Below are 72,089 nucleotides of genomic sequence, written 5' to 3'. Positions count from 1 at the left end.
ACTAAAGAATCTGTTCGCTCCCAGGGTTGGGACTAGGTTAGGGGCGAGTATATTCTACGGGGACTTCATATATAAACATACATTATTATTTACCTTATTACACTGAAAGTAAAAGTAGATAAAGAAACAAAAACATCTACACTTATACCTACTCATAATTCCTCTTTATGGAATCACCACCTGCTTAGTCTGACTTCATTAATTGTGACTGGAATTCAAAATGCCTTTCCATTATGTCACCACCCCACCCTCCCTGTTTAGTGTACATTGTACATGGTATTTTAGGCAATTCCGTAAATTCTAATGTGAAGCAGATTAAAACTTAACAGTGTTTATCACGCAATGTGTGGGGCAGCATGGCAACTTTCCTCGGTGTTTGTGCAACACAGTTGTAATTCAGTGTCAGGCGAACTCTGTGAAGCATTCACAAAATGTCAGCATATCGAGCTATGCCGGTAGTGTAATTCTCACACAACTGTTAACTGAGGCGGAAACTGTAGCTGACACAACCGTACTTGTTGTTGGAAGCAGCGTGCTTTGATATACAACAAGTGTACAAACACGTGGCAGTGTGAGGTGGTAAAGATCGAAATGTCGGCTGTACGAGTGATTAACATTCTCCGTCTGTTTCAATATTAGAAATAACGAGAAAAAAGCATAGTTGCATTTCCATGATCTACATTCTACTGCATTTTTTAAAAGTGTTGCCGAAATACATGTGTTTCACATAAAGGTTTCCGTGTTAAAATTATACTCATGGGACATACGTATTCGTCAGTTGGCAAAATTCTCATAGACTTGCATGTTATTTAGTGTAGCTGTAATAATTTTCATTAATTCGGTTTTCGTTAATTTTGCAGGTTGTTAGGAAATCATCTTGGTCACAGATACATAATTTCCATGTAATGTTCCTTCAAGTATTTTCCGCATTGTAGTTACATGAGCAACATATATATACAACCTTGTGTATTCTTTCCCCATAGACTGCCATGTTAAAACTTGTCTTAACCATGTGACACGCATCAATCAAAGTGCAGTCATTCTTGAAATACTGAATGGAAAATAGAACGGAAATTATGTCTTTGCAGCTGAGATGATTCATGACACGTGTAAAATATGAACAAGATTAAACGACAAATAAATTCAAGATGATGTTTCTAGCAGCACCAAATTAACAATTAAATCTATAGAAATTATGCACAATGACGAATACTTATGTCCAATGACCGTATTTCAATGCAATGCAGTTATTCATTGACGCAGAACACAAGATATAGACCCGGGCCAGTTATATTCGGACACTTGACGTAACTTCCATAGACTTGTAAACATGTTAATTTAATGTAGCATAAAGAATTTTCATGAATTTAATTTTCGTATGATCCAAGTCAAATTTTGCACATTTGTGAGGAATCATCGTACCTACAATCACATAATATCTGTTTAATTTTCCATTCCTTATTTATCGAATGACAACAATTTAATCAACACGTACAGTGCCGTGATTTCCTTTAACATGGCGGCCTATGGGATTGTGCATTGTGGAACTATAAGTAAGTTGATAAATGTGATGTCATTAGTTACATAGTGATCAGGAGAATTGAACTGAAATTATGAGCGCAGAGCAGAGATGATTTCAAATTTTTCTGTCAAATTTGAGAATAATCTATTCTAAACTCACCTCATGAAAATTATTTATGCTACACTGAAATATCATGTAAGTCTATGGAAATGACGTCAAGTGTCCGAATATGCACATGAAACACAACCGTTTCTTGACTGGAGAGATTTAAAATAATCTCATAAAATCTTCCGTGACTGTTGTAAATGTTATCAGTTCAAAGGATGAAACTTAAAACTCCTGTAACCTTCATACTGCTTTACAGCAGTTTTACAATATAGATTTACACTATTTCGTCTAAGAAACTGAGAACTTACCCACCAATAACGTACGTCCTAACACGAGCCACACATCTCACTGCTAGCTATAAAATGCCTTGACTGGCGACACCACGGCCGCAAAGCTGCCAGCTATGACGTCATTGTGACGTTTCAGGTTAGAGCATGGCAACGTTTGGCGCTTGACTGCTTTGTACTGGGTGCCGTTCCACTAACCGATCTTATCTGAGATCAATCTTAGCAAGTTACACCAATTTTACAATCCACTTAGCTAAAAGTTACATACACCCGTTCCACTAACCGATTTTACGATCCGATCCAAGCTGAGATCGATACTCTTTCGTGCGAGAGATAGAGAAATGCGAGGAAGTAGTTTTGGAACCAAGTGTAAACGTGGAGAAAAAACCTCGAGGAAAATATTAGGGTAGTGAGCACCTTGGTTTCAGGGGCAAGTGCGGCTGAACGCCTCTACCTAGACTAACAACTAGTCTCTGAAATGAACATATTTTACTGAAAAAAATGTTCATAGTAAAAAATAAATGAAATATAGATCTAACGAAAAGGAGCCCTGAGACTTTCTTCATTTTCAGACCTGAAGCTGAGGAAATCTAGACTTGCCACATTTTCTAGACTTGCGTTGGCTTTTGGGATATATTTGCTTCAGAGTCTGTACGACAGACTGACCTCTACCTCGCCACAAGCACACCTTCTGATAACGTATCTAGAATGTAGACTAGTCAATGGTCTTGAAAAACACGCGGTCTGCCTTAAAATTTAGAATCCCTTACCAAATAAACGCACGCGAAATCAAACATATTTGTATCTTTTGTTTCAGAACATTGTTCACTTCACGACCCGTCCTATTCTTAACCATGACGTTGTAATATTGTTGTACAAATGTATTACACCGACACCCTCGGCTGTGTTCCCATGACGACAGTGGTCAGACTGGCCTGACATTTGTAAGGCTTCAGTGCAGTGTTTGTTTACATCACAGAATTAACAAATTCATTTCATGGTTAGTAAAGAATTAGGTGACGCTCACGGTGAAATGCTCGCTCTTCTTCTTCATATAGACTATGAAAGCCACCACTTTGGTTTCTCTAAGTTTGATTTTAGCGATCCTAAGTTGGTCCTGAGCAACTTAGACTTTGGATCTTAACGATAGACTTGGGTAAGATTGGTTAGTGGAACGGTAAGCTGATCGTAACGTCACACTAAGATTGGGATTTTAGGGTTTACGATTGGCGTAGGGCTAAGACCGGTTAGTGGAATGGCACCCTGATCAACAACTCAGTATGGAAATATTTCTATCCAACCGAAGTTTGGCCTCCGGTTTTATCAGATGAAAGTAACATATTACAACACACTTTGTGTTAACTGTGCCATGCCATGGACACGAATTGTATAAGCATATCGGGTACTTCCCTAATTCACTGACTGCTTGTATCCAAACTTCTAATATTTGTTTGCAAAAATATAAATAAATGTCCATTTCAATGCATATGTGGATATCATAAGGCTGCAGAGGCTTAGATGTAAATAGCTGCGATCATTCTGTCAAACAAGACCATTGTCGTACTTACACTGAGTTTAAAACACTAAAAATAGCCTTGAAAGACAATGTGTGGTCTTCTGAGTTTATTTTAAGTGTAGACTGCATGTATTCCTCAACTCAGTCCACGTGTGAAATACATACCGAGATATTTATGTTAATATACAGTATCCATAACACGTCCGCCTATTCAGAATACAATGTACCATGGTTTTAATCAGTTCCCTGTAAATTTCACGCAATGATTTTTGAGTCTGGGGTTGTACATGGGTATATAATAAGATGAGATATGCAGCGCTTGCCCCACATATATAACCTCATTACTGGAGGTGTACATTGGTATATAATAAGATGAGATATGTAACGCTTGCCCCACATATATAGCCTCATTCCTGGATTTGTCCATGGGTATACAATAAGATGAGATATGTAACGCTTGCCCCACATATACAACCTCATTACTGGATTTGTACATAGGGCGAGGGGGGACAGCGGGAAGTGTGGCTATTTCATTGTAATATTGAGCCAGCCTGATGAACCGAGTTCGAGTCCTGGGTGGTGGTGGGTCAGTGTTGGGGCAGTTCGAGCTGCATAAGAGGGGCGGGGCCCTAGATCTTACTGGAGCACTGTAAGGCTATACCGACAAAGACGACGGCACATGTTTATGATTGTAACTCATATCCAGTGTGTTTCAGTGTGCTGTCTCAGTTATTCACTGATCTTAACTGTCTTGTTTGACTGATTTAGTTCTCTACGTTACGATGTGCTAACAAAAATGTGGATAAGGGGCACAAGAAGCGACAAATGTCCTGTGAACCCCGTGTTAACATGACCAGTAAACATTACGTTGCCATGTCCCGTGAACCCTATGTTAACATGGCCAATAAACAATACGTTGACATGTACAGTGAACCCTATGTTAACATGGCCAATAAACAATACGTTGACATGTACAGTGAACCCTATGTTAACATGGCTACTAAACAATACATTGATATGTACTGTGACAGCCATGTTAACATGGCCAATAAACAATACGGTGCCATGTCCCGTGAACCCTATGTGAACATGGCCAATAAACAATACGTTGACATGTACCGTTAAGTCTATGTTAACATGGCCAATCAACAATACGCTGACATGTACCTTGAAGTCTATGTTAACATGGTCAATTAACAATACGTTGACATGTACCGTTAAGTCTATGTGAACATGGCCAATAAACAATACGCTGACATGTACTGTGAAGTCTATGTAAACATGGCCAATAAACAATACGATGACATCTAGCGTAAAGTCTATGTTAACATGGCCAATAAACAATACGCTGACATGCACCGTGAAGTCTATGTTAACATGGCCAATAAACAATACGCTGACATGTACAGTGAAGTTAGTGTTAACATGGCCAATAAACAATACGTTGACATGTCCCTTGAACCAAAAGTTAACAAGGCCAATAAACAATACGCTGACATGACCGTTAACCCCACGTTACCATGGCCACTAAACAATACGTTAATATGTCCTCTGAACGCTAAATGATGTTGACAATAAACAATAAGATATCTTGTTCACTAGTTTACAAACAGCCTTTGAAACAAATATCATTATTTGGACCTGAACGTTTTCCACAATGAAAACGCTGAACATGCACGTGCAACATATTGTTTCAAAAGCAGAAGACAAATACTGAATGTGCATGCAGTATGACTGTAAAACATTTGCTTAATTTAAACGAAATAATGTTGTTATTTTCATATCTTCCGGTTGGAATATCAAGATATAGTGTTAATTAAGCTGTATTAATATCTGACGAAAGTCTCACCTGCTGTCGTTAAGGGACACGTCGTGGTCCTGGCATCACGCAGGTCAGCTACAGTGTGATTGAGCTGAATCTGTAATTCACGGATGTCTTTGGTCAAACTGCGACGTTGTTTTCGAAGACTCTTTCTGTAAGTGTCTCTATCCCGTTCAACACGTCTCAGCTGTTCTGCCAAGGTTTTGAGTTGTGTCTTTGTGTTTTGCACATTTGCTTTAAGGCTTTGAACTTCCCTGAGAACATGTCCGGTAATAGCGTTGCCAATATAGTCTTTGTTCATGATGTCGGTTATAGCTTGTTTGACGAGAGGCTTTATCAAGAGAGGGAGGAATCTTTCAGTCAGTTCTTCTTTCAGTGATGACTCCAACACTTCAAACTTGTCAATCAGTTTAGTGTCAGTATTAACAGCATCCTGCTTCCACAAATTGATTTCTCGTTCCACCAGACGCACCCGTGCAGCCAAGGCTGCCAAACTGGCATCAGCATAGATGGCTTTCACACCACACAACAGCAGACTGAAGAATATAATTGTTGATACCTCCATCGCGCAGCTAGGAAGAAGACTGCCTCGCCGTCGGGTACACGGCTTTAATATAGCCCGACTCCAGCAAAATGCCAGCTCGGGGAAACACATTCTCCACCAGTGGTGTGCGTACACGTGGCATCAATAACTGACATGGCGATACCATGGCGATATCATCCCACCATTGATCTGCGTATTGCCACCATACACGTAAGACCAATTGTATTAGCAAAATTAGCAAATGGCACCGTGACTGTTGCAATTATGTTTCGAGATAGTATTAACCTGTGGCCCTGTCTTGGACAACTTGAGACGCAGTTCGACCAGTCATTGTGAAACCACCCATGCCATTATGGACCCACCCTAAATACGATCGTGCTGTACGACGTTAACCTGTGTACAGCGCTCGGCAGGACGTCTCAAGACTTGAGTCCCCCGTTCATGGAAGGCGAGGCGAGCCTCAATTCTTCAGAAAACGGGTAAATAAACCCAATGTTGTCGTTCCCCATAACACGCACAAGTTGTATGAGACCTATTGTGTAGTGTGTGGAAAATGTAAGATTAGAAACATCCTCTTTGGACTGTGTGAGACTGTGAACTATTAGAGTTGTGTGAGACCCTCTGTGTAGTGTGTGGGTTGTGTGAGACCTACTGTGTACTGTGTTGGTTGTGTGAGACCCACTGTGTACTGTGTTGGTTGTGTGAGACCCTCTGTGTAGTGTGTGGGTTGTGTGAGACCTACTGTGTACTGTGTGGGATGTTGGACACCGTGTACTGTGTTGGTTCTGTGAAACTTACTGTGTAGTTTGTGGTTTGTGTGAGACCCACTGTGTACTGTGTGGGTAGTGTGACACCGAGTACTGTGTTGGTTGTGTGAGACCCACTGTACTGTGTTTGTTGTGTGAGACCCACTGTGTACTGTGTGGGTTGTGTGAGACCCACTGTGTACTGTGTGGGTTGTGTGACACTGTGTACTGTGTGGGTGGTGTGACACTGTGTGTTATGTGGGTTGTGTGAGACTCGCTGTGTACTGTGTGGGTTGTCTGAGACGCACTGTGTACTGTGTGGGTTGTGTGAGACTGTGTACTGTATGGGGCACGTGAGACCAACTGTGTACTGTGTGGTTTGTGTGACACTGTGTTACTTTGTGGGTTGTGTGACACTGTGTATTGTGTGGGTGATGTGAGACTGTGTACTGTGTGGGATATGTGAGACTGTACTGTGTAGGTGGTGTGAGACTGTGTACTGTATGGGGTACGTGAGAACCACTGTGTACTGTGGGTGGTTTGAGACTGTACTGTGTGGGTTACGTGAGACTTACTTTGTACTTTGTGGGTGGTGTGAGACCCACTGTGTACTGTGTGTGTGGTGTGAGACTGTGTAGTGTATGGGGTACGTGACACCCACTATGAACTGTGTGGGTGGTGTGAGACTGTGTAGTGTATGGGGTACGTGAGACCCACTGTGTACTGTGTGCGTGGTGTGAGACTGTGTAGTGTATGGGGTACGTGAGACCCACTCTGTACTGTGTGCGTGGTGTGAGACTGTACTGTGTGGGGTATGTGAGACTTACTTTGTACTGTGTGGGTGGTGTGAGACTGTGTACTCTATGGGGTGTGTGAGAACCACTCTGTACTGTGTGGGGTGTGTGGGAAGTGGACGAAGCCTGAGTGTTAATTGAACATGAGCCGTATTGGTCTCGGAGAGTCCTTGGATGGGTGACCATTCTTGGCGCTCTGACTCGTGAGAGTTTCTAGGAGTCGAGTACAAGCAGCATAACGAACCACTTTATGTGGTCTCACCATTGTGACTTTATTTGAAAATTCTCTGCTTAACCAGTAAAGCATTGGTACCCGGTGGGATGGTTTTTTTCTAGCGACTCACGGGCAGTTTGTTTTGTTATAGACAGTGATCTAATGGCCGGGATCACAATGTTAGCGCTTAAGCATACACCTGTCTAGAGACTTACAGTATGGAGAACTGGGTCTGTAGACTAACGCTTAGTCCCTGAATATATTATATATATAATACTGATAGTAACAAATTTACGAATTTATATTGAAAAGAAACCCAGTTAGTTGGGAGATTGGGGAAATCTATACTGGCTTTGTTGAGGGCTTTAGCATTGCGGGGAGGGCAAGGCAGTAGAGAAAATTATGTGGTTCAGGGACTGTTAGACCGACTAAGGGACTGCATCACATACCGCGCTATCTGTCTGGTCTACACTGACGGTATCATTGCTCCAAGTCGGTTCTGAATGCTGCGACCATGGAAGTATAGTAATTCTATCCTCTGAAGAGGCAAGTCTAGATAAGTGGACAGTACAAGGACCCCGGTCTGTTATTTATTGTGTTTTTTGAAATTATCATTTAAACTATTAATTTTTACCCTTGTGACTTGTGCAAGCATACACTAACGGCATCATCAAGCCCGTGGGCCTAACAGTCTGTGCTGGACGACATCACACACGAACTGGCTCATCAAGTAAATATTTATAACATTTTAATTTTAGAGATGGGACCTAGGTGGCCCACCGGACTCTGGTGACGCAGTGTATTGTACAGGGTTGTTGATCCTCTGATACAACAGAGGTGTTTTGTGGATAGGGGAGACGGATACCACATTACATCAACGTAGGTTCATACAGTCATCATATATAGTCTTTTGGATTTGGTCCAAAGTCTTACAGTGTTGTGTTTAACACACAGTCTCGAAAAACCTGGCCTTCAGTGAAGACAGAATCAGTCATCAAGCATTCTTACTCTGAATATACAGGAATCTCCATCCTTTTCTGGTATAGCCTTAGCATGCTTCCAACCCTACAGCTAGAGGTAAGAGACGGCATATCAAGTTACACCATTCTGTCGTAAACAAGCCACGTACTTTTCAATACTTGTAGGTGCCGTACGAAATACAACTGTTTGTAGCACAGGGTCTTGTCCCTGTCTTTACACTCAGTGAGATAAAGCTTCAAATCGTGTCCATCTCACATTTTTTTTTTTTTTTTTTTTTTTTTTTCAAGTCAAAGTCTTTTTATTGTCTATAGGCCACAGGCCGTATACAACATATATACAATTTTCACTTACATTTACACATGTATACAATAACAAAGGTTGAGTTTACAACAAATATATATGATGTCATAGTACATGCGGAAATCCTACAAAAATATATCTTACTGAATTGGGGGGTATTTTGATGCATGGTATAAATATGTGCATAATTTTCTAGAAGTGTTTCGTTATTAGTAGTTTTTTGTTTTTGGGGTTTTTTGGGGTGTTTTTTTCCATCATAAGTTGTATATAATGTCATATCTGATATATCATAAGTATATAGTATTACATCTCATATGTCAAATTGTAAATAGCATCATATATGAACATATCATATTGTTTATAGCACCACATCTGACATATCAAGCTGTATATTGTGTCACATTCAACATATTTTGTTGTATACGGCGCCATATCTGACATACCATCTGACATATCATACTGTATATAGTGCAACACCCGACATAGCATATTGTAGTGTCACGGCCACTCTATCGTGTTGTACATCTATCGTGTTGTACATAATGTATTATCTGATATACATTGTAAATATGTCTTATCTAACATGTGTTGTATATAGTGCCACAATTATTCTGACATGTCATGCTGTGTCTTGTGTCACATCCAATGTGTTGTGTTATATATTGCGCAACATCCGGCTTATTGTGTTGTATATTGTGTCTTATATCCAACCTATAATATGTGTTCCCCAAAGTTACACCAGTGCCATTAACTAACTAGTCAATACATAACTAAAACAATGATAATTTTTCAAAAGGGGAAACAGATCAAGATTTTACAAAAGAAGCGATTGCTGCATACACAGGTCAGGTTTGAAATACTGGGAATAATGGATGCCATTTATTAGCAAATTTCTTCATTTTATTCTTCCTTTTGGCAATGAAGCTTTCAACAGAAAAAATATCTTTTAAAGTTTTTATAAAGTTATCGCATTTTGGAATATTGTTTTTCAAAGAAGAGACATAGATCTGTCTTTTTGCTGAAATGATTATATGATTAAGTAATGGGTTTTTACTTAAGGAGCCAAAATACACCAAATATTTTGTCAAATTGACTTTTTGTATCAAATAAGTGTTAATCCAAATTTGAAGATCCTTCCAAAACTTCTTAGTTTCACTACATTCCCAGTAAACATGGCACAAGTTTTCATCTTCATCTTTACAAAAGCTGCATGAGGCGCTCTGGATAAGGTTCATTTTTAAAAGTTCCTTTTTGGTATAGATAATACCGTGTAAAAATTTATATTGGAACTCTAAGAGTTTTACATCATTAATGTCTTGTCTGTAAGACTTGAAAATCATTGGCCAATCAAAGTCAGTATCTTCAAACACATTCTCCCATTTATGACACATATGAGGGTTATTATTGTTAAATAACAATATATCATAAAATAATCTTGATCCTTGTAATGATTTCATAAAATTCTTTTGATAGGAGTTAAGATTCATGTCATAGTTATTTATACACCTGTGATTTGTTATTGTATTTTTCCATGATTCAGGTATATTATTTAGAACATATCTATGATCTAATTCTGTCCCTTTTATTGCATATTTACTTTTTAAAGATTCAAAAGACATCAAACCTTCTTCATCACACATGTCTTTGATGGTTAATAGTCCTTTTTTTGCCCAATGACTGATATAATGATTTTGGTATTTAAAATTATGATTAAACCATAATGGCTGTGCTAAAATTTCATCAGTGTTGTTTTCCTCTATGGTAATGTTAGTACAATACATGTTCCATGCTTTTAAAACATCTTTCCAATATGGATTATGAATATCAGCAATATAATAGAAGTTAGCACCAAATTTCATGATATCATGTAATGGAAAATTGCATGGATTACATATTGATGATTTTCTTAAATAAAGTCTCAAAGTGGATAGTTTCAAGGCATTGATAAAGGTTTTTATGTCGATCATTCTTAAACCCCCATGTATATAATCTTTTTTCAAGGTACTTCTCTTAATTTTGTCAGTTTTGTCAGTCCAGATGAATTTGAAAAATATTTTATTAAGGGAGGTAACAAAATCTTGGGGTGGGTTTGGTAAAGTACTGAAAATATGAACTAATTTTGACATAGCTAGTGTCTTGATAACAGTGATTTTGCCGATTAATGTTAAATGTCTTTTTCTCCACACTGCCAATAATCTGTTAATTTCCTCTAGTTTTTCTTTGTATTGATGATCCATAGATCCTTCAGTTCAGCATTAAGTATAATTCCCAGAACAACAAATTCATTTTTTCGCCATTCAATATTCAAATCCTGACATAGTTTATCACCACAAACCTGCTTTAGATCCAATCCAGATAGCTTTAGTCTTATCAATATTTATTTTAGTCCTGACATCCTATAGAAAGTATTAATTGCATCAACAGCAGAATATAGACATTTTTCTGTACCATCTAAAACAACTCAGTATCATCTGCATATTGTCCTAATTTATACTCTGTATCATCAATTACTATACCTTTGATATTTTCATTTTGTCTTATCATGCATCCAAGGATTTCAGCTACAAAAAGGAAAAAGATATGGTGATAACGGATCCCCTTGTCTACAGCCCCGTTCATTTGAAAAGAATTCTGAGAGATGTCCATTTTGAATAACACAAGAAGTTGTATTATAGGTTAGATATTTATCCACCTAGTAATTTGGGGACCAAATCCAAACTTTTTTAATACCAAATTTATAAAATCTTTAGAGACAGTATCAAAAGCCTTTTCAAAATCGATCAAAATTAATAAACCTGGATGTCTCTTCTTTTGTCTCAAACATAATGTCATAGAGTAATCTTGTGTTTTCACTTATATTTCTACCAGGTATAAAACCAGTCTGATTTTCATGTATAAGAGAGTACAGGGTTGTTTTTAACCGATTAGAAATACAAGTACTTACTATTTTATACAGTGAATTCAATAAAGTTATTGGTCTCCAGTTTTTTAAAAGGGTTCTGTTTTTATCTGGCTTGGGTATACATGTAATAACACCTCTTTTCATTGTGAAAGACATTTGATTCTTATTAAAAATTTCTTTAATAAATCTATAGATCCAATATTTAAGGTCTTTCCAAAAATATTTAAAGAAATCTATTGGAAATCCATCTACACCAGGGCTTTTGTTATTTTTCATATGTTTAACAGCCAATGTTATTTCTTCCATGTCAATATCTTTTCTAATTTGTTTCTAAGATGGCCAGTTAAAGTGGGAGTTACCACATCTTGTAAAACAAGTTTCATCCTCATATTTCCTGCCAGAAGAATAAAGTTGTTTGTAAAATGTTTTTACTTCATTTAAGATAGAAAAGCTGTCAGTAATTTCGTCATTGTTATCCGTGACAATCTTATTAATTGATTTGCTGACATAATTTCTATTTTCTAGTTTGCAAAAATACTTGGTTGGCTTTTCCCCCTCTTCATACCATAAAATTCTGTTTCTGAGCTGTATACCCCTTATTTCATCTTCTTTAATTTGTTGTAGTTCAAATTTATATTTTGCAAGTTCAGATAATAAATTTTCATCTATAGTTTGAAAGTCCTTTCTTATTGATTCTTCATAGTCTTTAATTTTAGTTTCTAATTCTGTGGTTTTATCAATTGTTTTCCTTTTTAGAAAGGTTGAAAAGAAATTGATTTTCCCCTAACATTCATAAGGAAGGTTTCTAAAATAAACTATCATCAATCTTAAGTTTTATATTAAGGTCATTAGCATTTTCATCATATACATCAATATCTGAATATTCTTCAACTGTGTCCTTTAATATGGATCTAACAAGTTCGCTATACTCAGGTTGTAACAATAAAGACGTATTAAATTTCCAATATCCCCGCCCTCTTTCTTGGTTAATAGTATTTGAAAAAGAGTAGGTAATAGCTGAGTGGTCCGTTTTATAGCCTGGTAGAATATCGGAATCAAGCGTAAGGTTCAGCAAATCTTGTGAGATTAAAAAAAAGTCCAGTCTGGCTTGTTGTCTTGGATGTTTTTTCCACCATGTAAATTTTTTCAGATTATCATTCGAATCACGCCAAATATCCACAAGATCATAAGCTGCAATTGTGTCTAAAACTACTTTTCTGGCCTTGGGATTGTTGATATTTTTGTAATTTTCTAAATCAATGGAAGGATCAAGAACCAGATTCCAATCCCCTACCATAACCAGAGATTCATTCTCAAAATTGGATAAACTTTCGAAAAGCTTTACATAAAATAGTGGGTCATCAATATTTGGTCCATAAAGGTTTGTGAGGGTAAATCTTTTATCTTCTACAGTTATGTCTGCAATAATAAAATTTCCACCTTCATCTTCCAGAGTTTTATGTATAGTGAGATCAATATTATTATTGAAAAGTATTGCAACACCTCTTGAATTGGACTTGAAAGGTGCAATTATACTCTGCAATCCCCATTCATTTCTCATTTTATTAACATCTTCTTTGGCTATATGGATATCTTGTAAGCAAATTATTGAGTATGATTTCTTTCTATAGAGATTCATAACTTCTTTCCTTTTATTTTTATTTGCCAGACCCCTACAGTTAGCAGAAATCATCCTTATTTTTTTATATTATCCATCTGATAACCATGTTAGAATCAAAGTATTTTAAGTATTGAGATATTATTGAAATCTCTAGGATTACGCTTGAGGTTTGTAACATGATATATGCATATATGCTGTATTTCAAGACATGTTAGATCATTTGATATAAATGGTTGAGAACAATATCTTAATATTTGGAAGACTACTAAAAATATGATGTAGTAAACATAAGCACTGAGAGCTGTTGAAAAAGAAGATCTGAAAGAAGCTGTACTTGATTCTAGAAAAAAAGATGATATAAAAGAAACTATGTACAAACATAAAAACAAAGAAAGAGGCATTTGTGCTATATCCTATATATATATGCTATATTTTTGTTGTTAATTGCCAGGGTCCGGTTGTCCAAAAACACGTTACATTTTAATCCTCTCAATGCTACTGTCGAACCAATTCGACAGGAGAGCAGCATAATGACATCCCCAAATAAAACTTGCAATAATTATTCAACAAGTGGGATTTACGTGTCATTTGACTTATGTATGGAATGCATTAATTCTCAGCTTCCTAAATATATAATCTTCAATTAGTTTGTGTACCTTAAAACGAAACTCCCGCGAATTAAAAGTATGTTCGCCATAATTCTCGGCACACAGACGCAAATAACGGCCATTGTTGACTTCAGGCACATCACGTCGAGTGGTCCCCAGTCTAATATTTTCTTCATAATGAAATATTCTTGTTCTTTGGTGAAGATAAAACACTGAAATTTCCCATTTTCTAAAAATAAGTAACTTTCGGTTTAATTATTTATAAACAAAAACAACCTCAATCTTACATCACCAATTGGACGAACAGGAACGATCATGGCAACGGCGGTAAACAAACAACTCCACAGAAAAAAATGTGCCATCCTTTTGATAGATCCAACTATTTCGCTGAAGTTAATTACATGGTCTGATTAGGTAATTATTATTGTCTTTGTAAGAAAATTATCATATTTATCAATTTTATAATGATTTTGTTGGATGAACCTTCCGACACTGACAGGTAACGCGTAAGGGCGTGTCCAAACTCGCGATTTGTTTAGGTGACAAGACACGAAGGATGTTTGAAAATACGCGTTCATAAGCAGAATCTGAACTCAAAAACATTCAAAGAAAACGGCTCAATATCTAATCAATACAGATCAGAAAACATTATCCCAATATGTGTAATTGTACCCACCCTTGATGAAACCGAAAGCACGTACGGCAAGGCACTCATGGAGGTAAAATAGGCACTAGTTGGAAAACGACAATTGAAACATTTTCTAAATTGATTCAAATTCCCGTAAAATCCAAAATCTGTAATAGAATTAAGTTTATATTTACCTTCAGTTTCGTTACTTTTAGCTGTTTTCAACAGCAGTTGGCATTTTTTGCTTGCGTTGTATATTTTGTCCCCTCAAAGATGCGTAAATCTATATTTTCACAAAGTCGAAGTCGTAAGGGATGTCGCTGTCGATGATTTTCGAATAATGTTCTGACACGGGGAGATATTATAAAATGTCAGTAAATCATAACAATAACATAATATTGTTATGTGTCTATCGCCACAAGAAGGACAATTCTGGATGATTGAAGATGTCATGCATGAATTCTTTTTTCCTTTCACAGAAACGGATGAAACCAGATGTAGTGTAAGAATGTGATGTAAATGGATTTATTAAAAATTGGAATGACGGGATACAAAAATAGTTATAGTCTGCGTGAATGTATTTCACTCAAAATCGGTATTTATTTTAGACATTAAAACTGCTAAACAGCACATCTTTTGTTCTCCAAGCATTAGCAAAATTGAAATATGTCTGTTGCCTCAAAACGCAGAGCTTTGAACAGTTTTAATTCTACCTACTAGCTCTTCACATTGTTTGACGTGTGTCCATTTTCTCTAAAACAAATTACTGGTCAAGTGACCCAGTGCATTTAGCATTTAGAATTTGCACTGGTGCAACCTAAAACTGCAAAATGTAATCTCATATTTATACCTACTTGCACATTGTGCATGTTCATATTTTTCTGTTAAAAACAGACTTCATCTGGAAAACAGACTGATGACCCAAACTGGCTTGAAGCAATGATTACACTGACAGTGAGTGAAAGAATTACCCTTGTTTTGATGTCAGGAAATTTTATGATGTGTTATAAAATTATCATACCAGACCCAGAATAATATGTGGTAATGATGTTGTGAATCAGCAATATCAAAACCACAAGTAATAGATAATTATATACTGAACAGGAGGTGCAACCTGTTTTTGTCTGTGGCATCAAGGTAATCATGTAAGGTGGCACCAGGGACAAATAGGTTTCCTTTCCCTGAATTAAGCCCTACAATAAATGATTTTTGCTGTTCAATTTGGAGCTAATTCATTGAGATTTCAATTTGGATCTTTGATTGCCATGTATATGTGACAATGCAAATATCAAATACATACAGACCATAAACGAAAGAGTGCTCAGGTTTTGGGATTTTTGTAATGCAAAGAAAACTGTTCTTGACATTTTTTTGTTTTATGATGGCAGAGGCAATTTTACATACTGTAGTGATAGGAGTATATCACTATCAGACACTTCAGCAAACAGCAGCAACCCTTGAAAGTTCAGTAGACTAATTTCATATGTCACTGCTCCAAAACCCAGGAAAAGATGCTAAGGTAAAATATTTTCTATTTACTTTAATTTTAACAGAATATGAGGCCTGTTGACTTTCAACAGAGACCATATAATTTATCACAAGCATAGTGTCTCTGTTTTCATCATAAATAACATTTTCTGATAAATATGCTGTTACCGCAACTGCATAAATGACACTAGTTATTCGTGATTTAAAATAATTCACAAAACAAACAGTTACTGTTGAAAACAAAAATAGTTCATCACCCATCTGTATTTCAGGTATATTTTAGCAAGATATTGTATAGAAACAAAATACACAAAATAATATGAAACATCTATCCATATATTTTATGGTATAGTTGTATTAAATAAGTATGTAAAATTGTTAGTTTTCCACTTCACCAATTTATTCAGCTTCCTTATATGAAACGCATTCCACTGTCAATCAAGTAATTCAGGTAAATTCAGAAAAAAAATCATTATTTATATTTGCCTTGTCATTAACCTCTGTATGTTTGAAATTATCAGGATATTTTTAGATTATAATGTACATTTTTCTATCTAGTATTAATGTGCCAAATATTTTTTCAGTTGTCCCTTAATTAATGACACACCAACTGTTCGTAATCCCCCACCCTCTTTACAACGCCTTATGCTAAAATTTATTCGGCAGGCTAAAGATTAACGGACCGTTAATTAGTCTTAAACAGGGCCCGGTTGTTCAAAAACCCGTTACATTTTAATGGACCGTTAACTAGTCTTTAACGGATCGTTAACGTTAGGAGAGCGAACACCTGTTTCTCAAGGCTCCGTTAACCTTGAGCGGCCCGTTAAGACTGTGTTAACTTAACGTAACGTAACCATTAGCATTAGTTCTAGATTTCGCTCCATGATGACAACATGACGTTCGCCATCTTTGGTTTGATTGTTACCTCAGTGCTGAATTTATGGCTAAGAATGTCAGCATTTTCATGAATGTCTGAATCACATTCTCATCTTCTACACTGTTTTGTTTTCTTCTTTTTCTGTACTGAGAATAAGGGGTCATTGAGGGGCTTGTGGTAGCGACGTCATTTTGACAGGGAATCATGGGACGGTGTTTAAGGAATCGGGGTAAAGGTTACGTTCTCAACAGACTGAACAAAATAGGTGTTTAGGGTGTTAATGTTTTAAATAATATTACGTGTTTAAATTTTATACACAACACTGCTCATGAACTATACGACATGCGTTTAGTTAGATCGCCTACATCTGTTTAATAACTCAGTGTTTAAATTTTCAACACTGATAACTTGTAATGAGACCACTAAAACACACATAATGTGAAGAACCTGCTAGGTAAAATGAGTCATGCCATTAGTTAACAGCCTGTTACAAAGACCTTTCAGCAAACAAGTTTTAATGTGCCGTTAACTAACTTTGTGTTAGCTATTTAACGGGTCGCTAGTGTTTAACGGTGCTCTAAAATATTGGCGTTTTGAACGAAAGCATTTCTTAAACATGAGAGATTATGTGCCCAACTACTACCATGAATGTTGGTTGGTTGGTTGGTTGGTTTGCTGTTTAACGCCGCACTCAGCAATATTCCAGCTACACGGCGACAGACGAGAAGTTCCCTACATTTGCAGTCTGTAAATAATCGAGTCAGGACCAGACAGTGTAGGCAATGGGGATACGATGAAAGGTGTCAACCAAGTCAGCGACCCTGACCACCCGGTCCAGTTAGTTGCCTCTTACGACAAGGAGGGTTGTTAAAGACTAATTCTAACCCGGATCTTGACGGCTATGTGACATAAAAGATTTGCTGACGTCACTTCTTGTGATGACGAATAGGTCCAGGGTATCCATCACATTAGACTGGTGGCGTCACTTCCCGTGATGACGAATGGGTCCAGGGTATCCATCACATTAGACTGGTGACCTCACTTCCCGTGATGACGAATTGGTCCCGGGTATCCATCACATTAGACTGGTGGCGTCACTTCCCGTGATGACGAATGGGTCCAGGGTATCCATCACATTAGACTGGTGACCTCACTTCCCGTGATGACGAATGGGTCCAGGGTATCCATCACATTAGACTGGTGACGTCACTTCCCGTGATGAAGAATGGGTCCAGGGTATCCATTACTTTAGACTGGCGACGTCACTTCCCGTGATGAAGAATGGGTCCAGGGTATCCATCACATTATACTGGTGACGTCACTTCCCGTGATGAAGAATGGGTCCAGGGTATCCATTACTTTAGACTGGCGACGTCACTTCCCGTGATGACGAATGGGTCCAGGGTATCCATCACATTAGACTGGTGACGTCACTTCACGTGATGAAGAATGGGTCTAGGGTATCCATTACTTTAGACTGGCGACGTCACTTCCCGTGATGACGAATGGGTCCAGGGTATCCATCACATTAGACTGGTGACGTCACTTCCCGTGATGAAGAATGGGTCCAGGGTATCCATTACTTTAGACTGGCGACGTCACTTCCCGTGATGACGAATGGGTCCAGGGTATCCATCACATTAGACTGGTGACGACGTAGACAATTGTCCATCACATGCGCTTCATTAGTTTGTCCAATCTACATATGACTGGAGACAGTATTAGAGGATGCCAGTGAGCCATATACTAAGGCTGGAAGGCGTAACATAACACGTGATCGAAATACGTAACACAGAACTTCATTGTAATAGTTACGTGTCACGTGAAACTGACGGAATAGTCACGTCAGATCTTTTTTACATGGACGTGAACCGGGGGAGTTTGAGAAGATTTGTATGCCATCTCCTACAAGTTGATCGACCTACATTTGCCACAATATATTTGCAAGATTTCAAAACACAGTTCATAATTAAACTTACACAATTCCTCTCGGTGAGACGGCTACATTGAACCGGCTGGTCAGTCTTGTTACGCACCGTGTACAATCGTTGCTCATCCCCATTACAGGCCGGAGGGATGTGGTTGGAATGTTCTACATCACGGCGTGAAAGAACCAACAAGCAGACAAACTCACTGGTCGCCATATTATCGGTCTTTCATATGGGGATCCCTGGTCCACGCTGGATCATTTACATACTGTAGCTTCAGTTGTGCTGACTTATCAGGACCCGGTTGTATCAAACTTTAATGAAGTATTAACGTGCCATTAAACGTTCATTAACTAATGTATCGTTAAATTCTGTTGTACTAACGTTTCAATGACGTCAGGTTGTCATTAGGGCGTCATTAACTTAATGAAGGTCCTGGGGTATCATTAGAGCGTCATTAAACTTCCTGGAAAAGTGAACATTGCGCCAGAATTTTGTTTGCGCAGCACTGGATCTACCTACAGCTATAAAATGACAAAGAAATGTATAGTATTAAATGTCCCACAGCCTTTAAATGTTTATCACATGGTATAAACTCAAGTGCAAATACTTCGGCAGTTTGAAAAGTAGACTCTGCTAAATGTTATCCCTAATTTTGTTATGCGTTAAAAACAGTAAATGTCTATGTTTTTTATCGTACACTGATAAAAGTACTGTGCTACTATAATTTAAATTCGACATCTTTACTGAAAGTGTGAGTTAACAAAATTCTGCCTGATACCCGAACGACATAGGTATGTATTAAAATAGTTTGCGTGCTTATGTATAACTGTAAACACTCAATCTTAAAAATGACTCGCAATATGTGTTGAAAATGGATTTTCCTCTATGACGTCAAATGACTACAAAAAGGTCATACCCTTATAAAGATAAGGGGGCATCAATCCGCTGTGCTTAATACTAAGTGACTGTAACTCAGATCACTTGGAGAGAATTTGCTGTGAATAAGGACAATATATTTTCGTGATGTTTTGTTCACGGAATTATCGAACACAATGATGCTCAAAACATTTGCGACAAACACGCACCTGGCCAATGATTATACGCCATTGTTTTGTCTATAAAACAACATAAACAAATTCAATTAACAAGACATTTCCTTTAAAAACGTGTGCATATATACATTTTATGAAATAAATAAAACATTTTTATTAATTTTGTCATTTTTACATAGGTTCAAAATACTAATTGTTGATAAAGAAATTAGTTTCATGAAAACATATCTGAACGATACGCAAATTATACATTAGTACTGAAAGTGTAATCCGCTTATATTCTTATATTCAACCGACTTTAACCACAAAGAAGTTGACAAATATGTACAACAATGTTGACGTATGACATCACTACCGATGACCGATTTCTCATGAAATGGCGGCTTCGTGGATATGGGTGCCCACGATTTTGCGAGGGAACCTTTGTCCATAAATGTATGATGTAAGTAATCAGAAACATTCTGACTATGTGCGTATGGTTATTTGTTTTATTGTTGAAAAAAGCCAGAAATGCCGATAATTGCCTATGTGGTCGTTCTCCATGATTCAAGCGTTAGGCATGGCCGCTGCACAGAATTTCGTATGGATGTATCAAATTACTGTATTGTATCTGTTTTTTAATTTTCTAGTTCTTTCTACGGTACTGCATATTCTAAAAATATTGAGCTCATGCTCATACGAATATACGAACTGATGTCTAAAAAAATGAGAAAATGCTGCACAGTATAAAATATGATTTTGCTTTGTTTACATTTCTACAAGCGCTGTGTTACTGAATGAGTTCAACGTTCCGTTTTCACACCCAGTTTGTTTCGTTTTTTACTAGACACTTAGTTTTAGTGACAAAGACCATTTGTAAGTTGATTCTAAAATGTATCAGGAATTCAGTGATGCATTTGTCACAACTGAATATGAAATATAAGTGATGTAATAGTTGAGTTGAGTTGAGTTGGGCTTTACGTCACATCGGCATTATTCCAGCCATATAGTGACGAGAACAAGTTTGCATTAGTAAATATTGTAAGTACATACTCGGAATGAGTTTTATTTCAAAGACATTTATTGATTACATTCTCATTCAAAAGCAGAAAAAGTCATAGCATCAAATTTAAAGGTAGGCGGTTTGTTACATTTCATAGTTACAATTTATGGTTGTTACATTTCACAGTTACAATTTATGATACAGATCAACTTCCCTCAGGTAGTTCAGTATCAGATGGGCGCTCACGCGTTAGAACAGATCTTTTAGGTTTGTTGCATCATAATGTGAGTCCCTTGCAGGCGATAAGTCCACGCATTCAAGCAGGATATATGCTTGACGGTGAACACCTCATCGCAAGAGACACACATGGGGGGCCCATCCCCAACCGTTTTCAGCAGATAGTCATCGACTGTATGACCGGCCTTAGCGAAACTTGACTTTGTACACACTATCCAAAATGGCGGAAAGCTCATTTCGGCGATCGTGTTTGTGTATTTTCCAAAACATCCCAACCGATTCTAGGTTTATCGGCGACGTTTCAGAATTATTGAGATGTATTTATTCACAGCAGGCGAAATGTTTGTTTTGTACCAAGGTTTAGCCGTAAAGATGCCATTTTGACAGACGACCGATAGTAACGCTTGCGTGTTTACATCACGGAGTTGTGGGAAATATTTAGGGGAATCCCCGAATTTAATGAAAATATTTACGTAAGGATGTAATTAGATAATGATACGCTAATAAGTGTTTGATACAACCGTTTTTAATGTTGCCATTAACTAATGATGCATTAAGGATTTAATGTATCATTAGGGTTTAATGTTGACATTAGTTAATGAAGCAATGATACAACCGGATCCTGGACCTAGATGCTGAAGTTTAGCGCTAAGATAGTCGTAAGTGTCATTCATTAACATTAACTTACGACTATCTTAGCGCTAAGAGAGCTTCGGAAATCTAGGCCCATGTGAGTTTATCTACATCTAGGCCACATATTCTGACGTCATCAACCACGTCATATGACGTCATTAACCGTGAACAAGGATGTAAACTAACAAGACGAGTGAAGCATCATTGATGAGATATATTCTGACAATCAGTTTCTGTGTGATCCTTAGAGGATTAGTGTTGCGGATGCTGAAGTTCTTCATCGGTGATGGGACTTTTCAGCGTCACACCGTGGACTCATTGTAAGTATGTCGGCACATGATGATTAAATGAATAGTTGAGGATTAACTTTCTGTTTGCTCAAGGAACAGTGTGAGGCTCGACACACAGCTCCATAACCCAGCACATGTAGTCAGTGTCAGGCTCCACACTCAGCCCCATAACTCAGCACATGTAGTCAGTGTCAGGCTCCACACTCAGCTACATAACCCAGCACATATAGTCAGTGTCAGGCTCCACACTCAGCTACATAACCCTGCACATGTAGTCAGTGTCAGGCTTCACACTCAGCTCCATAACCCAGCACATGTAGTCAGTGTCAGGCTCCACACTCAGCTCCATAACCCAGCACATGTAGTCAGTGTCGGGCTCCACACTCAGCTCCATAACCCAGCACATGTAGTCAGTGTCAGGCTCCACACTCAGCTCCATAACCCAGCACATATAGTCAGTGTCGGCTCCACACACAGCTATATAACCCAGCACATGTAGTCAGTGTCAGGCTCCACACTCAGCTCCATAACCCTGCACATGTAGTCAGTGTCAGGCTCCACACACAGCTACATAAACTCCAGCACATGTAGTCAGTGTCAGGCTCCACACTCAGCTCCATAACCCTGCACATATAGTCAGTGTCAGGCTCCACACTCAGCTCCATAACCCAGCACATATAGTCAGTGTCGGGCTCCACACTCAGCTATATAACCCAGCACATGTAGTCAGTGTCAGGCTCCACACTCAGCTCCATAACCCTGCACATGTAGTCAGTGTCAATCTCCACACACAGCTACATACATAACCCAGCACATGTAGTCAGTGTCAGGCTCCACACTCAGCTCCATAACCCTGCACATGTAGTCAGTGTCAGGCTCCACACTCAGCTCCATAACCCAGCACATGTAGTCAGTGTCACTCACCACACACAGCTACATACATAACCCAGCACATGTAGTCAGTGTCAGGCTCCACACTCAGCTACATAACCCAGCACATGTAGTCAGTGTCAGGCTCCACACTCAGCTACATAACCCAGCACATGTAGTCAGTGTCAGGCTCCACACTCAGCTCCATAACTCAGCACATGTAGTCAGTGTCAGGCTCCACACTCAGCTCCATAACCCAGCACATGTAGTCAGTGTCAGGCTCCACACTCAGCTCCATAACCCAGCACATGTAGTCAGTGTCGGGCTCCACACTCAGCTATATAACCCAGCACATGTAGTCAGTGTCAGGCTCCACACTCAGCTCCATAACCCAGCACATGTAGTCAGTGTCAGGCTCCACACTCAGCTATATAACCCAGCACATGTAGTCAGTGTCAGGCTCCACACTCAGCTCCATAACCCTGCACATGTAGTCAGTGTCACTCACCACACACAGCTACATACATAACCCAGCACATGTAGTCAGTGTCAGGCTCCACACACAGCTACATAACCCAGCACATGTAGTCAGTGTCAGGCTCCCACACTCAGCTATATCCACACTGTAGTCAGCTCCATAACCCAGCACATATAGTCAGTGTCAGGCTCCCACACTCAGCTATATAACCCAGCACATGTAGTCAGTGTCAGGCTCCACACTCAGCTCCATAACCCAGCACATGTAGTCAGTGTCAGGCCCACCACACACAGCTACATAACTCCAGCACATGTAGTCAGTGTCAGGGCTCCACACTCAGCTCCATAACTGAACACATACTGTCAGTGTCGGGCTCCACACACAGCCCCATAGCTAACACATGTAGCCAGTGTCAGGCTCCACAATCAGCTGCATAACCCTGCACATGTAGTCAGTGTCAAGCTCCACACACAGCTACATGACCCAGCACATGTAGTCAGTGTCAGGCTCCACACTCAGCTCCATAACCCAGCACATGTAGTCAGTGTGAGGCTCCAAACACAGCTACATAACTCCAGCACATGTAGTCAGTGTCAGGCTCCACACACAGCTATATAACTCAGCACATGTAGTCAGTGTCAGGCTCCACACTCAGCTCCATAACCCAGCACATGTAGTCAGTGTGAGGCTCCAAACACAGCTACATAACCCAGCACATGTAGTCAGTGTCAGGCTCCACACACAGCTATATAACTCAGCACATGTAGTCAGTGTGGGGCTCCACACTCAGCTCCATAACCCAGCACATGTAGTCAGTGTGAGGCTCCAAACACAGCTACATAACCCAGCACATGTAGTCAGTGTCAGGCTCCACACTCAGCTCCATGACCAGCACATGTAGTCAGTGTCAGGCTCCACACACAGCATCAATTCCTTTGTGTATTGAACCCTATATTATATCTCCCACAGTATGCTGATATAACTACGTCTAAACAAACAAAGTTTGTGGTCTAGGGCGACGGTAATTATCTGTCGGCCTTTATTCTGGCTGTCTGTCTCAAAACCCGAATCAAAGAGCATCAGGCCTAGGCATTAAGACCTTACTCCAAATCAGCCCTATCAGATCACAACAAACTTGAAAATACCGACCACAGTATCCAGTGAGTCAGACCCCAAACCCTAACAACCTCAAGGACTTTAAACTCAGGAAACTCCAAAAAGCCATCTACATCAAAAGACTCCAGCCATCAATCAACCGTGACCAAGGTGATTACATACCTCATGCATACTACCAACTCATCAAAGACTCTCACCATTGATAATCTCCCCTATATGTACACTACAGGCTTCACTATCCCTTCGTGTACACTACAGGCTTCACTATCCCTTCGTGTACACTACATGCTTCACTATCCCTTCGTGTATACTACATGCTTCACTATCCCTTCGTGTACACTACATGCTTCACTATCCCTTCGTGTACACTACATGCTTCACTATCCCTTCGTGTATACTACAGGCTTCACTATCCCTTCGTGTATACTACAGGCTTCACTATCCCTTCGTGTATACTACAGGCTTCACTATCCCTTCGTGTACACTACATGCTTCACTATCCCTTCGTGTACACTACATGCTTCACTATCCCTTCGTGTACACTACATGCTTCACTATCCCTTCGTGTACACTACATGCTTCACTATCCCTTCGTGTACACTACATACTTCACTATCCCTTCGTGTATACTACAGGCTTCACTATCCCTTCGTGTACACTACATGCTTCACTATCCCTTCGTGTACACTACATGCTTCACTATCCCTTCGTGTACACTACATGCTTCACTATCCCTTCGTGTACACTACAGGCTTCACTATCCCTTCGTGTATACTACAGGCTTCACTATCCCTTCGTGTACACTACAGGCTTCACTATCCCTTCGTGTACACAACTGGCTTCACTATCCCTTCGAGTACACTACAGGCTTCACTATCCCTTCGTGTATACTACAGGCTTCACTATCCCTTCGTGTACACTACAGGCTTCACTATCCCTTCGTGTACACAACTGGCTTCACTATCCCTTCGAGTACACTACATGCTTCACTATCCCTTCGTGTATACTACATGCTTCACTATCCCTTCTTCGTGTACACTACAGGCTTCACTATCCCTTCGTGTACACTACAGGCTTCACTATCCCTTCGTGTACACTACAGGCTTCACTATCCCTTCGTGTACACTACAGGCTTCACTATCCCTTCGTGTACACTACAGCCTTCACTATCCCTTCGTGTACACTACAGGCTTCACTATCCATTTGTGTACACTACTGACTTCACTATCCCTTCGTGTACACTACTGGCTTCACTATCCCTTCGTGTACACTACAGGCTTCACTATCCCTTCGTGTACACTACAGCCTTCACTATCCCTTCGTGTACACTACAGGCTTCACTATCCCTTCGTGTACACTACAGGCTTCACTATCCCTTCGTGTACACTACATACTTCACTATCCCTTCGTGTACACTACAGGCTTCACTATCCCTTCGTGTACACTACAGGCTTCACTATCCCTTCGTGTATACTGCTGGCTTCACGTGTTAACGCTTTGATCAGGTCATGTGTTGTTTTTATGTCTGGCTTATAATCCCCTATTGTACTGTACAAACATCTCCTCTAACTTGTATTTATGCTTCTCTATTCTCCTGCTGTTCATCACTTGCTTGATAACGGTGTTCGAACCTACACTGAAACGTCGCTCTCACAGCAATACAGAAGTTGTTCATCCATATATTGCTATCCTTCCTTATTGCTCCAACTTCTAAATGCCTCTCAGAGAAGTCACACAAATCACTGCAATGTCATTTCAGGAATATATATTTATTGAGTGAGTTAAAATCTATCGTCACATCTGCAATATTTCAGCCATATCGTGACGAGAGAACTTAATACAGCAATAAAAAAATATAAAATATATTTAAAGGATATAAAACTATATTGTCAAAGGACAGTACAACAACTAGTTCATCACATTTATTTTTATAAAGCAGGAATCTATTCAGTTCAGAAAATCCGATTGTGGTTAGTGAGTAACAACACTCAGTTATGTTCACAGGAACTTGTGTGCGTCTGTATCCGCATTGGGGACATATTTCTCGTTTATGATTTTCTTGCTGTTGATTTGATAAAACTTTCAAAACTTCGCCGGAGCAAAACAACTTAGAAGTGAATTTAGTGAAGAGGAGCACACAGACTGCTGACACCTCTCTGACAAACCTGTCAGTTGCCATAGCTCAAAATCTATCTAAGCTCTATATATTGTAACACACTCAGTGATAAACAACAGCAGAAGCTGATAGCTGAGTATGTACAGGTCACAGTGACCCAGGGTATAAATAGCACAGAGACTGGCATGCACACGGGGAACCTCCAAGAAAGACACGAAAATTTAATCTCAGACGTATCATTTTCTATCAATGTATTAAAACTTTCTGATACCATCAATCGAGCGTCAACACTTGTACTGTCAACTTTGTCATCCATGACACATTCCACATCCAAATAATGTTACATGTTTTAGTAGATTACTCTATAGCTGTGAATAATTGTTATATACATATGGTCAGTATGGTGTGTAGTGATGCTGGTATGTAGTGATGATGGTATGCAGTAATGATGGTATGTAGTGATGATGGTATGTAGTGATGATGATGTGTAGTGATAATGGTATGTAGTGATGATGGTAGGTACTAATGATGATGTGTAGTATTGATGGTATGTAGTAATGATGGTATGTAGAAATGATGGTAAGTAGTAATGATGATGTGTAGTGATGATGGTAAGTAGTATTGATGCTGAGTAGGGATGATGGTATGTAGTGATCATGGTGTGTTGTAATGATGGTATGTACTGATGATGATGTGTAGTGATGATGCTGTGTAGTTATGATGGTATGAAGTGATGATGGTATGTACTGATGATGGTGTATTATGATGATGGTATGTAGTAATGATGGTATGTGGTAATGATGGTGTGTAGTAATGATAATGTGTAGTGATGATGGTATGTAGTGATGATGCTGTGTAGTGATGATGGTATGTAGTGATGATGCTGTGTACTAATGATGGTATGAAGTGATGATGGTATGTAGTGATGATGGTATGAAGTAATTACTGTGTGTAGTGATGATGGCATGTAGTGAAGATGGTGTATATTGATGATGGTGTCTTGTGAGGATGGTATGTAGTGGTGATGGTATGTAGTAATGATGACGTGTAGTAATGATGATGTGTAGTGATGATGATGTGTGGTGATGATGGTATGTACTGATGATGGTATGTAGCAATGATGCTGAGTAGTAATGAAGGTATGAAGTGATGATGGTGTGTAGTGATGATGGTATGAAGTAATTATTGTGTGTAGTGAGGATGGTATGTAGTAATGATGGTATGTAGTGATGATGGTATGTAGTAATGATGGTGTGTAGCGATGATGGTATGTAGTAATGATGGTATGTAGTAATGAATGATGGTATGTAGTAATGATGGTATGTAGTATGATGGTATGTAGTGATGATGGTGTGTAGTGATGATGGTGTGTAGTGATGCTGGTATGTAGTGTTTATGGTTTGTAGTGTTAGTCTACACTATTGTATTAATACTTTTGTAAGTCTACGCTATTGTATTAATTCATGTGTTAGTCTACGCTAGTGTATTAATACATGTGTTAGTCTACGATTGTGTTTCAATACTTGTGCTAGTCCACGCTATTTTATTATTACTTGTGTTAGTCTCACGCTTAGTGTATAAATACTTGTGTTAGTCTACACTAGTGTATAAATACTTGTGTAAAGTTCACGCTTAGTGTATTAATACTTTTGTGTAAGTCTACGCTAGTGTATTAATACACGAGTAAGTCTATGCTAGTGTTATTACTTGTGTTAGTCTCACTTAGTGTATTAATACCTGTGTAAGTCATGCTTAGTGTATTAATAATTCGTGTAAGCCCACGCCAGTGTATTATTACTTGTGTAAGTGTACGCTAGTGTATTAATTCCTGTATAAGTCTACGCTAGTGTATTAATACTTGTATAAGTGTAAACTGGTATATTAATACTTGTGAAAATCTACGCTAGTGTATTCATACTTGTGTAAGTCTACGCTAGTGTACTGATATATGTGTAAATCTACGCTAGTCTATTAATACTTGTGAAAATCTACGCTAGTGTATTAATACTTGTGTGTAGTCTATGCTAGTGTATTAATACATGTGTAAGTCTACGCTAGTCTATTAATACAAGTGTATGTTCACGCTAGTGTAATAATACATCTGTAAATCTACTCTAGTGTATTATTACTTGTGTAAGTGTAAGCTAGTGTATTAATACTTGTGTAAGTCTACGCAGTTTATCAATACCTGTGTAAGTCTGCGCTAGTGTATTAATTCCTGTGTAAGTCTACGCTAGTACGTTAATACATGAGTAAGTCTACGGTAGTGTATTAATACTTGTATAAGTGTAGACTGGTATATTAATACTTGTGTAAGTCTACGCTAGTGTATTAATACATGGGTAAGTCTACGCTAGCGTATTAATACTTGTGTTAGTCTACGCTTGTGTATTAATACTTTTGTAAGTCTACGATAGTGTATTAATACTTGTGTAAGCTCCACGCTTAGTGTATTAATGCTTATGGAAGTATACGCTAGTGTATTAATGCTTCTGCAAGTTATTGTGTTGAGTGCTTGTTCAGGCCAAAAAAGGAGCGTTGTTAATCTTGAGTGATTGATTTAGATCTACATCGGATTGTTTGAGTCTTGAGTGATTGTAATCAGTGCTTGTTTAGGGCGAGCGTTGTTAGCCTTGAGTGACTGATTTAGATCTACATGGGATTGTTTGAGTCTTGAGTGATTGTATGCATGTGTGTATGCATGTGTATGTGCGCTGGTGTTTGTGTTCCAAGGGGATTGACCTCAGGTCTCGACATCTTAGACGATCCCGCTCCACCCCCACAAACTTTAATTCCAGCAGCCCTGAATCACCACCCACACCCTCACCCCTGCCGTAGCTAACCACTCCCTACAGACTATAAGTCTGGGGTTTGATCGGAAGGGCTGCCTGTTCTGAACTTCCTAGATGGACATTACCCAGCCTGTGTTTTCATCAGAGGGACTGACTATACTGAACTTTCTATACCGTTAGCGGACATAACCCAGCCTGTGTTCGCCACAACATGTAAACAAGGAAGGAGTATTAACGCACAGGATATCCAACACATTGCAGGTGGCTGCGAAGAAAGGTATTGTGGTTGAGTAGATTTCCTGATCTGTTGCCCAGACCTGGATATTTCCTCAAGGCATCCTGATGTCCTTCATCCAGTGAAGTGTCCTTCCTTAGACACATACCCCGTGAACATCCGGTTATACTTAGTTTTACTGTGCACCATGCTTGTCAGAAGAGGCTTACTGACGAAACTGGTGGACAGACCCGCGGACTTGGTTGATGAATGGCATTGCCCCCCGATTTACGTAGATCGGTGCTCAATACGCTAATCACAGGATTGTGTGGTCCAGACGTCAACACTGATTTAACTCTGAGTGAGATAGTTAAGAAGGAACAAACCAATATTACAATGAACAGGACACAGACTCGGTGAGGACGTTGAGTCACCATTTGCTTCTCGCTACTCCGTACGTTCCCATGTAGGACACGTGTACCCGGTCTGAGGCGTCGTAGTTTACCATGCATGGCTCCGTCCGTTTGGCTCCACAATGAAATAGTCCAGGGTTCGAATCCCGGTTATTATCGAATGTATTTCTGGGTGTATCAGCAAAAATCGAAGATTTCAGGGTAATTGTAAACGAGTTAGGCCTGCATTACTTCACGCCGTTAATGTTCAAGGCCATGGTAAATTATACTCACTCACTCACATTCACATATACTTTCGGTCGCTCACGACAAGAAGGTGTTATGTTGTTTTTGTAATCATGCCATTCACCGATCACGTTAGTCTCCTTTTACGACAAGCATGGGTTGCTGAAGACCACTTCTAACCCGGATCTTCACGGGTCCGCCTTTAACGACAAGCATGGGTTACTGAAGACCAATTCTAACCCGGGTCTTCATGGGTCCGCCTTTAACGACAAGCATGGGTTACTGAAGACCAATTCTAACCCGGATCTTCCCGGGTCAGCCTTTAACGACAAGCATGGGTTACTGGAGACCAATAAGCCATTTTCCAGTTTCGCGAAATAAGTTCGTTTAGAGTGATGTCCCTTTGCAAAACCACGTGACCGCGGGCAAACTGTCAAAACAAACGGCTGTCAAAATTTGTAACGTGATTGACTGTGCAACGACCGCTATCTGACGTGTACACCGAGAAAAGCAGAATATGCCTTACCACCACTGTTGCTATGGATTGTGTAAGTCTGACAACAGGTACAAGGATTGCCATGAGATGGAAAACGTTTTTTTTATTCCTTTTCCGAAGCTGAAGAGTCAACCGGAGAAATGTTTGAGGTGGACGAGGGCCTGTGGTCGAGAGGGATTTGACGTCAAAAACATCACGAGGCACACATATATTTGTTCCAAACACTTCGTAGATGAGTTTTGTATGAATATGCTACAATGTATGTTTCCATCAGGTGGAATTTGAAAATAGTAACTATATCGTCAATGCAAATTATTAATTTCTCGGGCAATGATAAAAAAGTGGTTACATGGTGTAAAATAATGTACACATGCATAGTTTTAAATTGCCGTTTTAGTGCTTGTGTGAACAACAATTGATTTATAAATATCCTGTCAGGTGGCCGTGGACCAACTTTGGATTTCCCAGACCCTGTCTCGATAACTTCCACGCCCTTGAAGCCTAGGCCACCACCTCGACAAAGACAGGCAGACCCAGTGGCCTCTGACACCCCAAGCAAAAAGAGAATGATAGAGGATGATGTCTTACCTACCAAATGTATGTATGTTCAAAAGAATATAACTTTAGTATGTTGTTTTATAATTAATTCATTCTCACATCCACTTGTTTTTGATTGAATCGCCCCTTTATGAGATAATTTAACCTGAGTGTATATATTCTGTTATAATATTCTTTTGGTCTAAGTATGTTAATATTATTCAACAGGTGAAGTTCAGATGGGAATGGACATTGCTGGTCCAATGACAGCTCTTGGTGATCACATCTACAGCACTATCAAATCTACTGCTGATGCCTCCACACAAACAAACTTGTGTTTTGATGACATCAGCTCATACACAGATGATGTGCTGCAGAACCCCAAGATGCTGACCAAAAAATTAACAATGGATAACATCACAAGAAACAACAAAAGCAGCAAGTTTTACACTGGTACATATATTACATGCTATTGTGTTGAAAGGTATTGTAACGGGTTGGGGGTGGTAGTCAGGATATGTTTTATGTCCCATCCCAACCGTCAGTTTTGAAGATATATGTAAAAACGGATTAAAAGAAACTTCTAACAAATAAATAAAGTCAGTGAATCTTTACTCGCTGTTGTTGTTATTTATTTTATAGATGACAATAGCAATTCAAGGATAGGCAACTGCAAGAGTGAATAAACTTTGCTAGTTTACCGACTTGTCCGTTATGACAGGTCAGAGTACTGCAGATCTATTATTCCTATAAACTTCCAAATTTCCAATTTCACAAGAATAACTTCTGTGTGCAAAGGCAGAGCCAAGAATGCAGCACTGTAGTTATTAGTAATTCAAATATAAAACTCTAGTAATGCAAAATTTCCTAAAATAAATCTCGGCCCAAAAACACTACAACTTACGTTGAGTCTGTTGTCTCTCTAACTGCTTTAGAACGAGAGTATGCTATATGACGTCATCGTACTTCCGGTAATGCATGTAGCAGAAGACGCCGAACGTTAGAGCGAGAAGAATGCGATCTAACATCCAAATAAGACGTGACGTTAAATTAAACGGATATAGTTTACAAGTTACCACCTCCAGGAACACGCCTGCGTAAGTACTTTTCAAATATCCATTTATATTTCAGCAGATTTAATGTATAAACAATCTCTGAATCAACAACACATGTTTTGATGACGTAATCGCCTGGAGATCGCGGGACAATTCGAGCATATATCTGGAGCGAATCATAACCATTAAATCTTACGACAAAATACATTAATATGAACTTGTAACTACAATATACATTGTTTTTACACACAATACATGTATGTAATAAGATGTAATCATGTTTGAGAAGTTAGCAAACATGAACACGATCTCGGAAGCGTGATAAAAATACAAAGTCCTCGATCGTTTACGACCTGACTATTACAGGTATATACATACAAAATACCAGCATATATAAAATAACTAAGTATTCCATTGATCAATCCTTTGGGGTTGGGCACTGTAACCAAAAATATCAGATTCATGTTTCATTTATGGTGGTGGTTATTATTCAATGTCACATTGTCAATGATGATTGATGATCAGTTTTACACTTTTACAACAGGGCTCAGTGTTGCCATGCTCATGCTGGTGTTCAACTGGTTCAAGGACAAGGCTGCCAGGATGACTTACTGGACTGGTCAAAGTGAGACAAAGCAAGATGGGGTGTGTTTTGTCATTAATACTCATGTCAGTTAGTACATACCAAATGACATTACATATTATATAAACCATTTGATGCTGGTTAACTTTTCAGAAATATTCAGTTTATTATGGTCAGAACATTGAGACATATTACTGATAATAAAAAAGTTTCCAATTAATACAACTCTGAATCTTGGCTGGCAACCAATGCATTATTTCATGCATAGTTTCTGATATCAGTTCAGAATGTAAATGGTACAGCACTGTAAATGTTCAAAATTAGTTGTGTACAATTTCCTGCTTTTGTATTGCAGCAAAAATCCAGCAGAGGCCCCTCAAGACTTCTCTCTCTGTATGAGGAATTTATCATCACTGTGATGCGCCTACGACGAGCTAATGATGTGGAACAGTTGTCTGACTTGTTTGGTGTTTCGAACTCTCACATTAGTAGAATTTTCAACACATGGATCAATCTGATGTGCAAAGAATTATGTTTTCTTATCAAATGGCCTTCCACAAGACAGGTGAAACATAATCTTCCTAAATGTTTTAAATATTTTCCAAATACCAAAGCAGTTATTGATTGTACAGAATTTCTACTTCAAAAACCGAGTATTCCTTCCAGCCAGAGAGTAACATGGTCATCTTAGAAACATAGAAATACTTTAAAGTGTTTAGTTGCTTGCTCTCCAAAAGGTTCATTTACTTTTGTTTCAAAGTTATGGTCAGGCAGCATTTCGGATAGGAAGATAGTTCAAAAATCTGGTTTCTGAGATTTACTCTCTGAACATGATGACATCATGGCTGATAGAAGTTTTTTAATTAGAGATCTATTAGCCTTTAGAAAGACAACTCTCAACATACCACCATTTTCTCATGGGAGACAACTCAGTTCAGTAGCAGTTACTAAAACTAGGAGAATAGCAAATGCTAGAATACATGTGGAGAGAGCTATTGGGAGACTAAAGGAATATAAACTATTACAGAGTGTTATTCCTTTGAAAATCAAAGGTTCTCTTTGTCAGTGTGTAAATGTAGCAGCGTCACTGTGCAACTTGGATAATGTTCTTGCTAAATAGATGTCCAAGTCACTCAAAAGGAATATCTCTTACAGTAACCAGGAAGTTTCAGCCAAAGCTGACTAACATCTTCACCTATTTTACTTGTTTAAAGTCTGCAATATTGAAGGAAGTAATATTTTTACATATATATTTTTGATTTTTTTAATCATAGACTCAAAGAATTGTTCATGAAAAGGTACATTAATAACATGTATACCTTTCCTGGTGTATATTACCAAATCACAGGACTGAAATCCATATATACCTAATTGGCCTTTGATTTGATAATAATCACTATCATCTTTAAGATACCAATTACCATCTTTCAGGTAACATCCCCTACATTGTGCAACAGTTTTAGGATCACAGTCTCTCAAAGCCCATGGACATTTAATTTCTAATAATTTGTTTTGATGATTTTCTTTGCATTGACATTCAACTGTACCATCCACTGAAGTACCAAGGAAAGGATTTTCTTTATCAATCAATAAACCTTTGATTTTCACTGATAATTTTTTATGTCTCCTTCTTTCAATCTGTTTATACATTTCTTTGGCCTTGCTTTCTTTCTTTCTACCCCACACAATAGAAGATGGTACATTGCTATTGTCAATGCTACGACTGTCATGTAGCAAACATTTCACTAAATTTGAACAATCAATGTTATTGTTTTTTTCAAAAGAGTCTGCCCTGGTGCAAACACGTTTAAAATTGGAAGTGGTCACCATGCCTTTTCTCATAACTGACCATGTAGGATTCTCACTCTGTCCTGTGGTTTCATGTTCAATGTAAGTAATGTCATCAGTACAGTATCTGAGTCTATTGATTGCATCCTGAGATATGTCAGTATCTGGACTCAAGTCAAGGGCCTGTAGTTTGTTGACTATGGACATGGCAGCACATTCCTCATTAATTTTTGTTGCTTGAGTCTCTGTGTCAGTGGGATCAAGGAGGCTCTCCAAGGCACAAGCATTCGGATTTATCTGCAATTATGAAACATGTTAATAAGTTCTCTGCAAAATGATATCATTCATTTGGGTTACAACTGGCTCTAAGCATTGGAAGTTGTCCATTTCTGTCATGATACCAAGCTGAAAGTTGGAAGTGTCATTGTTTTACAGATAGATATTCATTGCTTCTATGAATGTTTGAAAGTAAAACAATCTGCATTGAAAACACCTGTTCCAAAAACGTTTATATGAATACTTAACATTTTCCTGCTTTAACTACCGGTACATAATGACTGTTGTATGTTATGAACTGAAATAGGGAATATTCAACTCATTCCGACCTGGTGCAGGGAGGCTGCAAAATCGGCCAGCTGTTCAAGTGATGGATTTGCTCGGTCACTTATTGGTCGAGGATCAAAATTCTCCTGTCCAAGGTCACTGTTCGTGTCTGCAAGTGTTTGTCCATAGCTGCAACACATTTTAGATGGGTCATCTGTACAGCAAAATAAAAATATCTCCCATCTATTTCATGTTGTTTGTGATTTATTTAAGACCAGATTTTAATGTAGAATATTAACTTTTTGCTGACTAGTGTACTGAAATTTCCCACATTTCCTTGTTTTTCTTTTTGTACCTGATTTTCTTGACTTTTAGGTGACCCAGTGGCACAGGCTCATCGTGACTGCTTGGTCGCTTGGTCCATAGGGATGGGCCATCAGTGACGCTCTTTTTCTCAAAAGCTTCAATGTCAAAAAGTGTTGCTGCTATATGTCTGCAGGCTCCATCAGATCTGAAATATGTGAAAAATACATGTACACTATTATTGTTTCAAGACAAAGGGTTATTATAACAAACATTGTACATGTAATGTAACATTATGCATGAGCAACATCAATAACTGCTTTCACAGTATTATGAATAGGTCTACATGAATATTAGAAATGTATAAATATTGGTTAACATCCACTGAAACATTATGGAGTTTGGAACTGGTTGTTTCTCTTTAATTCAAGCATCATTACGAGCTTTAGACCTTTTCAATGTATAATGCCAGCTAGCTCACTTACCCTCCTGGACACTGACAGTAAGCGCTCTTAATGTCAACATTATTTTTTTCCACAGCAATCCATGGGTTGTAGAACTCGGACTTTAGGTAGGTCTTGTCCCGTTGTGTTGGCTTCACAGACGCTTTAAAAATGCCAATTGTGTCAGTAGCATCAGCATACTCCACACTGTTGACATGCCCATCAGCAAACAAGCGATAGTCTTGAAAAGACTTGTAGGCGCGAAGCTTCCTTCTGTCATAATCGGGCCTGAACGACACCAAGTAATTAAATACGTCATATATTCCAATTTCCAGACATTGTGACAAATTGTTTGAGTAGCCTTGTAACAGGAATGGGTCACAGTTAATGTTCAGGTGTGAGAGTGTTTGGGGTGTGCAGCTTATATCGGAAACATCCTGGAAGACGGGCAAATCCAAGCTGGCAACACACTCGCACAAGGTGATCAATTCGCGACGAATGTAGCCTGTAAATGTCACACCACGGTCTTTCAAATACATCTTCAACTGTGGAACAGTCTTGGATAGGAACATACTTGATATTTTCTTCAAATAGTGATCGTAGACCAAAAGTAAACAATATCGTCTGTAGACAAAAGAAACGGCACGTCAACCTTGTTTACGTGTTGTCATGCCCGCGGTCACGTGTCACAGTGGGCAGATAACTCTAAACGGCAAAACTGGAAAATGGCTTATTCTAACCCGGGTCTTCACGGATCCGCCTTTAACGACAAGCATGGGTTACTGAAGACCAATTCTAACCCGGGTCTTCACGGGTCCGCTTTTAACGACAAGCATGGGTTACTGAAGACCAATTCTAACCCGGGTCTCCACGGGTCCGCCGTTTACGACAAGATGTCCATCAGGCCTTTTGAAAACCTCTGACAAATGTTTTTCAATTTATATAAACTTTTTCATGGGCGATTAATGCAGTGAATAAACCAAAGGTTGTTAGTCATCACTGAATTCGGTGTTTGTTAGCTATTGACGGTTTAACCACCTATCACCTGATTTGGGGCGACACCACTGGGGATTTAAAGGAGAGGCCACTAACGCGTTCGGTGTTGAATTAAGTTTAGAGCTATTATCAATCCGTTATACTAGAACACTCAATAACATTTGCTCGTCATTTTGCATGAAATCACCAAAAACATTGTCAGATATCTTCAACTCTTTTTCTTTGGCGTTTCAATTTTTTTGCAGAGTAATACGGATTAGGTAATACAGCATGGAACCTGAAAATCGTATAAAACGTTTAATACCAACGTGCACCAGGCGAGTTATTGGGATCAATACTATGTTGATCTAGAAACCTAAAGAACAAGTTTTCACTGTAAACAAGGGTGCAATTCTTCTACATTAAATAAAAGATAATTTTTTTTTCCAAAGATCTACATATTCAGATTTACATATATACTCATGCCAATAATGGTTGTCACCCTCCTCCCCACCCCTACCCAACACACACACACACCCCACACACCCTCTCCAATTAATAAAATTGAAGGGGGTGACAACCATTATTGGCATGAGTATATATATGTGAAAGTGAATGTGAATGTGAATGTCAATAAACACTTTGCCAATCCGTGTATTGTTATTTGTTTTTATGTTTTCATTTAACCGAAACTTCCTGTGTCACCATCCACTATCGTCTGTGTCTTGACACCATCCACTATCGTCTGTGTCTTGACATCATCCACTATCGTCTGTGTCTTCACACCATCCACTATCGTCTGTCTTCACACCATCCACTATCGACTGTGTCTTGACACCATCCACTATCGTCTGTGTCTTGACACCATCCACTATCGTGTGTCTTGACACCATCCACTATCGTCTGTCTTGACACCATCCACTATCGTCTGTGTCTTGACACCATCCACTATCGTCTGTGTCTTGACACCATCCACTATCGTCTGTGTCTTCACACCTTCCACTATCGACTGTGTCTTCACACCATCCACTATCGTCTGTGTCTTCACACCATCCACTATCGTCTGTGCCTTGACACCATCCACTATCGTCTGTGCCTTGACACCATCCACTATCGTCTGTGTCTTGACACCATCCACTATCGTCTGTGTCTTGACACCATCCACTATCGTCTGTGTCTTGGCACCATCCACTATCGTCTGTGTCTTGACACCATCCACTATCGGCTGTGGCAACATTACGTAAATCGTAAATGTCGCCATTTGTGAAAGGCTACGACACCGCGATTGGAGGAGTTGTTTTCTGCATGTTGACAAACGTAAAAATCGGATCATTAATCGGAATATACCTAGAATTGGATAGTGTGGAAAATAGAGAAACACAAACGCCGAAGTGAGCTTTCCGACATATTGGATAGTACATGTATTTACATAATCACGTTTCACAAGGCCCGGTCATGAGACCACAATAACGTCACGTATATTTCACATTCATCTGCAACAAATACATAACTGAATTTCTCATACATTTTAGAATAAAATAACAAATGGTCTTTGTCATCAATATCAAGTGTCCAGATGATATCAAACTAAATATATCTGGTGAAAACGAACATTTTGCTCGTAAGACTACGCCTGGTTGACATGTAAACACAGAAACATACAGTTTTCACACTTTCTCACCTTCAGGGCCTAGGCCCTCGTGTCTTTGCGAGGAAGATTAAAGATTAACAAAATTAGTTTTTGAGATAACCCCCCAACTCGAAATGCTACACAGTACAATACATGTCATAATGTATTGTGAAGCATTTCGAGTCGGGGGTCATCTCAAATGTTTTATGGCACCCATGAAGGGCCACCTCCTCGTGGTGGGTGCTGGGTAACGCTAAGCGCCCTTCAACCCCCCGTTGTGGACCCGGGGGGATATTTGGTCCACCAACCCGTTTGCCGTGGGTTGCGCCCCTGTGTCGGTGGAGGACGGGAGGCTGGTGGTTGAGGGCACTGGTTCCAGGAACAGTGTTCCTTTGCCCAACACACCACTTCGCCCCTTACTTCACCTAGACGGGTGGTAGAACTGGCCCGGGTTCTATCAATCGGCTGGTCACGCCAAGCCCTGTGTATGGACTATATATCTCTGTATGTCATTGCACAAATCTGATTTGGAATTATTTTAATTTCGGACTTGGCCTAAGTGTTCATCTAAAACTTTTGTGATTTTGAACTATGATGTTATGAACTTTGCCTAGAGTCTTATGCCCAGAAGGCGGTGGCTCATGGGCCAATCTGGTGGATTAGTTATTTACAACTCTTCTGCTGGCGTATATCATCCGAGTATCCTTGGTGCTGCAAGATGGAGACCCACTTGTTTTTAGCATTGTCCTTGTGATACTCCGTGGTGGGTGGGGAGCTCGGATGATGAAACTTTAACACTTACTATGGAATACAACCCCCCCCCCTAAAACGTAACAAGCGTCAATTGGACAGTGATGATGACGACCAACGACCTTCAAACTCAAACGAATATAGGCCACGATTTCTAGTTATGGAGACACTTGACAAATCACCTTTAGACTCAATCCTTTTGCAGTATCAAAAGGTGTACATGGTATTGCAGGTGACGTCCGTTATATAAATCGATTGCGCACAGGATCTCTGCTCATAGAATGTAGTAGACAACAGCAATCATCAAATCTGATGTCAACTGAGTTGTTCGTTGGAATACCAGTTTCGGTTTCTCCACATAGAACTTTGAACTCAAGTAAAGGAATCGTAAGAGACAGGGACCAACTGTTTGCTGACATGAGTGAACTGGACATCGTCTCAGAAATGAAGGACCAAGGAGTGACTTTTGTGAAACGATTCACAACCCGGAAAAATTCTGAAAGTAGACCTACAAATACCTACTTATTTTATTTTTCTTCTCCAACTGTTCCAACGTCAATTAAAGCAGGATATTGTAATATCAGAGTTGACATTTATATTCCAAACCCACTGAGATGTTTTAAGTGTCAAAAGTATGGACATGGTGTCAATAGCTGCACAAATTCTATAACATGCGCTCACTGCGGTGAAAAATCTCATGTAACTGAAGACTGTGATAGTAACTTTAAAAAATGCACAAACTGCTCTGGCACTCATTCATCCTTTTCCAAAGACTGTCCACAATGGAAACAACAAATGCAGATAAATAAAATTAAATTCACAAGAAATATTAGTTTTGCTGATGCCAAGAAAACTTGTCGTTCAGACCTCAGAACGAAATGAGTCATATGCCTCAGTTACTACAGCATCCACTGGAATGAATCAAACAGTAGCTGCAACTATATCCACTTCATCCACATCATGTCAAACTGATTTGACATGGGTTGACACGGTTACACCTGAGGTATATTCACCTCACCAGTCAACGCAAACTGTTGAATCACTATTTGCAACACCAGTCACAGTTGCAGTTCACTCTCGGTCAACTTCGAAGGATAAATCATCATCACAGTCGAATCCAAAACTTCCCACTGGAAATTATGAGAAGCACGTGTCAAAAAATAAGGTCAAACCAAACAAAGAATCTTTTCAGAAATATCAAAGTGGCAAAGCCTCAAAAGGGTCAGAAGATAAGATCCAATTATACAATAAGTTCGGATCTCTTGAAGCCATGGATGTTTCTGACATCATCCAACATAGGGCACATAGTCAGTCGCCCTCTAGAAAGGCAAGGGGTAGATCCCCAATAAACCCCCCCGAAGAAATAGTTTCATCAAACATTATACAGTGGAATTGTAGGGGTCTTAAAACTAATCTAAATGAACTACATCTATTAGACCAGGATTTCCAACCGTCAGCGATCTGCTTACAAGAAACGTATCTGAAGCAGAGAGATTCTTTAAACTTTCGTCAGTTCAACGCCTATCATCATTATTCTCCTGCAGGTGATAGGGCCACTGGAGGATCATCCATTCTTGTAAGACATGACACTATCCACAGTCCTGTGACACTCAAAACAAATCTCCAAGCAGTTGCAGTGCGACTTACCTTGAACGTTACACTTACTCTGTGTTCATTGTACATTCCGCCATCATCAACTCTTCTGCTGGCTGATCTTCAAACACTCTATGATCAACTTCCCAAACCATGTGTACTCATGGGTGATTTGAATGGCCACAATCCACTCTGGGGGGAGTGCAGCCATAAACACTAAAGGTAAAATTCTAGAGGATTTTATTTCAAATAATAATTTATGTATATACAATGATGGTACAGATACATATTTACATCCTGGTACAGGAACATATTCAGCCCTTGATCTGTCAATAACTGACTCCAACTTACTAAATGAATTTGAATGGTCAGTCCACGATGACCTTTGTGGAAGTGACCATTTTCCTACTATACTGAAACGTGTAACCCCAACTGATGTTCCTCCAACTTCACGATGGCATTTTAAAAAGGCTAACTGGCCTTTATATGAAACCTTGTGTGTTGTCAAACTTAAACCTGAACGTTTTATTGATGTTCCTGATGCTATAAAATGTTTTTCTGATGAACTGAATACCATAGCTGACGAGTGTATTCCAAAGTCCTCTGCAATTCCACACATTCGAAAACCATGGTTTAATAATGAGTGCAAACAAGCTCGGAAGGCACGGAAAAAAGCAGAACATTATTTCCGTCGCCACCCTAAGGTGCAGAATTTAAATAAATTTTAAATTGTAAATGCTAATGCGCGGCGTACCTTTAAACAGTATAAACACCAATCTTGGCAAAATTATGTATCAAAACTAATTTCTCGAACTCCCATGTCCAAAGTATGGAACATGGTACAGAAAATTAAAGGTAAAGGTACTAAATCTAGTGTCCATCATCTCAAAGAAGGAGATCAATTACTTACCGATAAATCAGATATTGCAAATAAACTGGGCGAAACTCTCGCTAAACACTCTTCCTCTTCTAATTATGTGCCTAAATTCCAACAATATCAACACCAACAAGAAAAGAAACCTATTAATTTCAATTCAGATACTGGGGAAGATTAAAATGAACTATTTTCCGTTCACGAGCTCCATACTGCCCTTGATCAAGCTCACGATACTGCTACAGGAGCTGATAACATACATTATCAACTCCTGAAGCACTTACCAGAATCCTGTCTAGAAACTCTTTTAAATATTTTTGATGATATTTGGACATCACGTAACTTTCCTCCCTCATGGCGTGACGCCATAGTAGTACCAATACCTAAACCTGGACGTGATCATACAGATCCGTCCAATTATAGACCTATTTCACTAACTAGCTGTGTTTACAAAACTATGGAACGCATGATAAATAATCGACTTGTTTGGTACTTGGAAACTAATAACCTTATAACAGATATACAATGTGGTTTCCGTAAAAACAGAAGTACTGTCGATCACTTAGTGCGTTTAGAATCATTTGTTAAAAACGCTCTAATTAATAAACAACACGCTGTGTCTATCTTTTTTGATCTAGAAAAAGCATATGACACTACGTGGAAATATGCCAATTAAGAGATTTACATGATTTTGGATTACGAGGCCGTTTGCCTCAATTTATAACGAACTTTTTAAATGATAGACAATTTCAAGTCCGAGTGGGTTCAACCCTGTCTGATCATTATAATCAGGATCAGGGTGTCCCGCAAGGCAGTATTTTGTCTGTCACCCTGTTTAGTATTAAGATCAACAGTTTATCCAAGGTTTTAACTGATTCAATCGATGGATCATTATTTGTGGATGATTTTAATATTTCTTGTCGTGGGAAAAATATGCATACTATTGAACGGCAACTGCAGTTGTTTTTAAACAAAATAGATAAATGGTGTCTTGAAAACGGATTTAAATTCTCTAAATCCAAAACTAATTGTATTCATTTCTGCCGTAAATACAAACCACATAAAGACCCTGAACTATCTTTAAATGGCACACCCATCAAAGTTGTGAAGGCTGCCAAGTTCTTGGGTTTAATTTTTGACTCCCATTTAACCTTTCTTCCGCATATTAAATCCCTTAAAACTAAATGCCTGAAGGCACTTGACTTGTTGAAAGTTGTTTCCAACTCAAAGTGGGGAGGGGATCAAACTACCCTCCTCCACCTATATCGCTCATTGGTCCGCTCGAAACTTGATTATGGCTCCATCGTATATGGTGGAGCCTGCAAAAGCAACCTAAATCTACTTGATTCTGTCCACCACCAAGGTCTGAGACTTTGTCTTGGATCCTTTCGAACTTCTCCTGTTGACCATCTCTACGTCGAGGCTGATGAGCCATCTCTTACACACCGCCGTATAAAATTAACTTTACAGTATATTACAAAACTTTATTCCAATGAGTCAAACCCTGCATATAACTGTGTCTTTAATCCACTATATGAAGATCTGTATAACAAGAAGCCTTCTCTTGTTCCGCCTCTTGGTATAAGAGTGAAACCTTTCCTTTCTTCTGCTGGCATTGAGCTAGAACATATAGCTCCTTCCCGTTTTCTTTCTTCTCCGCCTTGGCAATTGGTTAGGCCACAAGTTGACCTAACATTAACTACATTTAAAAAATCAGAAACAAATGAATTACAGTATAAACAAGAATTTAGTCAATTAAAAATCAAATATAATACATACAAATCCTTATTTACAGACGGGTCCAAGGACGGTGGCGCAGTGGCATGTGCCACTGTCATTGGGATCCCGAACAATATCTTCTAGAATACCTGATAACAGCTCTATATTTACAGCAGAAGCAACGCCATATTAACGGCTCTTAAATATATTCAAAGACATCCCAAACATAAACAATATATAATATTTTCTGACTCTCTTTCTTGTCTTCAGGCTATGAAAAATCTCTCTTGCAAACATCCACTTTTAATTGATATAATCGAATTATATAATGATCTTGCTACTGGCCAATGCGACATCGTCTTCTGTTGGTTACCCAGCCACGTTGGCATTTCTGGGAATACAATGGCCGATTTTGCTGCCAAGGCAGCACTCAATAAATCTGTGACACCACTTCTTATCCCATACTCTGATTATAAAGCCAGCATTAGAACATACATCCGCGATCTAATGCAAAAGAAGTGGGACACCCAAGTAGGTATTAATAAATTACATGCAATAAAACCCTACATTGGTTACACCTACTTGGGTTGTCAGTCCAGATTTGAAGAGGTCATTATGCGACGATGTCGCATTGGCCACACTAGATATACTCACCAGTATTTACTGAAAGGCGAAGATCCTCCGTTTTGCATCCCTTGTGATGAAAGAATCACGGTCAAGCATGTCCTGCTTGACTGTGTTGAATATTCCATCACAAGGGATAAGTATTTCAATGTCAAAACTTTGAAGGATCTTTTTTATAATGTTAATTATCATTTAATAGTTGAATTTTTAAAAGAATTAGATTTGCATACTGATCTGTAAATAGTTAAATATTTTATTGTTGGTAGTTTAGATTAATAACTGAGATTGTTAGTGGCTGTGCCCTCAAAGGGGGTTGAAGTATTGTAAAATTATTGTCCTCCTGAGAGGGTACGTCAGTCCCAAAGCATTCAATGTAAATTTAAATCTACTGTTATTTTTAATCGTAGAATATATGTTCTTTTAATTTGTGGCTTGAATATCTAAAATTGCTAATAGCTGAGGGATGGTGTAAATCCAGCTAGGGTCCATGCAGGAAGCAAAAGTACTGTAAGTCCCCATGGTCCCTAGTATGGTGATCTACCTTCAGTTGTTAGCATACTGATCTGTAAATAGTTAAATATTTTATTGTTGGTAGTTTAGATTAATAACTGAGATTGTTAGTGGCTGTGCCCTCAAAGGGGGTTGAAGTATTGTAAAATTATTGTCCTCCTGAGAGGGTACGTCAGTCCCAAAGCATTCAATGTAAATTTAAATCTACTGTTATTTTTAATCGTAGAATATATGTTCTTTTAATTTGTGGCTTGAATATCTAAAATTGCTAATAGCTGAGGGATGGTGTAAATCCAGCTAGGGTCCATGCAGGAAGCAAAAGTACTGTAAGTCCCCATGGTCCCTAGTATGGTGATCTACCTTCAGTTGTTAGCAATCTATAGCCCGGTTTTATATTGTATTGTCAACTATAGTTAAACTGTTTTAGATATAATTACTAGTTTTTAAATTATTCTTTGTGATAATCTAGTTATTTTACTGTCCTTCGTAGGCAGGCTTTTATAATTTACTATTACTTCGTATGTGTACCAATTAATTGTTCTCGTCAAGATATTGCTGAAATATTGCCGATGTGACGATAAATTTTAACTCACTCACTCAAATGTTTTATTAAACATCATTAATCCTCGCAAAGGCACGTGAGCCTGTGCCTTTAACCTGAAGTGACGTCAAATGTCACTCACAGCCTCTTTCATTAGTAAACTTTTGAAAATGTTTCTTTCAGAGATAGGAGGGCCAGGTATCATTGTTGGGGAAAGTTTGGTAACTAAAAATTGCCTAAATCAGTGAATGGAATAAGGCCCGTCCGACAACCCGAGATGGGCTAGATTTCTGACGGACGGTCTAAAGTTACAGCTAGCCAGCCCTATGGTCTGGTCAAAACGTTAAAATAATGTTCCAGTAAAACGTTGTCTGGTCTGGTTAAATCCATTTTGGGCTGGTAACATTTTAAAAGTTAACAGCCCTGATGTGTGGGTGGGTTCTTGGCTTATTTCATACACTGCCAGGGGGGCAGCTACCATTATAAAAAAGGCCCGGGCTTATACATGATTGTTGCTAAAAAGGTTGGACAAGTCCTAAATACCATCTAAATATAAAGCCCTGATACCTATCGGGCTTACAGGAAAAAAATGGCTTGCTACGCGCCTGACTGCATAAATGTCATGTTGTCGAAGGCCAGTGGGTGTTCGGTGGTGTTGAGAGCCTAGACACATGATTTTTATGTAGTACCACTAGCCAGCAGAGATTCTCCAATTAATCAATGTTACCTGGTCCAATCCTCATTCTTGATTGCTGAAATCCTACTGCCGTTTAGATAACGCACGGTTGGTTTTCACCTAACACCCGACACGCATGTTTTTGATGAGGGATTCATATAATATACTTCTATTGACATGCGTGTAGTGCTTGGTTGAACAACATAACCAGCAAGGAGGAAAAGACAGAGATACACACACAAAAAACTCTTTCCCACCCACAGTAATTTAAAATTTATTTGGCTCCTTTTAAACGGAACCAAGGCCACCTAAAAACCCCTTCAGAATTGAAAATGACAGAATTCTTCAAAATTAAAAATGACAGCATAAAAATATTCTGTTAATTTCCGTAAGTGATAACAACACTGCACTGAAGCCTTACAAACCCATATAATAGCAACATTTGGCTCGTACGACGAGTGTTATACATTAGTGCAACAATATTGCAACGTCACAGTTAAGCATGGGGACAGGTCGTGAATTGCAACAATATTTTGAAAGAAAAAGATACAAATATGTTTGATTTCACGTGCGCTTATTTGGTGAGGGATTCTAAAGGCAGGACAGGGAAGCCCCCTGCGTGCCGATGTCAGTGTTATATAAAATAAATCTGCTATTGGTAGTGATGTCGTATGTCAAAATTTTTGTACATGTTGAGCAATTTGTTTGAGATAAATGTCGGTAAACACAGTCACACCGTCAAGCAACTTAGCGTTTGATAATGTATATATCTTTTAGATACTTTTTTTTCACGAAGGTTATTTCATTATCTACATTTAGCCTTCAGGCCAGTCAGAAGTGATGCACATAAGGAAGAGAGGTTTATGGATGTCAACCTCTATATTCTAGTATATACTTACTCCGTCACCATATAAAAAAGACCCGTGAAGATCCGGGGTAGAATAGTTCTTCAGCAACCCATGTGCTTGCCATAAAAAGGCGACTATCTTGTCGTAAGAGGCGACTAACGGGATCGGGTGGTCAGTTTCGCTGACTTGGTTGACACATGTCATCGGTTCCCAATTGCGCAGATCGATGCTCATGCTGTTGATCACTGGATTGTCTGGTCCAGACTCGATTATTTACAGACCGCCGCCATATAGCTGGAATATTGCTGAGTGCGGCGTAAAACTAAACTCACTCACTCACTCACCATATAAAAAATGATTACATTTAGGCTTATTCAGTATCATATCATACATGGATATAGGCTATACGTGTTTTTATCCTTTGCAAGTGTTTGCTTGTTTGAACAATATTTAAAGACGAAAGTGACACAGTTAGTGTAGTACACCATAATAATATTAAAATTTGTAACCTGTACACAAGTGTTAGATGAAATGTAGGCATAACTGCAACACGTGCTTTGTGCATAAGGTGTGCAATAGTCAATATTCCTTGGAACAAACCTCACATAATTATTCTGACAGTCCCATACAAAAGGGTCTATTTCTTCATCTTTAATTGTTTACTTTTGTAGAGAAATAGCAACACCATTATGAACAGAGGAAACTCCTGTCCTGAAAATATGCTCATATGTTTGGAACTATTGTATCATTTACGGTAAATCAAAATACACAATCAACTATTCAGGACATTTATTTAAATTGTAAGTAATTCATTTCATGTTCTGTGGAAAGCACGGCTGCCAAACCGAAGTCTCTATAGAATCTACGTACATTATGTGAGGTACATATATTAACTAATGGACATACAACTGTCCTATTTTCCGACGTCGCAAACAAATCTATAAAACAAACCACGAGGTAATGATTTCACATGTTGTGCGCTTTCAACATTTCTTGTAATTTCTGATACTACCAAAACGTATCCGGTTACAGTGTGTATTGGAATAGTCTGGTTCATCGTGAACGAAACCTCACGAAAATAAAGTGTCCTTCTCAACAGTGAACTCTCTCCAAGTGACCTGAGTTACAATGACATCGTGTAAAGCCTAGCGGAGTTACGCCCCTCGTCTCTATGCGTGTGTCAGTTATGTCAAGCCACATTCTAATTCAACTTAGTATGTAACACGAGTTCTGATTGGTCAATGCTATAAATATCCGACCGTATAATCAGCATATACGGTCGCAATTTGAAAACCGCTTCACCAAAACCTTTAAATGTATCCCTACACTTTTGGGATAACGCTGCTTTGCAGGACATTGTCATTTGCAGAAGCCATAGGTCAATTAACTGCCCTATCCAGCTAAAATGGGTGGATATTGTGTTAAAAACGACAAAATAGTATCATAAATTTAATTTTAAGTTCAAACAACTTACTCGCAACGGGCTGTTGACCCAACACTGTTAGATCATGAAACAAGATTATGACGTTATTATGGAGCGTGACGTCACCTGCTATGACGTCATTTGACAACAGAACTGATAATGGCCCGTAGTTAAGGAATCAGCGGGCGGCTCGTTTCTGTAACTAGAGGGCGGTTTCATCATGATTCCTTCCATTTTATCTATAATACTATGATCTATTCTTCATTGTCAGATTTAGTCTGTGTGCACATGATAAACGTGTGTAGTTTGAAAAGGGAACTACTTTTTCTGGCGATGGTGTAAGTTCAAGGAGTGATATGATTAACCTTTGACCTAGAGGAACTTTGACCTGGTTTAAATAATGAATTTCTTTCACGAAAAACAGCGTAAAACGAGTTGAATTATCGGGGATAACTTTGTAGCTGTGTTTGACGAATTGGGGACGTATACCGGTGGTTATATAGCCGCAAATTTAACGCTATATCGGTTCCGCTTGCGCGTCGCCGATATAACTAAATTTGCGGCTATATAACCACCGGTATACGTCCCCAATTCGTCAAACACAGTACAGTTATCCCCTAAGTGATGTAATTGGCGTCTCATGACCAGCTTACGTGAAACATGCTTCAGTAAAAACTATCAAACATAACGGAGAGCTCACTTCGGCGTGTGTGTTTGCCTGCTCCCGAGACGGTCCAAACGATTCCAGGGTTATAGGCGGGGTTTCAGTATAGTCATTGGCGACTTGATAAAAAACACATACCACTAATCACTAACTGGCTATTTTTCAAATTCAGTTCAACGGGTTAATATCATATATTTACCTTTACAACATACAGTAAACGGTGCCGCGAATGGCGAACTTTTCATGTGTCCAAAAATGGCGAGATTTACCATGTACATAATTCTTACTGGTCATTTCAGCAATTGTACTTTACCTAAAAAACAATATGTTAGATCAGGAAACAGAGAAGAGGGGGAAGTGTTTGTCATTCCGGCATCCAGGGTTAACAAATATGAGATGTTGTGGGTGATGATTGTCATGTGTTTGATTTTGTATATTGTGTGTTTTGTCACTACAGAAAGGGTACATTTCCCTGTGGCACCAACAAGGTTAAATCTCAGTAGTAATCAGCTACAGATGTCCATCCTTCCCTTGTTAAACGATACCCAACACATGGTATTTGACAGATACTGTTTGTGCTGTATGGCACGATGCCAGCATTGCGCCGCTCTCTGTCCTATCTGGCCGAGAAGACGCCGTGCACCTCAGTGTATATCTGTGACGTCACCAGCAGTGTGACGTCACTGTCACTGTACAAATGGCGCCATGTCACTGGGTCAACCGCGGCTCAGTCTGATGTCACAGAGTGCAGCGACATGTAAACAAACAGTTTGTTCTTGTCGGTTTCACAATTTGCGATATTCTCAGAACAAAATTAACACAGAATAATGTTAAGGCGGGCGACGTTTACATACAATCACTCACCGTTTATATTTACACTCACTTCACAATTTTCTTACCTGATCCTGCGAGGCTACAAACACAACAAATGACAAAATGTCTGAAAATACTTTCAACAAGTTATATTTATATTCACAAAGTAAAAGGAAATCACGTGAATCGTGACCCAAGACAACGTGGACGGCACACACCACGTCAGTGTCAGTAGCGACATGTGCCCCGTCTCCGTCCACACCGACACCGACTTCAGTGTCCACCACGTGACTCCAGGAACTCCACCACTCGCTGATGTCCCTTGTGTTTCGCCCAGCCGACCGCTGTCCGCCCGTTGTTGTTCCTGGCGTTGATGTCCACCAGGTTCCAGGACACGATCAGCTTCACCGTCTCCAGGTCTCCACCAGCACAGGCGCAGTGAAGGACGTTGTTACCGTCACTGTCCACTAGCGACACATCAGCCCCTCTACCCACCAGGAACTCCACCACATCGCTGTGTCCCCACCATGATGCCCTCAACACCAGTGTCCTGCTGTACCATCCTCTACTGTTGACGTCCACCACGTTCAGGGACACGATCAGCTTCACCGTCTCCAGGTCTCCACCCATACAGGCGTAGTGAAGGACGTTGTCACCGTCCCTGTCGACCAGTGACACATCAGCTCCTCTACCCACCAGGAACTCCACCACATCGCTGTGTCTGTTCCATGCTGCCGCCATCACCGGTGTCGCGCTGTAGTCTCCTCCTCTCGTGTTGATGTCCACGTGACCTGCTGACAGGATCAGCTTCACTGTCTCCAGGTCACCGTCCTTGCTGGCGGAGTAGACGCGGCGGCCTGCTGCTGGTGATGGAGTCGCTACAACACAAAGTAAACATCAGACATCTGTGTCACACATCTACAATGTCTTCACCATGTTGATACGTGACTCGGACATTGCTGCATCACTTAAACAATTCCATCATGGCTGACAACAATACAACATGGCGGGAATGTCAACATGTGGTTTCTGGGATAAACGATGGTGTGTTTAATACAGAACTTTCTGTTAGAGCCAGAAGTTGTAGCAATATCTTGTGTTCGGCTGGAGAGTGTTGATGTTTGTTGAACTTTACAAGTTGATAATGTCAGTACAACTGTTGTTTGGTATGTATTAGGGCAATAAGATATAAGGCTGCCTGCTGGGTTTTCCCACCTACCGTGTGGATCAGGGTCTTCTGTCGTCACTGGCGTTGGTGGAACCGTGGTGTTCGGGCTCGGGTCAGTCGAGGCTGAAACAGGGAATATGTTGTTCACAAAACTATAGAACTACTAGCTTCAGTTTTCGCCTTTCAACTTATGTTTTGCCATTCAATATTATGTATGATTTAATTCCAAATACATCTTTTATGGAAGAAGTATTAAATATATATGGTTCAATTTGATTTAGATAACTCTTCACCGAGACCGCGTGTCTATGCAGGAAAAAAGTAACCCTTCCTAAATTTAGCTTTTACAGTTTGAAATCCTGTGATTGACAACATGAACGTCGATCGATATAATAGGTGAGACTCATCCCTCAGGTCAGATTCTCCACAGGTATATACATCAGCGTGTTAAATGAAAGAAAAATTAAGGACTGAGCTTCCTGCCTGCTGGGTTTTCTAACCTACCGTGTAGATCAGAGTCTTGTGTCGTCACTGGCGCTAGTGAAGCCGTGTTGCTCGGGCTCGGGTCAGTGGAGGCTGAAACAGGGAATATTTTAGTCAGAAAACTATAAATAGCACATAAGCATTATAACTACTGGTGGGCACAATGTGTTAAGCCCATTTCTGGTGTCCCCCGCCGTGATATTGCTGGAATATTGCTAAAAGCGGCGTAAAATTAAACTCAGTCAGTCAGTATAACTACTGGTCTCAGTTTTCGCTTCCCACAAATGTTTTGCCTTTCAATAGTATGTATGAATAAATTCAAAATACATCTGTTATAGCAGAGGTATTAAATATTAATATGTGGTTTGATTTGATTGAGATACCTGTTCATAAAAGACCGCGTGTCTCTGCAGGAAAAAAAAGAATACTTCCTAAATTTATTTTTACAGTTTGAATCTGAAAATGTAATAAGCTGTGCACTGACTGTATGTTAACAACTGAAATGCTCCTCTTTGTTGAAATGCTGTAACTGAATAGATTGGGTTTTTTTGTTTTGAAATATAAACATTAACGGTGAAACTAAAGAATCTGTTCGCCCCCAGGGTTGGGGCTAGGTTAGGGGCGAGTATTTTCTACGGGGACTTCATATATAAACATACATTATTATTTACCTTATTACACTGAAAGTAAAAGTAGATAAAGAAACAAAAACATCTGCACTTATACCTACTCATAATTCCTCTTTATGGAATCACCACCTGCTTAGTCTGACTTCATTAATTGTGACTGGAATTCAAAATGCCTTTCCATTATGTCCCCACCCCACCCTCCCTGTTTAGTGTACATTGTACATGGTATTTTAGGCAATTCCGTAAATTCTAATGTGAAGCAGATTAAAACTTAACAGTGTTTATCACGCAATGTGTAGGGCAGCATGGCAACTTTCCTCGGTGTTTGTGCAACACAGTTGTAATTCAGTGTCAGGCGAACTCTGTGAAGCATTCACAAAATGTCAGCATATCGAGCTATGCCGGTAGTGTAATTCTCACACAACTGTTAACTGAGGCGGAAACTGTAGCTGACACAACCGTACTTGTTGTTGGAAGCAGCGTGCTTTGATATACAACAAGTGTACAAACACGTGGCGGTGTGTGGTGGTAAAGATCGAAATGTCGGCTGTACGAGTGATTAACATTCTCCGTCTGTTTCAATATTAGAAATAACGAGAAAAAAGCATAGTTGCATTTCCATGATCTACATTCTACTGCATTTTTTAAAAGTGTTGCAGAAATACATGTGTTCCACATAAAGGTTTCCGTGTTAAAAGTATACTCATGGGACATACGTATTCGTCAGTCGGCAAAATTCTCATAGACTTGCATGATATTTAGTGTAGCTGTAATAATTTTCATTAATTCGGTTTTCGTTAATTTTGCAGGTTGTTAGGAAATCATCTTGGTCACAGATACATAATTTCCATGTAATGTTCCTTCAAGTATTTTCCGCATTGAAGTTACATGAGCAACATATATATACAACCTTGTGTATTCTTTCCCCATAAACTGCCATGTTAAAACTTGTCTTAACCATGTGACGCATCAATCAAAGTGCAGTCATTCTTGAAATACTGAATGGAAAATAGAACGGAAATTATGTCTTTGCAGCTGAGATGATTCATGACACGTGTAAAATATGAACAAGATTAAACGACAAATAAATTCAAGATGATGTTTCTAGCAGCACCAAATTAACAATTAAATCTATAGAAATTATGCACAATGACGAATACTTATGTCCAATGACCGTATTTCAATGCAATGCAGTTATTCATTGACGCAGAACACAAGATATAGACCCGGGCCAGTTATATTCGGACACTTGACGTAACTTCCATAGACTTGTAAACATGTTAATTTAATGTAGCATAAAGAATTTTCATGAATTTAATTTTCGTATGATCCAAGTCAAATTTTGCACATTTGTGAGGAATCATCGTACCTACAATCACATAATATCTGTTTAATTTTCCATTCCTTATTTATCGAATGACAACAATTTAATCAACACGTGTACAGTGCCGTGATTTCCTTTAACATGGCGGCCTATGGGATTGTGCATTGTGGAACTATAAGTAAGTTGATAAATGTGATGTCATTAGTTACATAGTGATCAGGAGAATTGAACTGAAATTATGAGCGCAGAGCAGAGATGATTTCAAATTTTTCTGTCAAATTTGAGAATAATCTATTCTAAACTCACCTCATGAAAATTATTTATGCTACCCCTGAAATATCATGTAAGTCTATGGAAATGACGTCAAGTGTCCGAATATGCACATGAAACACAACCGTTTCTTGACTGGAGAGATTTAAAATAATCTCATAAAATCTTCCGTGACTGTTGTAAATGTTATCAGTTCAAAGGATGAAACTTAAAACTCCTGTAACCTTCATACTGCTTTACAGCAGTTTTACAATATAGATTTACACTATTTCGTCTAAGAAACTGAGAACTTACCCACCAATAACGTACGTCCTAACACGAGCCACACATCTCACTGCTAGCTATAAAATGCCTTGACTGGCGACACCACGGCCGCAAAGCTGCCAGCTATGACGTCATTGTGACGTTTCAGGTTAGGAGCATGGCAACGTTTGGCGCTTGACTGCTTGTACTGGGTGCCGTTCCACTAACCGATCTTACCTGAGATCAATCTTAGCAAGTTACACCAATTTTACAATCCACTTAGCTAAAAGTTACATACACCCGTTCCACTAACCGATCTTACGATCCGATCCAAGCTTAGATCGATACTCTTTCGTGCGAGAGATAGAGAAATGCGAGGAAGTAGTTTTGGAACCAAGTGTAAACGTGGAGAAAAAACCTCGAGGAAAATATTAGGGTAGTGAGCACCTTGGTTTCAGGGGCAAGTGCGGCTGAACGCCTCTACCTAGACTAACAACTAGTCTCTGAAATGAACATATTTTACTGAAAAAAATGTTCATAGTAAAAAATAAATGAAATATAGATCTAATGAAAAGGAGCCCTGAGACTTTCTTCATTTTCAGACCTGAAGCTGAGGAAATCTAGACTTGCCACATTTTCTAGACTTGCGTTGGCTTTCTTGGATATATTTGCTTCAGAGTCTGTACGACAGACTGACCTCTACCTCGCCACAAGCACACCGTCTGATAACGTATCTAGAATGTAGACTAGTCAATGGTCTTGAAAAACATGCGGTCTGCCTTAAAATTTAGAATCCCTTACCAAATAAACGCACGTGAAATCAAACATATTTGTATCTTTTTGTTTCAGAACATTGTTCACTTCACGACCCGTCCCTATTCTTAACCATGACGTTGTAATATTGTTGTACAAATGTATTACACCGACACCCTCGGCTGTGTTCCCATGACGACAGTGGTCAGACTGGCCTGACATTTGTAAGGCTTCAGTGCAGTGTTTGTTTACATCACAGAATTAACAAATTCATTTCATGGTTAGTAAAGAATTAGGGGACGCTCACGGTGAAATGCTCGCTCTTCTTCTTCATATAGACTATGAAAGCCACCACTTTGGTTTCTCTAAGTTTGATTTTAGCGATCCTAAGTTGGTCCTGAGCAACTTAGACTTTGGATCTTAACGATTGACTTGGGTAAGATTGGTTAGTGGAACGGTAAGCTGATCGTAACGTCACACTAAGATTGGGATTTTAGGGTTTACGATTGGCGTAGGGCTAAGACCGGTTAGTGGAATGGCACCCTGATCAACAACTCAGTATGGAAATATTTCTATCCAACCGAAGTTTGGCCTCCGGTTTTATCAGATGAAAGTAACATATTACAACACACTTTGTGTTAACTGTGCCATGACATGGACACGAATTGTATAAGCATATCGGGTACTTCCCTAATTCACTGACTGTTTGTATCCAAACTTCTAATATTTGTTTACAAAAATATAAATAAATGTCCATTTCTATGCATATGTGGATATCATAAGGCTGCAGAGGCTTAGATGTAAATAGCTGCGATCATTCTGTCAAACAAGACCATTGTCGTACTTACACTGAGTTTAAAACACTAAAAATAGCCTTGAAAGACAATGTGTGGTCTTCTGAGTTTATTTTAAGTGTAGACTGCATGTATTCCTCAACTCAGTCCACGTGTGAAATACATACCGAGATATTTATGTTAATATACAGTATCCATAACACGTCCGCCTATTCAGAATACAATGTACCATGGTTTTAATCAGTTCCCTGTAAATTTCACGCAGTGATTTTTGAGTCTGGGGTTGTACATGGGTATATAATAAGATGAGATATGCAGCGCTTGCCCCACATATATAACCTCATTACTGGATTTGTACATGGGTATGTAATAAGATGAGATATGTAACGCTTGCCCCACATATATAGCCTCATACTGGAGGTGTACATTGGTATATAATAAGATGAGATATGTAACGCTTGCCCGTCATATATAGCCTCATTCCTGGATTTGTCCATGGGTATACAATAAGATGAGATATGTAACGCTTGCCCCACATATACAACCTCATTACTGGATTTGTACATAGGGCGAGGGGGGACAGCGGGAAGTGTGGCTATTTCATTGTAATATTGAGCCAGCCTGATGAACCGAGTTCGAGTCCTGGGTGGTGGTGGGTCAGTGTTGGGGCAGTTCGAGCTGCATAAGAGGGGCGGGGCCCTAGATCTTACTGGAGCACTGTAAGGCTATACCGACAAAGACGACGGCACATGTTTATGGTTGTAACTCATATCCAGTGTGTTTCAGTGTGCTGTCTCAGTTATTCACTGATCTTAACTGTCTTGTTTGACTGATTTAGTTCTCTACGTTACGATGTGCTAACAAAAATGTGGATAAGGGGCACAAGAAGCGACAAATGTCCTGTGAACCCCGTGTTAACATGACCAGTAAACATTACGTTGCCATGTCCCGTGAACCCTATGTTAACATGGCCAATAAACAATACGTTGACATGTACAGTGAACCCTATGTTAACATGGCCAATAAACAATACGTTGACATGTACAGTGAACCCTATGTTAACATGGCTACTAAACAATACATTGATATGTACTGTGACAGCCATGTTAACATGGCCAATAAACAATATGCTGCCATGTCCCGTGAACCCTATGTGAACATGGCCAATAAACAATACGCTGACATGAACCGTTAAGTCTATGTAAACATGGCCAATACACAATACGCTGACATGTACCGTGAAGTCTATGTTAACATGGCCAATAAACAATACGCTGACATGTACCGTGAAGTCTATGTTAACATGGCCAATAAACAATACGCTGACATGTACCGTGAAGTCTATGTTAACATGGCCAATAAACAATACGCTGACATGTACAGTGAAGTCTATGTTAACATGGCCAATAAACAATACGTTGACATGTCCCTTGAACCCAAAGTTAACATGGCCAATAAACAATACGCTGACATGACCGTTAACCCCATGTTACCATGGCCACTAAGCAATACGTTAATATGTCCTCTGAACGCTAAATGATGTTGACTATAAACAATAAGTTATCTTGTTCACTAGTTTACAAACAGCCTTTGAAACAAAAATGATTATTTGGACCTGAACGTTTTCCACAATGAAAGCGCTGAACATGCACGTGCAACATATTGTTTCAAAAGCAGAAGACAGATACTGAATGTGCATGCAGTATGACTGTAAAACATTTGCTTAATTTAAACGAAATAATGTTGTTATTTTCATATCTTCCGGTTGGAATATCAAGATATAGTGTTAATTTAGCTGTATTAATATCTGACGAAAGTCTCACCTGCTGTCGTTAAGGGACACGTCGTGGTCCTGGCATCACGCAGGTCAGCTACAGTGTGATTGAGCTGAATCTGTAATTCACGGATGTCTTTGGTCAAACTGCGACGTTGTTTTCGAAGACTCTTTCTGTAAGTGTCTCTATCCCGTTCAACACGTCTCAGCTGTTCTGCCAAGGTTTTGAGCTGTGTCTTTGTGTTTTGCACATTTGCTTTAAGGCTTTGAACTTCCCTGAGAACATGTCCGGTAATAATGTTGCCAATATAGTCTTCGTTCATGATGTCGGTTATAGCTTGTTTGACGAGAGGCTTTATCAAGAGAGGGAGGAATCTTTCAGTCAGTTCTTCTTTCAGTGATGACTCCAACACTTCAAACTTGTTGATCAGGTTAGTGTCAGTATTAACAGCATCCTGCTTCCACAAATTGATCTCTCGTTCCACCAGACGCACCCGTGTAGCCAAGGCTGCCAAACTGGCATCAGCATGGATGGCTTTCACACCACACAACAGCAGACTGAAGAATATAATTGTTGATACCTCCATCGCGCAGCTAGGAAGACGACTGCCTCGCCGTCGGGTACACGGCTTTAATATAGCCCGACTCCAGCAAAATGCCAGCTCGGGGAAACACATTCTCCACCAGTGGTGTGCGTACACGTGGCATCAATAACTGACATGGCGATACCTACTTGAGAATATTGAGATGTCATCCCACCATTGATCTGTGTATTGCCACCATACACGTAAGACCAATTGTATTAGCAAAATTAGCAAATGGCACCGTGACTGTTGCAATTATGTTTCGAGATAGTATTAACCTGAGGCCCTGTCTTGGACAACCTGAGACGCAGTTCGACCAGTCATTGTGAAACCACCCATGCCATTATGGACCCACCCTAAATACGATCGTGCTGTACGACGTTAACCTGTGTACAGCGCTCGGCAGGACGTCTCCAGACTTGAGTCCCCCGGTCATGGAAGGCGAGGCGAGCCTCAATTCTTCAGAAAACGGGTAAATAAACCCAATGTTGTCGTTCCCCATAACACGCACAAGTTCTATGAGACCTACTGTGTAGTGTGTGGAAAATGTAAGATTAGAAACATCCTCTTTGGACTGTGTGAGACGGTGAACTATTAGAGTTGTGTGAGACAGTTTCACATATCCCACACAGTACACAGTCTCCCACCACCCACACAGTACACAGTGTCACACAACCCACAAAGTTACACAGTGTCACACAAACCACACAGTACACAGTGGGTCTCAAGTGCCTCATACAGTACACAGTCTCACACAACCCACACAGTACACAGTGCGTCTCACACAACCCACACAGTACACAGTGAGTCTCACACAACCACATAACACACAGTGTCACACCACCCAAACAGTACACAGTGTCACACAACCTACATAGTGCACAGTGGATGTCACACAACCCACACAGTACACAGTGGGTCTCACACAAGCCACAGAGTAAACAGTGGGTCTCACACAACAAACACAATACAGTGGGTCTCACACAACCAACACAGTACTCGGTGTCACACAACCCACACAGTACACAGTGGGTCTCACACAAACCCACACAGTACACAGTGGGTCTCACACAACCAACACAGTACACAGTGTCACACAACCCACACAGTACACAGTAGGGCTCAAACAACCCACACAGTACACAGTGGGTCTCACACAACCAACACAGTACACACTGGGTCTCACACAACTGTGAGACTGTGTAGTGTATGGGGTGTGTGAGACCCACTGTGTACTGTGTGGGTGGTGTGAGACTGTGTACTGTATGGGGTACGTGAGACCCACTGTGTACTGTGTGCGTGGTGTGAGACTGTGTAGTGTATTGGGTACGTGAGACTCACTTTGTACTGTGTGGGTGGTGTGGGACTGTGTACTGTATGGTGTACTTGAGACCCACTGTGTATTGTATGGGGAACTGTGTGGGTGGTGTGAGACTGTGTATTGTATGGGGTACGTGAGACTTACTTTTTACTGTGTGGGGGTTGTGAGACTGCACTGTGTGGGTTGTGTGGGACTGTGTACTGTATGGGGTGCGTGAGACCTACTGTGTACTGTGTGGGTGGTGTGAGACTGTACTGTGTGGGTGTCGTGAGACTGTGTACTGTATGGGGTACGTGAGACCCACTGTGTACTGTGTGGGTGGTGTGAGACTGTGTCGTGTATGGGGTACGTGAGACCCACTGTGTACTGTGTGGGTGGTGTGAGACTGTGTACCGTATGGGGTACGTGAGACCCACTGTGTACTGTGTGGGGTTGTGTGATACTTACTTTGTACTGTGTGGGTGGTGTGACACTGTGTACTGTGTGGGTGGTGTGTGACTGTACTGTGTTGGGTACGTGAGACTTACTTTGTACTGTGTGGGTGGTGTGAGACCCACTGTGTACTGTGTGGGTGGTGTGAGACTGTGTACTGTATGGGGTACGTGAGACCCACTGTGTACTGTGTGCGTGGTGTTAGACTGTACTGTGTGGGGTATGTGAGACTTACTTTGTACTGTGTGGGTGGTGTGAGACCCACTGTGTACTGTGTGGGTGGTGTGAGACTGTGTACTGTATGGGGTACGTGAGACCCACTGTGTACTGTGTGCGTGGTGTAAGACTGTACTGTGTGGGGTATGTGAGACTTACTTTGTACTGTGTGGGTGGGTGGTGTGAGACTGTGTACTGTATGGGATGTGTGAGAACCACTCTGTACTGTGTGGGGTGTGTGGGAAGTGGACGAAGCCTGAGTGTTAATTGAACATGAGCCGTATTGGTCTCGGAGAGTCCTGGGATGGGTGACCATTCTTGGCGCTCTGACTCGTGAGAGTTTCTAGGAGTCGAGTACAACCAGCAAAACGAACCACTTTATGTGGTCTCACCATTGTGACTTTATTTGAAAATTCTCTGCCTAACCAGTAATGCATGGGTACCCGGTGGGATGTTTTTTTTCTAGCGACTCACGGGCAGTTTGCTTTGTTATAGACAGTGATCTAATGGCCGGGATCACAATGTTAGCGCTTAAGCATACATCTGTCTAGAGACTTACAGTATGGAGAACTGGGTCTGTAGACTAACGCTTAGTCCCTGAATATATTATATATATAATACTGATAGTAACAAATATACGAATTTATACTGAAAAGAAACCCAGTTAGTTGGGAGATTGGGGAAATCTATACTGGCTTTATTCAGGGCTTTAGCATTGCGGGGAGGGCAAGGCAGTAGAGACAATTATGTGGTTCAGGGACTGTTAGACCGACTAAGGGACTGCATCACATACCGCGCTATCTGTCTGGTCTACACTGACGGTATCATTGCTCCAAGGCTGCACTGAATGATGCGACCATGGATGTATAGTAGTTCTATCCTCCGAAGAGGCAAGTCTAGATAAGTGGACAGTACAAGGACCCCGGTCTATTCTTTATCGTGTTTTTTGAAATTATCATTTAAACTATTAATTTTTACCCTTGTGACTTGTGCAAGCATACACTAACGGCATCATCAAGCCCATGGGCCTAACAGTCTGTGCTGGACGACATAACACACGACCTGGCTCATCAAGTAAATATTTATAGCATTTTAATTTCAGAGATGGGACCTAGGTGGCCCACCGGACTCTGGTGACGCAGTGTATTGTACAAGGTTGTTGATCCTCTGATACAGCGCTGGTGTTTTGTGGATAGGGGAGACGGATACCACATTACATCAACGTAGGTTCATACAGTCATCATATATAGTCTTTTGGATTTGGTCCAAAGTCTTACAGTGTTGTGTTTAACACACAGTCTCGAAAAACCTGGCCTTCAGTGAAGACAGAATCAGTCATCAAGCATTCTTACTCTGAATATACAGGAATCTCCATCCTTTTCTGGTATAGCCTTAGCATGCTTCCAACCCTACAGCTAGAGGTAAGAGACGGCATATCAAGTTACACCATTCTGTCGTAAACAAGCCACGTACTTTTCAATACTTGTAGGTGCCGTACGAAATACAACTGTTTGTAGCACAGGGTCTTGTCCCTGTCTTTACACTCAGTGAGATAAAGCTTCAAATCGTGTCCATCTCACATTTTTGTTGTTAATTGCCAGGGTCCGGTTGTCCAAAAACACGTTACATTTTAATCCTCTCAATGCTACTGTTGAACCAATTCGACAGGAGAGCAGCATAATGACATCCCCAAATAAAACTTGCAATAATTATTCAACAAGTGGGATTTACGTGTCATTTGACTTATGTATGGAATACATTAATTCTCAGCTTTCTAAATATATAATCTTCAATTAGTTTGTGTACCTTAAAAACGAAACTCCCAAGAATTAAAAGTATGTTCGCCAAAATTCTCGGCACACAGACGCAAATAACGGCCATTGTTGACTTCAGGCACATCACGTCGAGTGGTCCCCAGTCTAATATTTTCTTCATAATGAAATATTTTTTTTATAATTTGATCAATATTTTTGATCTTTTGTGAAGATAAAACACTGAAATTTCCCATTTTCTAAAAATAAGTAACTTTCGGTTTAATTATTTATAAACAAAACAATCTCAATGTTACATCACCGATTGGACGAACAGGAACGATCATGGCAACGGCGGTAAACAAACAACTCCACAGAAGAAAATGTGCCATCCTTTTGATAGATCCAACTATTTCGCTGAAGTTAATTGCATGGTCTGATTAGGTAAATGCTATTGTCTTTTTAAGAAAATTATCATATTTATCAAGTTTATAATGATTTTGTTGGATGAACCTTCCGACACTGACATTGTTGACAGCCGTAGGTAACGCGTAAGGGCGTGTCCAAACTCGCGGTTTGTTTAGGTGACAAGACACGAAGGATGTTTGAAAATACGCGTTCATAAGCAGAATCTGAACTCAAAAACATTCAAAGAAAAAACGGCTCAATACCTAATCAATACAGATCAGAAAAACATTATCCCAATATTTGTAATTGTACCCACCCTTGATGAAACCGAAAGCACGTACGGCAAGGCACTCATGGAGGTAAAATAGGCACTAGTTGGAAAACGGCCATTGATACATTTTCTAAATTGATTCAAATTCCCGTAAAATCCAAAATATATAATAGAATTAAGTTTATATTTACCTTCAATTTCGTTACTTTTAGCTGTTTTCAACAGCAGTTGGCATTTTTTGCTTGCGTTGTATATTTTGTCCCCTCAATATTGCCGCCGGTGCGTAGATCTTTATTTCCATAAAGTCGAAGTCGTAAGGGATGTCGCTGTCGATGATTTTCGAATAATGTTCTGACACGGGGAGATATTATAAAATGTCAGTATGTCATAACAATAACATACTATTGTTATGTGTCTATCGCCACAAGAAGGACAATTCTGGTGATTGAAGAAACAGATGAAACCAGATGTAGTGTAAGAATGTGATGTAAATGGATTTCTTAAAAATTGGAATGACGGGATACAAAAATAGTCATAGTCTTCGAGAATGTATTTCACTCAAAATCGGTATTTATTTTAGACATTAAAACTGCTAAACAGCACATCTTTTGTTCTCCAAGAATAAGCAAAATTGAAATATGTCTGTTGCCTTAAAACGCAGAGCTTTCAACAGTTTTAATTCTACCTACAAGTTCTTCACATTGTTTGACGTGTGTCCATTTTCTCTAAAACAAATTACTGGTCAAGTGACCCAGTGCATTTAGCATTTAGAATTTGCACTGGTGCAACCTAAAACTTCAAAATGTAATCTCATATTTATACCTACTTGCACACTGTGCATGTTCATATTTTGCTGTTAAAAACAGACTTCATCTGGGAAACAGACTGATGACCTAAACTGGCTTGAAGCAATGATTACACTGACAGCGAGGGCTAGAATTACCCTTGTTTTTATGTCAGGAAATGTTATGAAGGGTTATAAAATTATCATACCAGACCCAGAATAATATTTTGTAATGATGTTGTGAATCAGCAATATCAAAACCACAAGTAATAGATAATTACATACTGAACAGGAGGTGCAACCTGTTTTTGTCTGAGGCATCAAGGTAATCATGTAAGGTGGCACCAGGGACATATAGGTTTCCTTTCCCTGAATCAAGCCCTGCAATAAATGATTTTTGCTGTTCAGTTTGGAGCTAAATCATTGAGATTTCAATTTGGATCTTTTATTGCCATGTATATGTGACAATGAAAATATTAAATACATGCGGACCATAAACGAAAACGGCATTTTTGTAATTCAAAGAAAACTGTTCTTGACATTTTTTGTTTTATCATGGCAGAGGCAATTTTACATACTGTAGTGAACAGAACTGTAACAGATACTAATACTGTGACAGATAATGATACTGTAACATATACTGATACTGTAACAGAGTATGAGGCCTGTTGCCTTTCATCAGAGACCATATAATTTATCACATGTATAGTGTCTCTGTTTTCATCATAAATAACATTTTCTGATAGATATACTGTTACCGCAACTGCATAAATGATACTAGTTGTTCGTGATTTAAAATAATTCACAAAACAAAGAGTTACTGTTGAAAACAAAAATAGTTCATCACACATCTGTATTTCAGGTATATTTTAGTAAGATATTGTATAGAAACAAAATACACAAAATAATATGAAACATCTATCCATATATTTTATGGTATAGGTGTATTAAATAAGTATGTAAAATTGTTAGTTTTCCACTTCACCGATTTATTCAGGTTCCTTATATGAAACGCATTCCACTGTCAATCAAGTAATTCAGGTAAATTCAGAAAAAATACATTATTTATATTTGCCTTGTCATTAACCTCTGTATGTTTGAAATTATCAGGATATTTTAGAGATTATAATGTACATTTTCTATCTAGTATTAATGTGCCAAATATTTTTTCTGTTGTCCCCTAATTAATGACACACCAACTGTTTAGCCTTATGCTAAAATTTATTCGGCAGACTAAAGATTAACGGACCGTTAACTAGTCTTAAACAGGGCCCGGTTGTTCAAAAACCCGTTACATTTTAATGGACCGTTAACTAGTCTTTAACGGATCGTTAACGTTAGGAAAGCGAACACCTGTTTCTCAAGGCTCCGTTAACCTTGAGCGGCCCGTTAAGACCGTGTTAACTTAACGTAACGTAACCATTAGCATTAGTTCTAGATTTCGCTCCATGATGACAACATGGCGTTCGCCATCTTGGTTTGATTGTTACCTCAGTGCTGAATTTATGGCTAAGAATGTCAACATTTTCATGAAACACGGTCTGAATCACATTCTCATCTTCTACACGGTTTTGTTTTCTTCTTTTTCTGTACTGAGAAGAAGGGGTCATTGAGGGGCTTGTGGTAGCGATGTCATTTTGACAGGGAATCATGGGACAGTGTGCAAGGAATGGGGGTTAAGGTTACGTTCTCAACAGACTGAACAATATAGGTGTTTAAAGTGTTAATGTTATAAAAAATATGACGTGTTTACATTTTATACTCAACACTGCTCATGAACTATACGACATGCGTTTAGTTAGATCGCCTACATCTGTTTCATAACTCAGTGTTTAAATTTTCAACACTGATAACTTGTATTGTAAGAGACCACTAAAACACACATAATGTGAAGAACCTGCTAGGTAAAATGAGTCATACCATTAGTTAACAGCCTGTTACAAAGACCTTTCAGCAAACAAGTTTTAATGTGCCGTTAACTAACTTTTTGTTAGCTATTTAACGGGTCGCTAGTGTTTAACGGTGCTTTAAAATATTGGCGTTTTGAACAAAAGCATTTCTTAAGCATGAGAGATTCTATGCCCAACTACTACCATGAATGTGTGTTGGTTGGTTGGTTTGCTGTTTAACGCCGCACTCAGCAATATTCCAGCTGCACGGCGACAGACGAGAAGTTCCCTACATTTGCAGTCTGTAAATAATCGAGTCAGGACCAGACAGTGTACGCAATGGGGATACGATGAAAGGTGTCAACCAAGTCAGCGACCCTGACCACCCGGTCCAGTTAGTTGCCTCTTACGACAAGGAGGGTTGTTAAAGACTAATTCTAACCCGGATCTTCACGGCTATGTGGCATAAAAGATTTGGTGACCTCACTTCTTGCGATGACGAATAGGTCTACGGTATCCATCCCATAAGACTGGTGACGTCACTTCTTGTGATGACGAATAGGTCTACGGTATCCATCACATTACACCGGTGACGTCACTTCCTGTGATGATGAATGGGTCCTGGATACCCATCACATTAGACTTGTGAGGTCACTTCCTGTGATGACGAATGGGTCCAGGGTATCCATTACTTTAGACTGGTGACGTCACTCCCCGTGATGACGAATGGGTCTAGGGTATCCATTACATTAGACTGGTGACGTCACTTCCCGTGATGACGAATGGGTCCTGGGAATCGATCACATTAGACTTTTGACGTCACTTCCTGTAATGACGAATGGGTCTAGGGTATCCATTACATTAGACTGGCAACGTCACTTCCCGTGATGACGAATGGGTCTAGGGTATCCATCACATTAGACTGGCGACGTCACTTCCCGTGATGACGAATGGGTCCAGGGTATCCATCACATTAGACTGGTGACCTCAGTTCCTGTAATGACGAATGGGTCTAGGGTATCCATCACATTAGACTGGCGACGTCACTTCCCGTGATGACGAATGGGTCTAGGGTATCCATTACATTAGACCGAGGACTTACTACAAAAGATCATGAAGGATGCTCCTCTTGACGTTCAACAGAAACTTTCCTGCACTTGATTCATTACACCAACAGGTAGACAATTGTCCATCACATGCGCTTCATTGGATTGTCCAATCTATATGACTGGAGACAGTATTAGAGGATGCCAGTGAGCCATATACTAAGGCTGGAAGGCGTAACATAACACGTGATCGAAATACGTAACACAGAACTTCATTGTAATAGTTACGTGTCACGTGAAACTGACGGAATAGTCACGTCAGATCTTGTTTACATGGACGTGAACCGGGGGAGTTTAAGATTTGTATGCCATTTCCTACAAGTTGATCGGCCTACATTTGCCACAATATATTTGCAAGATTTCAAAATACAGTTCATAATTAAACTTACACAATTCCACTCGGTGAGACGGCTACATTGAACCGGCTGGCCAGTCTTGTTACGCACCGTGTACAATCGTTGCTCATCCCCATTATAGGCCGGCGGGATGTGGTCGGAATGTTGTACATCACGGCGTGAAAGAACCAACAAGCAGACAAACTCACTGGTCGCCATATTATCGGTCTTACATATGGGGATCCCTGGTCCACACTGGATCATTTACATACTGCAGCTTCAGTTGTGCTGACTTATCAGGACCCGGTTGTATCAAACTTTAATGAAGTATTAACGTACCATTAAACGTTCATTAACTAATGTATCGTTAAATTCTGTTGTACTAACGTTTTAATGACGTCGTGTTGTCATTAGGGCGTCATTAACTTAATGAAGGTCCTGGGGTATCATTAGAGCGTCATTAAACTTCCTGGAAAAGTGAACATTGCGCCAGAATTTTGTTTGCGCAGCACTGGATCTACCTACAGCTATAAAATGACACAGAAATGTAGAGTATTAAATGTCCCATCACATGGTATAAACGCAAGTGCAAATACTTCGACAGTTTGAAAAGTAGACTCTGCTAAATGTTATCCCTAATTTTTTTATGCGTTAAAAACAGTAAATGTCTATGTTTTTTATCGTACACGGATAAAAGTACTGTGCTACTATAATTTCAATTCGACATCTTTACTGAAAGTGTGAGTTAACAAAATTCTGCCTGATACCCGAACAACATAGGTATGTATTAAAATAGTTTGCGTGCTTATGTATAACGTTAAACACTCAATCTTAAAAATGACTCACAATATGTGGTCAAAATGGATTTTCCTCTATGACGTCAAATGACTACAAAAAGGTCATACCCTTATAAAGATAAGGGGGCATCACTCCGTTGTGCTTAATACTCAAGTGATTGTAACTCAGATCACTTGGAGAGAAGTTGCTGTGAATAAGGACACTATATTTTTCGTGATGTTTTGTTCACGGAATTATCGAACACAAGGATACTCAAAACATTTGCGACAAACGCGCACCTGGCCAATGATTATACGCCATTGTTTTGTCTATAAAACAACATGAACAAATTCAATTAACAAGACATTTCCTTTAAAAACGTGTGCATATATACATTTTATGAAATAAATAAAACATTTTTATTATTTTTGTCATTTTTACATAGGTTCAAAATACTAATTGTTGATAAGCGGATTTTAGTACTGAAAGTGTAATCCGCTTGTATTCTTATATTCAACCGACTTTAACCACAAATATGTACAACAATGTTGACGTATGACATCACTACCGATGACCGATTTCTCATGAAATGGCGGCTTCGTGGATATGGGTGCCCACGATTTTGCGAGGGAACCTTTGTCCATAAATGTATGATGTAAGTAATCAGAAACATTCTGACTATGTGCGTATGGTTATTTGTTTTTATTGTTGAAAAAGCCAGAAATGCCGATAAGTGCCTATGTCGTTCTCCATGATTTTGCGTTAGGCATGGCCGCTGCACAGAATTTCGTATGGATGTATCAAATTGCTGTATTGTATCTGTTTTTAATTAACTAGTTCTTGCTACGGTACTGCGTATTCTAAAAATATTGAGATCATGCTCATACGAATACACGAACTGATGTCTAAAAAATTGAGAAAATGCTGCACAGTATAAAATATGATTTTGCTTTGTTTACATTTCTACAAGCGCTGTGTTACTGTATGAGTTCAACGTTTCGTTTTCACACCCAGTGTGTTTCGTTTTGTACTCGACACTTAGTTTTAGTGACAAAGACCATTTGTAAGTTGATTCTAAAATGTATCAGGAATTCAGTGATGCATTTGTCACAACTGAATATGAAATATAAGTGATGTAATAGGCGTCCTATGACCGGCCTTAGCGAAACTTGTAACGCTTGCGTGTTTACGTCGCGGAATTGTGGGAAATATTTAGGGGAATCCCCGAATTTAATGAAAATATTTACGTAAGGACGTAATTAGATAATGATACGCTAATAAGTGTTTGATAGAACCGTTTTTAATGTTGCCATTAACTAATGATGCATTAAGGATTTAATGTATCATTAGGGTTCAATGTTGATATTAGTTAATGAATCAATGATACCAACCGGATCCTGGATCTAGATTTTCGAAGCTCTCATAGCGCTAAGATAGTCGTAAGTGTCATTCATTAACATTAACTTACGACTATCTTAGCGCTAAGAGAGCTTCGAAAATCTAGGCCCATGTGAGTTTATCTACATCTAGGCCACATATTCTGACGTCATCAACCACGTCATATGACGTCATTAACCGTGAATAAGGATGTAAACTAACAAGACGAATGAAGCATTATTGATGAGATATATTCTGACGATGAATTTCTGTGTGAACCTTAGAGATTAGTGTTGCGGATGCTGAAATTCTTCATCGGTGATGGGACTTTTCAGCGTCACACCGTGGACTCATTGTAAGTATGTCGGCACATGATGATTAAATGAATAGTTAAGGATTAACTTTCTGTTTGCTCAAGGAGTCAGTATTGGTCATAAAACTCAGCACCATGACTCTTTATAAGGGTGCAAAGTCAGGCTCCACACTCAGCTCCATAACCCAGCACATGTAGTCAGTGTCAGGCTCCACACACAGCTACATAACCCAGCACATGTAGTCAGTGTAAGGCCCCACACACAGCTATATAATCCAGCACATGTAGTCAGTGTCAGGCTCCACACTCAGCTACATAACCCAGCACAGGTAGTAAGTGTCAGGCTCCCCACACAGCTACATAACCCAGGACATGTAGTCAGTGTCAGGCTCCACACTCTGCTCGATAACCCAGGACATGTAGTCAGTGTCAGGCTCCACACTCAGCTCCATAACCCAGCACATGTAGTCAGTGTAAGGCCCCACACACAGCTATATAATCCAGCACATGTAGTCAGTGTAAGGCCCCACACACAGCTATATAACCCAGCACATGTAGTCAGTGTCAGGCTCCACACACAGCTACATAACCCAGCACATGTAGTCAGTGTAAGGCCCCACACACAGCTATATAACCCAGCACATGTAGTCAGTGTCGGGCTCCACACTCAGCTCCATAACCCAGCACATGTAGTCAGTGTAAGGCTCCCCACACAGCTACATAACCCTGCACATGTAGTCAGTGTCAGGCTCCACACACAGCTATATAACCCAGCACATGTAGTCAGTGTCAGGCTCCACACTCAGCTACATAACCCAGCACAGGTAGTAAGTGTCAGGCTCCCCACACAGCTACATAACCCAGGACATGTAGTCAGTGTCAGGCTCCACACTCTGCTCGATAACCCAGGACATGTAGTCAGTATCAGGCTCAACACTCAGCTCCCTAACCCAGCATATGTAGTCAGTGTCAGGCTCCACACTCAGCTCCATAACCCAGCATATGTAGTCAGTGTCAGGCTCCACACTCAGGTCCATAACCCAGCACATGTAGTCAGTGTCAGGCTCCACACTCAGCTCGATAACCCAGCACATGTAGTCAGTGTAAGGCCCCACACACAGCTATATAAACCTCGCAGCTGCTGTAGTCCCAGCACATGTAGTCAGTGTCAGGCTCCACACTCAGCTCCATAACCCAGCACATGTAGTCAGTATCAGGCTCCACACTCAGCTCCATAACCCAGCATATGTAGTCAGTGTCAGGCTCCACACTCAGCTCCATAACCCAGCACATGTAGTCAGTGTCGGGCTCCACACTCAGCTCCATAACCCAGCACATGTAGTCAGTGTCGGGCTCCACACACAGCTTCATAACCCAGCACATGTAGTCAGTGTCAGGCTCCAAACACAGCTCCATAACCAAGCACATGTAGTCAGTGTCAGGCTCCACACTCAGCTACATAACCCAGCATATGTAGTCAGTGTAAGGCTCCACACACAGTTATATAACCCCGCACATGTAGTCAGTGTCAGGCTCCACACTCAGCTTCATAACCCAGCACATGTAGTCAGTGTCAGGCTCCACACAGAGCTACATAACCCCGCACATGTAGTCAGTGTCAGGCTCCAAACACAGCTCCATAACCAAGCACATGTAGTCAGTGTCAGGCTCCACACTCAGCTACATAACCCAGCATATGTAGTCAGTGTCAGGCTTCACAGACAGCTCCATAACCCAGCACATGTAGTCATTGTCAGGCTCCACACTCAGCTCCACAACCAGCACATGTAGTCAGTGTCAGGCTCCACACACAACATTAATTCCTTTGTGTATTGAACCCTATATTATATCTCCCACAGTATGCTGATATAACTACGTCTAAACGAACAAAGTTTGTGGTCTAGGGCGACGGTAATTATCTGTCGGCCTTTATTCTGGCTGTCTGTCTCAAAACCCGAATCAAAGAGCATCAGGCCTAGGTATTAAGACCTTACTCCAAATCAGCCCTATCAGATCACAACAAACTTGAAAATACCGACCACAGTATCCAGTGAGTCACACCCCAAACCCGAACAACCTCAAGGACTTTAAACTCAGGAAACTCCAAGAAGCCATCTACACCAAAAGACTCCAGCCATCAATCAACCGTGACCAAGGTTATTACATACCTCATGCATGCTATCAACTCATCAAAGACTCTAACCATTGATAATCTCCACTATATGTACACTACAGGCTTCACTATCCCTTTGTGTATACTACAGGCTTCACTATCCCTTCGTGTACACTACATGCTTCACTATCCCTTCGTGTACACTACATGCTTCACTATCCCTTCGTGTACAATACATGCTTCACTATCCCTTCGTGTACACTACAGGCTTCACTGTCCCTTCGTGTACACTACATGCTTCACTATCCCTTCGTGTATACTACAGCCTTCACTATCCTTCGTGAACACTACATGCTTCATCTATCCCTTCGTGTACACTACAGGCTTCACTATCCCTTCTCGTGTACACTACATGCTTCACTATCCCTTCTCGTGTACACTACAGGCTTCACTATCCCTTCGTGTACACTACAGGCTTCACTATCCCTTCGTGTACACTACAGGCTTCACTATCCCTTCGTGTACACTACATGCTTCACTATCCCTTCGTGTACACTACAGGCTTCACTATCCCTTCGTGTACACTACAGCCTTCACTATCCCTTCGTGTACACTACAGGCTTCACTATCCCTTCGTGTACACTACATGCTTCACTATCCCTTCGTGTACACTACAGGCTTCACTGTCCCTTCGTGTACACTACATGCTTCACTATCCCTTCGTGTATACTACAGCCTTCACTATCCCCTTCGTGTACACTACATGCTTCACTATCCCTTCGTGTACACTACATACATGCTTCACTATCCCTTCGTGGTACACTACAGGCTTCACTATCCCTTCGTGTATACTACAGGCTTCACTATCCCTTCGTGTACACTACACATGCTTCACTATCCCTTCTGTGTATACTACATGCTTCACTATCCCTTCGTGTACACTACATGCTTCACTATCCCTTCGTGTATACTACATGCTTCACTATCCCTTCGTGTACACTACATGCTTCACTTATCCCTTCGTGTATACTACACATGCTTTCACTATCCCTTCGTGTACACTACAGGCTTCACTATCCCTTCGTGTACACTACAGGCTTCATTTGTCCCTTCGTGTACACTACAGGCTTCACTGTCCCTTCGGTAATAATTACATGCTTCACTATCCCTTCGTGTACACACTACATTACCTTCACTATCCTTTCTTGTGTACACTACAGGCTTCACTATCCCTTCTGTGTACACTACATGCTTCACTATCCTTCACTGGTCCCTTCGT

General features: G+C 39.8%; 3 protein-coding genes and 1 long non-coding RNA gene across 8 annotated transcripts in view; all 4 read right to left on the bottom strand.

Annotated features, from left to right (window-relative positions):
- Nucleotides 1-5,862, bottom strand: part of LOC124275925 (ankyrin repeat domain-containing protein 1-like) — an 8,101-nt gene extending 2,239 nt beyond the window's left edge. For 3 of the 5 annotated variants that reach the window (XM_046711626.1, XM_046711627.1, XM_046711630.1), the window contains exon 1: nt 5,283-5,856. In XM_046711626.1, coding sequence (XP_046567582.1) covers nt 5,283-5,820 — 538 coding nt within the window. In that variant the 5' untranslated portion in view covers nt 5,821-5,856. Of the gene's footprint in view, nt 1-5,282 lie in introns of all 5 variants that reach the window. The other 2 variants (XM_046711628.1, XM_046711629.1) reach the window with 2 other exon arrangements.
- Nucleotides 5,863-33,852: 27,990 nt separating this feature from the next.
- Nucleotides 33,853-36,594, bottom strand: LOC124275939. The gene is made up of 5 exons (XM_046711643.1): nt 36,098-36,594; nt 35,665-35,820; nt 35,372-35,498; nt 34,424-35,063; nt 33,853-33,857 (listed from the first exon to the last, which is right to left on the bottom strand). Exons 1-5 carry the CDS (start codon nt 36,592-36,594, stop codon nt 33,853-33,855), a joined length of 1,425 nt encoding a protein of 474 aa, XP_046567599.1.
- A 3,819-nt stretch (nt 36,595-40,413) lies between these two features.
- LOC124275929 lies at nt 40,414-45,884 on the bottom strand. The gene is made up of 3 exons (XR_006898382.1): nt 45,638-45,884; nt 43,729-43,736; nt 40,414-40,423 (listed from the first exon to the last, which is right to left on the bottom strand). It is a non-coding gene; the product is annotated as an uncharacterized LOC124275929 (long non-coding RNA).
- Nucleotides 45,885-49,829: 3,945 nt separating this feature from the next.
- Nucleotides 49,830-57,770, bottom strand: LOC124275923. Its single transcript, XM_046711623.1, has 5 exons — nt 57,183-57,770; nt 51,368-51,439; nt 50,915-50,986; nt 50,278-50,573; nt 49,830-50,076 (listed from the first exon to the last, which is right to left on the bottom strand). The coding sequence occupies exons 1-5, from the start codon at nt 57,718-57,720 to the stop codon at nt 49,969-49,971; spliced, it is 1,086 nt and encodes a 361-aa protein (XP_046567579.1). The 5' UTR covers nt 57,721-57,770; the 3' UTR covers nt 49,830-49,968.
- Between the last annotated feature and the right edge of the window lie 14,319 nt (nt 57,771-72,089).

Source organism: Haliotis rubra, unplaced genomic scaffold (assembly GCF_003918875.1).
Source record: "Haliotis rubra isolate DU_JTF1 unplaced genomic scaffold, ASM391887v1 Scf204, whole genome shotgun sequence".
Taxonomy (NCBI): domain Eukaryota; kingdom Metazoa; phylum Mollusca; class Gastropoda; order Lepetellida; family Haliotidae; genus Haliotis; species Haliotis rubra.
The sequence above is the reverse complement of the archived record's forward strand: the minus strand, read 5'-3'. Positions and strand labels throughout refer to the sequence as shown.

Bases quoted from the DNA above. Each gene is read 5' to 3' on its own strand.
- LOC124275923 (XM_046711623.1), bottom strand. From the start codon at position 57,720: ATGGAGGTATCAACAATTATATTCTTCAGTCTGCTGTTGTGTGGTGTG. The intron at 51,440-57,182 runs GTGAGACTTTCG...TCCCTGTTTCAG, and splicing joins GTGTCCCTTAACGACAGCAG to CCTCCACTGACCCGAGCCCG. The intron at 50,077-50,277 runs GTGGACGTCAAC...TCCTGGAACCTG, and splicing joins TGATCGTGTCCCTGAACGTG to GTGGACATCAACGCCAGGAA.
- LOC124275939 (XM_046711643.1), bottom strand. From the start codon at position 36,594: ATGTATTTGAAAGACCGTGGTGTGACATTTACAGGCTACATTCGTCGC. The intron at 35,821-36,097 runs GTAAGTGAGCTA...CACATATTTCAG, and splicing joins TACTGTCAGTGTCCAGGAGG to ATCTGATGGAGCCTGCAGAC. The intron at 35,064-35,371 runs GTCGGAATGAGT...TCATAATTGCAG, and splicing joins TTGCAGCCTCCCTGCACCAG to ATAAATCCGAATGCTTGTGC.